Source organism: Dermochelys coriacea, chromosome 10 (genome assembly GCF_009764565.3).
Source record: "Dermochelys coriacea isolate rDerCor1 chromosome 10, rDerCor1.pri.v4, whole genome shotgun sequence".
Classification (NCBI taxonomy): Eukaryota; Metazoa; Chordata; order Testudines; family Dermochelyidae; genus Dermochelys; species Dermochelys coriacea.
The window spans coordinates 45,993,935-46,054,882 of NC_050077.1; the positions used below are offsets into that span (position 1 = coordinate 45,993,935).

The 60,948-nt window shown below is 43.9% G+C and overlaps 2 protein-coding genes across 3 annotated transcripts; one reads left to right on the top strand and one right to left on the bottom strand.

Annotated features, from left to right (window-relative positions):
• Window positions 1-10,585: 10,585 nt before the first annotated feature.
• On the bottom strand, window positions 10,586-12,338 carry LOC122456128 (uncharacterized protein F54H12.2-like). Its single transcript, XM_043493966.1, has 2 exons — window positions 12,189-12,338; window positions 10,586-11,641 (listed from the first exon to the last, which is right to left on the bottom strand). The coding sequence occupies exons 1-2, from the start codon at window positions 12,336-12,338 to the stop codon at window positions 10,586-10,588; spliced, it is 1,206 nt and encodes a 401-aa protein (XP_043349901.1).
• A 10,916-nt stretch (window positions 12,339-23,254) lies between these two features.
• Window positions 23,255-58,305, top strand: SORD (sorbitol dehydrogenase). Of its 2 annotated transcripts, XM_038420750.2 has the most exons (9): window positions 23,255-23,616; window positions 29,909-29,942; window positions 32,361-32,525; window positions 34,740-34,899; window positions 38,918-39,036; window positions 39,539-39,604; window positions 43,452-43,627; window positions 54,230-54,351; window positions 57,997-58,305. In XM_038420750.2, the coding sequence occupies exons 1-9, from the start codon at window positions 23,554-23,556 to the stop codon at window positions 58,160-58,162; spliced, it is 1,071 nt and encodes a 356-aa protein (XP_038276678.1). In that variant the 5' UTR covers window positions 23,255-23,553; the 3' UTR covers window positions 58,163-58,305. The 2 variants fall into 2 exon arrangements, with proteins under 2 accessions (XP_038276678.1, XP_038276681.1); XM_038420753.2 differs by lacking the exons at window positions 54,230-54,351; window positions 57,997-58,305 and adding an exon at window positions 45,956-46,253 and having other exon boundaries at window positions 23,319-23,616.
• Window positions 58,306-60,948: the final 2,643 nt, after the last annotated feature.

Here is a 60,948-nt window from a genome sequence, read left to right on the forward strand (position 1 = left end):
ATCACTTAAGATAAGCCATCACCAGCAGCAGGGGGGGGAAAGGAGGAAAACCTTTCATGGTGACAAGCAAGGTAGGCTAATTCCAGCAGTTAACAAGAATATCAGAGGAACAGTGGGGGATGGGGTGAGAGGGAGAAATACCATGGGGAAATAGTTTTACTTTGTGTAATGACTCATCCATTCCCAGTCTCTATTCAAGCCTAAGTTAATTGTATCCAGTTTGCAAATTAATTCCAATTCAGCAGTCTCTCGTTGGAGTTTGTTTTTGAAGCTTTTTTGTTGAAGTATAGCCACTCTTAGGTCTGTGATCGAGTGACCAGAGAGATTGAAGTGTTCTCCAACTGGTTTTTGAATGTTATAATTCTTGACGTCTGATTTGTGTCCATTCATTCTTTTACGTAGAGACTGTCCAGTTTGGCCAATGTACATGGCAGAGGGGCATTGCTGGCACATGATGGCATATATCACATTGGTAGATGCGCAGGTGAACGAGCCTCTGATAGTGTGGCTGATGTGATTAGGCCCTATGATGGTATCCCCTGAATAGATATGTGGACAGAGTTGGCAACGGGCTTTGTTGCAAGGATAGGTTCCTGGGTTAGTGGTTCTGTTGTGTGGTGTGTGGTTGCTGGTGAGTATTTGCTTCAGATTGGGGGGCTGTCTGTAAGCAAGGACTGGTCTGTCTCCCAAGATCTGTGAGAGTGATGGGTCGTCCTTCAGGATAGGTTGTAGATCCTTGATGATGCGTTGGAGAGGTTTTAGTTGGGGGCTGAAGGTGATGACTAGTGGCGTTCTCTTGTTTTCTTTGTTGGGCCTGTCCTGTAGTAGGTGACTTCTGGGTACTCTTCTGGCTCTGTCAATCTGTTTCTTCACTTCAGCAGGTGGGTATTGTAGTTGTAGGAATGCATGATAGAGATCTTGTAGGTGTTTGTCTCTGTCTGAGGGGTTGGAGCAAATGCGGTTATATCGTAGCGCTTGGCTGTAGACAATGGATCGAGTGGTATGATCTGGATGAAAGCTAGAGGCATGTAGGTAGGAACAGCGGTCAGTAGGTTTCCGATATAGGGTGGTGTTTATGTGACCATCGCTTATTAGCACCGTAGTGTCCAGGAAGTGGATCTCTTGTGTGGACTGGTCCAGGCTGAGGTTGATGGTGGGATGGAAATTGTTGAAATCATGGTGGAATTCCTCAAGAGCTTCTTTTCCATGGGTCCAGATGATGAAGATGTCATCAATGTAGCGCAAGTAGAATAGGGGCATTAGGGGACGAGAGCTGAGGAAGCGTTGTTCTAAGTCAGCCATAAAAATGTTGGCATACTGTGGGGCCATGCGGGTACCCATCGCAGTGCCGCTGATTTGAAGGTATACATTGTCACCAAATGTGAAATAGTTATGGGTGAGGACAAAGTCACAAAGTTCAGCCACCAGGTTAGCCATGACAGTATCGGGTATACTGTTCCTGGAACTGTACTGTCAGGAACAGTATCTTCAACAAAAAAGCTTCAAAAACAGACTCCAACGAGAGACTGCTGAATTGGAATTAATTTGCAAACTGGATACAATTAACTTAGGCTTGAATAGAGACTGGGAATGGATGAGTCATACACAAAGTAAAACTATTTCCCCATGGTATTTCTCCCTCCCACCCCACCCCCCACTGTTCCTCTGATATTCTTGTTAACTGCTGGAATTAGCCTACCTTGCTTGTCACCATGAAAGGTTTTCCTCCTTTCCCCCCCCTGCTGCTGGTGATGGCTTATCTTAAGTGATCACTCTCCTTACAGTGTGTATGATAAACCCATTGTTTCATGTTCTCTGTGTGTGTGTATATAAATCTCTCCTCTGTTTTTTCCACCAAATGCATCCGATGAAGTGAGCTGTAGCTCACAGAAGCTTATGCTCTAATAAATTTCAGGTTAGTCTCTAAGGTGCCACAAGTACTCCTTTTCTTTTCACTTGAAATGGTTACTGTAAGAAGGCCCTACGGGGGGGGGGGGGAATGTATTTGAACTTAAAAAGAAAAGCAGCCCAACTGTGCCGAAAACTTATTTCCCCCTCCCCCCCGATCACAAAAGGGAATGCTAGGGAGGGGTGATCCAATCAACCTGCTAACTATTTTGAAACAAAAGAGTTAAGATGGTATAAAAACTTCAGGTAGCTGGGAGACTATCTCTTTCAACAGAAACTCTCTTGAATTGCTGCAGGACTGCAAGAGGAGGTATGCTTCCTGTTTTTAACTCTGAAAATATATATATATTATATAATACCATTGTTTGGCCATGCTGTCTTAGTAAATAATGGTGCCTATCTTTATTGCAGTGTGATCTGTTTAGCATGGAGCCAGTAACTTTAAGTTGCTGTTCATCACCAGGCCAAGGTAAAAAACATTTTTAACTGTAGTTGTGTGTGTTTGTGTGTAAAACATAGGTGGTTTTTAAAAAGTGTAAGTCTGTAAACTGATGGTAAGGGTGTGTTTATAAAGCTGCTGGGTTTTTATGTGTGGGTGTGAGAGAGGGGTCTGTGCAAGACATAGGTGCAGGGTTTTAAAAGTACTTGGTCGCAAACTGTTGGTTTGTTTCCAACTAACAGGGCTTTTTTTACTGAGCATAATGTGTTTTTTAAAATGTGGTGTTGGGGCATTTCGGGCTAATACTAACTAACATTTTGGCTTGTGTTTTTTTAAACTTGTGGTTTTTTTAAGCATACATGGCTGGGGCAGGGTGCGGGACAGAACAACCAGGGGGCATCTTTTTAAAAGCACGTGGGTTTATTGAAAAGTATTTTGTTGCAAACAGTGTTTTAAACTCTGTGTGTGTGTGTGTAAAACATAGGTGGTTTTTAAAAAGTATATGTCTACAAACTGATGGTAATGGTGTGTTTTCAATTAACAGGGTTTTCACTTTGCAAAATGAGATGTATTTTAAAAAAAAAAAATTTGTGGGGTTGTTTTTAAAGTGGTAGAAATAAACTCAAAACCTGTGTTTGTTGTACAGCCTAAAATGGATTATTTTGTTTTAAAGCTATGACTTTTTTAAATAGAAAAAACACCCTAATGAATATTTTTTTTTATTTTAAAGTTTACTAGACAGTTTCATGTGTTTTATTAGAATGTTGTTTGCTTTACAGTATGGTTAAAACATGAGGGGGTAAAAATGCTCAAAAGAAAAAGGAAAGAGACGACTGAAAAGAAAAATTTACCAGTATCAGTGACGGATGGATGGATGAAGCTGGGTAAATATATTTTGCTTATTAGTCTGGTTAATTTATGAGGTTTTGTTTTTTAAGTAAATATATAGGTGTGGGTGAGAAATCTGGCAAAGTTTTTTTTTTTTCCCTGCCCCAATCAGGCATGTGCAGCCCTTCTGACAAGGCTGTTGTGGGAGCTACAAGGACACCTCCCCAAGAACCACCAAAGAACCAGGAATCTGCTTTGAGACCTTTAACAACGCAAATCAGCACAAGAGTGCAGATGTAGCATCAGGGCAGTCCAAACCTCATATACATCAAACCCAAGGACAAAACAAAACACTCTGGTAAAAAACATCTATGCAAACACAACTCCAGTTCCTCAGTGGCCACCACCACACCAAGCCCTGAGAAAACTGTGAGTGAAAAAACACACATTCACAAACCTGGAGCAGGCGCTCTAGGGGTTGTGAATAAAAAACCAAGGATTGAAAACTCCTGCGATGCCAAGGTATTGCAATCATGCAAACACAACTCCAGTTCCTCAGCAGCCACCGCCGCACCAAACCCTGAGAAAACTGTGAGCGAAAACGCCCACATTCACAAACCCAGAGCATGCACTCTAGGAGCTCTGAATGCGCGCAAAAACATACACATTCACAAACCCGGAGCAGGCGCTCTAGGGGTTGTGAATAAAAAACCAAGGTCTGACCAGCCATTCTCCCAAAACCATAAGCTTGTCACAGATCCCCCATATTCTAGTATTTGGGAAGAGTTTGATGCTTCATTCAGAAAACTGATGGACACTGAATCCTCAGGGGTCCTAAAAGAAATGGGGGCTGGAAAGGGTGGCTCTGATCAGGCATGACTAGGTGTGGAAAGGGGCACCCTCAAGGGTGCACATCAGCTCACGTGTAAACAAAAGGGTGGACAGCTCTTGGGGGATAAACAAATGGCTGCCAAAAAGTTCCAGGCCAGGGTCGCTGTAAAAATTTTAAGAAGGGCTAAAGAGGTAATGAGGAAAAAAAAACAAAAAAAGATGCCTCCTACCGGAGGCTCTCAAACTGGCATGTCTGAAAATGGGGAGGCGCAATCAGACTCTAGTTTAGAAAATTCCCCAGAGGGCTCTCTAACGGGGGCCCATCTACTCCCAATGACCCTCATGGAGGCGCCTCAGAGTCTGACTCTCAATTAGTATCTGATGTAGAAGATGCCACTGATGGTTCCGTAGAGGAACCCCCAAGTAACCCTGAAAATGCAGAGGTGTTTATGGAGAGAGTGACAAGTTGGCAACGTGAATTACCTAGATTTGGGGGGGTCAGTGTATTGTGAGGAGTTTCGTTTTGTCAATCTGGAGCAAATAAATTCAGCTCAACAGGTTGTTGAAGCCATACACCGAGGGATACAGCTAGTTCTTGATGACATTACTGGTAGGGTAGGCCCTGATGATTATGTACAGTTACGTTTAGAGAGCCGTCATTTAATTAACCTTTGTTTTCAGTCAGAAGAACTAGGGATGAGCTGTCCGCTGAGGATTTCTTAACCCAGACCTCAAAGCTGCTACAGTGCAATAGAGAATTGCATGTCGATGGGACATTGCACCTCGTTGTGACAGTTGTAAAAATAGGGGTGGGGGCGCTCGTAGAGTTTTAAATTCTATCCTTAGAAGTCAAATTATTTATAAAAAGAGACAATGTTTAGTGGACCTGACTTACACCGGTACCAATCTATGTTTTGCGGGGGGGCTCTTGGCTGTCGTGTCCGGTCATAAACCTACAGATGCAGAATTGTTAGTGGAGGCGAGAAAGTTGCACGAGAAACTGGGGTGGTCAGATCAAAAAAAGGTTATGCTCAGTGACGTAGCAAAGTTTGAACAGCATTTAGGAGTTAACATAAGGGTGGTGCTGTATGCGGTGAAAGGTGGCTGAGGTTTTTTTAAAATGGGGGGCCAGTGTACCCTAAGACTTATTTCATCCTGTTGTATGATGAGCATCACTATGGGGTTCTGGATGTGAAAAAGTTGTTCGGAGCAAAAAAATTATTGTGAGTTTTGCCACACAGTGTACGGTCACGATCACTCTTGCAGGTATCATTGCTGCCTCTGCTTGAGCGCAACATGCTCAGACAGCATGGGTGTGCAGCTGAGGTGTCCTAGCTGTAGACTGTATTGTCGGTCCAAAGAGTGTTTAGACAGACATGTCAACTGTGCATCAAAAAACCAAGTTGAATGCCTGTCTAAAACTTTGTGTGATAAGTGTCAGTCATACGTGGACAAGCGGCACAGGTGTAAAGGGAGGCGGTGTAAGCAGTGTCAGGGCTTGATCGTTGGAGATATAGACAGTCACCTCTGTTTTATGGACAGCCTTAGAAAGCCCGAATCCTCAGAAAAGTATATTTTTTATGATTTTGAATCCACGCAGGAGACTGGGTTGTGCACTCCCAATTACATTTTTGCGATGTCCCTAAAGCCAGAAAAATCCTGGGAATTTAAGGGTGACAAGTGTCTTTCTATGTTTGTTAAGACCTTTATTAGCAAAGAGGTCCGGGACTACAAGTTTCTAGCGCACAATTCCAAAGGTTATGATGCGTACTTCAGCGTTAGGCAGTTACTGAAGGAAAAGATGTGCATAGAGCTGATCACTCAGGGTAGTAAATTAATGTGTGTGGACGTTAAGGCCCTGGGCATTCGTTTTATAGACTCTTTAAACTTCTTGCCCATGAAGCTTAGCAAGCTCCCGCAGGCTATTGGGTTTGAAGGTTGAAAAGGGTATTTTCCACATTTTTTTAACACTTTAGAAAATCAAAATTATGTGGGGCCTCTGCCTAGGGTGGAGCACTATGGTGTAGAAAGCATGAGGCCCAGAGAAAAAGCAGAGTTTCTCTACTGGTATCAAGACCACAGCTCTGAGACTTTTGACCTACAGAAAAAATTTGCATATTACTGTCAGCAGGATGTAAAAATTTTGAGACAGGCTTGTATCCTATACAGAAAAGAAATTATGAAAATGACAGAGAAGGGCGATATAGTAGAGAGAGAACCTGGTAAATTCACCGAGATAAAACTGTGTTTAGATCCATTCCAGTACATAACTCTGGCATCTGTCTGCATGGCTATGTAAAGGTTTATGTTTTTGGAGCCTAACACAGTAGCTCTTCTCCCTCCAGACAACTATCACAGGCAGAAAAAGAGATATTCAACCCCACCTATTCAGTGGCTGTTGTATACCTCTCAAAAAGAAAATATACAAATATGGCACGCTTTATAGGGTGGGGAACTACAGGTAGGCCCCTACTTTTTAGACGGTTATGCCAATGTTGATGGGGTACACACAGCCTTTGAGTTTAATGGATGTTTTTTTCACGGTTGTGTCACCTGTCATTGTGAAAAAGCACAAAACCCTAGGATGGGTACAACTTACTTTATTACAAGATGCAGCTCAAGACCGACTATCTAAAATGACTTGGTTTTGTAGTGAGGACTCTTTGGGAGCACGAGTGGGAGGTGATAGAAGAAACAGACAGGGAGCTTGTAAGCTTTTTAAACCGAGCCCAGTTACCCCAGCCTCTCATGCCTAGGGATGCTCTTTTTGGGGGGAGGACAAATGCTATCAATCTATATTATAAACCTAAACCCAGTGAAGAAATCCACTATTATGATTTTACCAGCCTGTACCCTTTCGTAAACAAAACCAAAGACTATCCTATTGGACACCCTGATATAGTTTATGACAAATTTGGACCCCTTGCAAATTATTTTGGAATCGCAAAAGTTAAAGTGTACCCCCCACGAGGTATTGTTACCTGTCCGAGTGGGTGGCAAGCTTATGTTCCCACTATGCCAAACCTGTGCGGAAACCAAGCAGCAGGAGACATGCACCCACACTGACGAGGAGAGGACCATCCTGGGGACTTGGTGCACAGTGGAATTGAACACGGCCATAGCAAAGGGGTACATGGTGGCTAAAATCTATGAAATCTGGCATTTTAATGAAAAATCTGATGAACTCTTTTCAGAGTACATAAAATTACACCTCCGCCAGAAACAAGAGGCTTCAGGGTATCCCAGCTGGTGCACAGATGAAGAAAAACAAAATAAGTACGTTAACGATTTCTACCAGAAAGAAGGCGTGCGTTTACACCAAAACGAGATCAGGCTAAACCCTGCTAAACACCAAATTGCTAAACTGTTTTTAAATTCTCTGTGGGTAAATTCGGCCAAAGAACCAATCTACCCAATACCAGCATCATGAGAGACCCTGACGAACTCTTTCAGTACCTGTTTTCCCCCAACTACGAGGTTTCATCCTGTGAGTTTATCGACGATGAAACCGCATGCATATCTTGGAAACACGCAAAAGACCGTTATTCTGTCTCTGGCAATACCAATGTTTTCATAGCCTGTTTCACCACCGCTTATGCCTGCTTAGAACTATACAGCCTCCTAGACGGGTTGCAAGAGCGGTGCCTGTACGATGACACTGACTCAGTGATATTTGTGAAAAGGGAGGGGGCCTGGAATCCCCCTCTGGGGGATTATTTAGGGGACCTCATGAGCGAGATCCCGCCAGATCAACACATCACCGAGTTTGTGTCAGCAGGCCCCAAAACATACGGGTATAAGCTGTCGGGAGGAAAGGCCTGTATGAAGGTCAGAGGTATTACCCTGAACGTAGCAAACTGTGAAAAGATCAACTTTGACAGTTTGAAAGATCTAGTCTTGGACTATTGCATGGTCCTGCAAGAAAACCCCGCAAAAAAGATAGAGGTGCAGCAGCCCTCTATTGTAAGAAACAAAAATCAGTGGCAAATAGAGACAAAAAGCCTTAAAAAAACACAGAAAGTCGTTTACAATAAGAGGGTCCTAGGAGAAGGGTTTAAAACCCTTCCCTATGGCTTTTGAAAAATGGATACGAGGTGGAAACACCCCTTTTCTGCAATTCTCGCGGGGCCTAGCAACTGCAGGAAAAGTTACTTTATAAAAAATGTATTGGATAATGCCAAACAAACATTGTCTGTTATGCCTGAGAATATTGTGTGGTGTTACAATTGTTGGCAACCTCTGTATAAAGAACTGCTCTGCAAATATCCCTTTATCAATTTTATGAAGGGGCTGCCTGATGCTTTTGACAATGACAGTTTGTTTCCTACCAATAAAGTAAACATGATTATCATAGATGATCTGATGAATTCTGCTTGTGAAAGCGATGAAATTGAGAAAGCCTTTACCAAGTACGTGCATCACAGGAACCTGAGCATTATGTATATAGTTCAGAACGTATTTTGCCAGGGAAAAAAGAGTTGCACTATTACCCTAAACACAAAGTACATGGTTCTGTTCAAAAACCTCAGGGATAGATTACAAATTGCTACACTCACTCGGCAAATGTACCCTGGCAAAGCTCAATTCTTCCTAGAAGTCTTTGAGGATGCTACCAAAAGGCCTTATGGCTACCTGGTGGTGGATTTAAATGCTTCCACACCAGAAGCTTATAAACTAAGAACTGGTCTTTTCCCTCCAGTCTGGCTGGCAGTTTATACTTTAAAAAGAACAACAGCCGGGTATAAAAAGAGATGAATTACTGGCAGGCCCCTTTTTAACAGCCGGGGCTGCTGACTGAAAACATGTCTAGCTGTGTGAAGAGAAACCTAGGCCTTTTAAAATTACTTAGCAAATCGTCCCCGCAGCAAAGGAGGGCTATACTGTGCTCGGCCTCTGATGATCTAGTAGTGGCCATCTCAGAAATAGCGCTCAATACCTTAAAAGGAAACATACCTTTAACACAGAATCAAGTGCGTGTGCTGAAAAAGAAACGCACGCTTATAAAAACTTTGTGTAACAAAAGGGATTCACTTAAAAGAAAGAAGCATCTGGTGAAGCAGTCTGGGGGGTTTATCGGACCACTCTTAAGTTTTGCTATCCCTCTGATAATGGGTCTTTTAACTAATCAATAATGGAGTATGCAGAAAAAATGTACCTAGTGCCCAGCCGCCAGTTGGAGCAATTAAGGGCGCCCCTTCCAGCAGAGGAAAATATCAGAATGACCGCAACACACTTACTGGATGCTGAAATGAAGTCTGTTCTTTAAAGAACTGACTTAGGTGAATAGGAAAAGGCTAAACTTTACAGCACCGTGCTTCAAAGGTTCCTAATGTACGTGAAGCAGAGCGATGTGGATAAAGGAAAAATGTCTGTTTCTACCAGAACAGGAACAGAGTGTGACTGCCAAACCCTCAGAAACACCAAAGACCTCAGACTCTGTTGCTCAGGAGGTGTTGGATAACGTGAATAAGCGTTATAAGAAAAATGCATTAGTATTGCTAAATAAGCTGGGCCAGGATAAAAATATCTCTTCATGGAATGATAAAGGGTCTTTTGTGTACGAAGGGTCTGTGGTTAATGGTTCTAACGCGCTCGACTTAGTCAGGGCCGTCACCCAGACGCGCTCTGTTCCTAGCAGACATGTACCTAAAGGATGGGATGTGTTTATGAATGCCATGGTGGAACTGAACATACCACCTTCCGTCATGGGCAACGCGGCCAACAGAGATCTTTTGGAACGCCTCAAGGCCTCGACCGCCGACACCGGAGTGGATCAAGAAACCGTGAACCGTTTTTTGCCATCTAAAAAACGAAAATTGGCTAAAAGAGCCGAATGGCTCAGTGTGTGATCTTTTTCATGTTCTAATTTTTTAAACTGGTAATGTTTTGCTTTAAATAAAACATTTTTGAATTGGTCATTGTGGTTTTTTTGTTTTTTTTTTTAAAAACCCACTAAACATCAATTGTCTTTAAACTCCTCACCTGGGGTGCTTTATTGGGTAACATGACTATGAAAATCGTTGCAAGATACACATGTCTGGGCTTACTGAAAAATGTTTTGAACAAGGCTAGGCATGTCCAAGAATTTAAATTTATTTTTTACAAAATTCATCATCATCCAGCCGTTTTGCACTAAGTCATTAGAATTCAATTTTAAAATCCGGTCAAAAGATAAACCCTTGCTACAATGGTGTAAGAAAAACAGGCAGTGATAGCTGCAGGCGACGGAGCTGGGGTCTTGTAATTATCTGTTGTGAAACACGTCTGTGGCATTTTTGTTTAAAAATTTCATAATGCTTTTAGGAAACAACACACTGTTTGGGGGGTGCCCATATGAGTCAAAAAACTCTCCAAGATTATGCTCCACCAGATACAAGGCAAGCCAGTGTTCACCCGGTTGGTTGTGTGGATGTGTGTTGACCACAAAACCTAGGGGTCTCTGAGACAGCTTGCTGCCAGGGAGCCAATCGCAGGGAAACACATCTAAGAAATTCTTTTTCGTGTAAGGATCCGTTGATAAGACATGTGAGAGCTGCACGGTGTCCATGTTCACATGTAGTCAAACAGAACATTTCTCCTCTAATTTATCTCTATGACATTGTCAAAAACCCCATACACGATCATATTGATGGTTAAAGCCTTCCCAAAATATATTTCTGCTCTCAGGTTCCTGGTTTTAATCAGGGAATGGTGATCAGCACATTCCTGGTCGGGGGACAGGTCAAAGGCAAACAAGGTGTAACCCTGTGCAAACTCCTCACAGTCAATTAACAGAGAACGATCTTTCATGTGTTTACCCGCCGTCTGTACCAGATTCATGTATTCTCTCACACAGTGTCCTGCCTTGAAGTCTGGTTGCAGAGGCTTGGTTGGTATCTGTTCACCATCCACATACAAGGCCACAAAATTAATGTCGTAATGCTTAAAATGAAAGTGATTTTTAGTGTAACTTCCGCTAAAGGCATCATTATCCACAAACCCTAGGACAAGCATTTTGGATAACTGTCCCAAAAACAGGTTCTTCTGATTACTGACCCTGCTGCCCACAGGGATGCTAAACACTTTCATTCCCACACGGTCCACAGGGTATTTAGCATTAGTGGTAAGGAGGGCCTCAGCGTGCCCCAGATGAACACTCGGGGCCACCCGTACTTTCTTCACAAAAAGGGATGCTGATAGAATGCGTAGTTTAAAGCCTTTGGTTCCACTGCCCATTAAACAGAAAGCATCTTTACTGCACGTCAGTTTAATTTTCACATCCACTCCGTTCAACAATAGTTTTTCTTGAAAAAACAGGTCGCTGTGTAGATGACCCAGAAGCTCTACTGTTCTGCTTTGGGCAGTCAGCTTTGCACGCCTCAAAAACCCTAGATTCTCGCCATCCAACCCTGTTTCTTCCTGTTGTCCGGCAGTGTCTTTGTAAAAGAGGCCAGTGGAAAATTGTGTGGCGAGGGTGTCGTCACTGTAATTGAGCACCGATTCTATAAAGGCCCTGTAAGGGTAACAGTCGTTGCTTTGGCTTACAAGGCGGTCTCCCAGCGTGACATCCAGTTGACTAAAAATAGAGGCCACTGGGTAATTCACCAGGCCCACCTCGGCATCTGCAACGAGTTCAGTTCCGTCTCCTTTTACAATCTTGCAACACAGGTACAACAGTGTGTTGTTTTAATCCATATAATCTATGCCATTCCCTGCTACAATAAAGTCAATGGGGCAGACTCCATAACGGCCGATAGAGGTGGCACCTCGATGTAGATGCTTTTCTCAATGCTGGTCTGCGTAGGGGCTATTTGGAACAAGCCTAGTTCGGATTTGGTGCACTCTTCAGACCCGCAGTGAACAAAAGCCATGTTGATTAAAATATATCTCTTTTATCAGGCGGAGAGCGTCTCCTCTTTCGCCCCGGCTTCCTCTTGGACTTTCGCTTATGGCCGACCCTGTGGGTCAAAGCCCTTCTTTTAAAGGGTTTTGGGGGACCTGTGCGTCACAGGTATGACGCATTTCTCTTTCTCTTCTTCCTCCTTTTAATATACATCAGCCACGATCCTTCCTGTGAAGCTGTATTCCCCACCTTCTCCAGAACAGCGCGGGAGACATGATCTACCATGTCTTTAGCTATGTTTTGAGCGGCAGTTTTTACGTGGGGTTTAATAATCGCTAGCCCCCGCCTCAAAAGCGGTACGCCTTTTCGAAAGAGGTTACGGAATATTCCACCCACACCCGCCCCATACATCACAGGGGCCCCATGATATCCAGGAAGGGCATATCCCGTCTGGGCTTTGTAATAGTTACTGTAGATGTTGGGGTCGCCGTAATTTTTTAGGATCGCCATAATAGTGTTTTGCTTTTTAGAAAACTCGCTCTCTCCGGGAACACAGGTATAGCTTGATGATCACCTTGCCAAAGCAAAATGAAACATTTCTGTTCTGATCTGTCTTTATTTCAATGGTAATGGTGTCGATGTGGTGTTTACTGATAGGGACGTAATGAGGTTTATCGTAGGTGATGGTGACAAACTCATTGTTCCTTCCTTGGACGTGGACACAATGTAACAGGGGAACAAAAAAGTTCCCCACAAACTGGTGTTCTACGATATCAGTGTACAGATACAAGGAATTAAAACCCCCCTGTAATGTCTGCCGAGAAAGGGAATTTTTGGACGCTGCGTTTGGGGCCCAAACCCAGAATGTTAGCTAGCTCCCCGCTGGTAGAAAACATATAAGTAAAAGCAGTGGATTTAAGTCTAATTTTTCTACCCACAGGGTCGTAGTTCATGACCATCTCAGGCGGTCCGGGGTGACATGCCATGGTACTGTTCATATGATCCAGTAATTCGGGTATGGACGAGTAATAAACTCGTCGTAGGATGAAACTCCATGCCATATCTCCAAAGGTGATTTCAAAAGGGGTGTCTTCGTTGATAGTGTTCCAGTGGGTATTGTATTTCCACTAACCCCACCTCCCAGGCACCCGGGAGATCCAAGGGCTTAATTAGCCGTATTGTAAAGTTCGAGCTGGTGTTTTGGGGAAAAACTGCAGAGCTGGCGTTGCTGGGCAAAGTAATGTAAAACCCGCCGTTGCTCATTTTCTCTGTCTTTGTAGCAGGAATAACTTTTGTTTGTTTTTGTTGTTTGTTTGTTGTTTGCGTCTAAATGTCATAGAGCTGAGAAGCTTTCAACCAGCTGTTAAACTTATCAGGCCACCCCAACCATTTCACCAGTAGTTGCTTTTTTCACCCTTTTCCTTTCTCCGCTAGAACTTTTTCAATCCTGTAAATCCTGTCTCATTTGGGTTTACTTTTTGTAATTCTTCAGGGTAAAAAGATCCAGTAACTGTCTCACCCTCATAATCTTTTAATTGGTATACATGTCTCTGACCCCTGGTTAAGGCTTCATCCACTATGAATGTCTCATTGGTAAATGTCTGTTCATAACCTTTTTCAAAAGCTCCTTTGGTTTTAGATAGTCTCACGTGGTCGCCTTTTCTAAAAGGGGCAACAACCGGTTTTATTTTAAAACCATCTCCATAAACTGTTTTCCATACCTTCAGAGAATTTGAAGGGTTAACATCAGCGGGTCTGGTACGTATAGTTCTGTGAAAGCTCTGGTTGTAACTCTTTATAAAGTCAGGTAACACACCGATGTAGCGAAAGGTGTTATGGGCTGTAAAATATCTCCACATCCTAGTTTTTAAAGTTCTGTTAAATCGCTTCACAACCCCTGCTTTGACTTCATTATTAGTAACAAAATGGTGAATGCCATGCCACTTTAACAATCTGCTTAAGGGTTTGTTTAAAAATTCTTTGCCCCAATCGGTTTGTAATTTTTGAGGCACACGCCCTTCGCTAAAAATAGCTTTAAGCCTTGGATACCTCACCACTCGTCTTGTCTCTTAGGCCTAAGGCCCAGGCATATTTGGATAGAATGTCTACCACTGTTAAGATGTACTTAAAATTGCTGTTGTGTTTGGAGAACCGGTGCATATCCACCAAATCTGCCTGCCATTGCGCATCCACATCTGAAACAATGGTCTTGTTTCTTTTAAAACGTATTCGAGCTGGTTTGTGTAAAGTGTAAGCATCCTGGTCTGAAAGCCAAGCTGTTAGCTGTCTTCTATTTAAAGTTTTATTATGCTTTTTGATCACTTGAAAAAGAGGGTTCACCCCTCCAAAGCTCCCAACTTCCCCAGGGGTGTAATATATTTTCTTTAACACAGCCGTCTCTGGAGACATGACTGTTACTGGCACCATCTTTTCTTAACACAAGTATGGGTGGGGGACGACATTCATATTAACACATTTAAATAAGTTTTATTAATCGGCTGGTTTAACACAGCCTTTTACAACCACCTGTAAAAATGGACACCATGACTCCTAAAATGAGGGAGTCTGTGCTTGTTCATTCTTCCATTTTGTCCTTTTCCTCTTGAGATCTGTGTCTCAGACATGTGCAAAAACAGCTGATGCATGATACATTTACTCCCACAGGGCTACCGATGTGTAAGTTCTCAAAGACCTCTAGAAAGGCATCATCGAGCTGTCGAGAGATTTTTTCAGAAAAGAAACAGTGTAAGCATCCCCCTGCTTGGTTTTTGATTTACACAATCCCTGGTTCCTAACCCCATTACACACCCCCGCCCCCCTCCTGACCGTCACTTTTTAAACATTTATTTACCTGAGCAACGTCTTTTCCATTCACCTTGTCCGCCCATAACTCCCCCAAGCCATGATCCCCTTCCACCTCTAGGGGGGTGGACAACAAGAGGCTATGATGCTCATCAGGGTGCCTCACAAGCATCTGGGTTTCGGGGTCGGTTTCTGCCGTATCCAACAACGGTTGGGCCAAAGGGTCCTCCTCGGAACTCTCACTGATGTAGCGCTTTCTCCACACAAGTCCAAAGGTGCTCGGGACTAAAACAAAGTCCAGAGTTCTCACGGGGCTGGTGAAGTAGGCCACGTTTCCACGATTTCTAAAACACGCGCTCTTGGTAAAAGATGGCCTCTTCTGCCTGACGCTGGGACTTATGGGGTGATGGTGCTGCGCTCTGATTGGCAGAGGGGTCACACGCCCCTCTTCTGGGTGGTTCACCCCATCCCAGAAGCAGCCCTATTTTGGTCAAATCTGCTCTCGGGGTGGCCTGATTGGTAGAGGTAGGTGGGAGGAGTTGTTAGAGGGGTCACACGAATCATTTCCGGGCGGGTCACCCCACCCCAGAACTCACCCTGATTGGTCAAATCTCCTCTTGGGGCCGGTCCTAGTGGGACAAAACCCATCCTGATTGGTAGAGGGTGGGATGAGGAGGAGTTAGAGGGGTCACGTGACCCACTTCCGGAGAGGACACCCCACCCTGGAACTTGCCCTGATTGGTCATATCTTCTCTCGGGGCAGTCCTAGAGGGGTGAAACCCCTCCTGATTGGTAGAGGGAAGTGGGAGGAGGAGTTAGAGGGGTCACATGACACACCTTGCTTCTGGTCATGCGGCAGCCTTGACCCCGCAAGTAATACCCCATGGGCCGGATCTTCTGGTGAAGGGGGGCAGGGGTCAAGGGATAGGGCTTAAGGGGTCAAGGGGCGGGGTTAGGGTTTGACTGACAGTATGGCCCATATACTACTATCACTACCTGTTGAGCCTGACAAGCTTTCTATCCACCTTATAGTCCATTCATCCAATCCATACTTTTTTAACTTGCTGGCAAAATACTGTGGGAGACCGTATCAAAAGCTTTGCTAAAATCAAGATACATCATGTCCACTGCTTTCCCTATATCCACAGAGCAGTTATCTCATTGTAGAAGGCAATCAGGTTGGTCAGGCATGACTTGCACTTGGTGAATCCATGTTGACTGTTTCTGATCACCTTCCTCTCCTTCAAGTGCTTCAAAATGGTTTCCTTGAGGACCTGCTCCATGATTTTTCCAGGGACTGAGGTGAGGCTGACCTGTCTGTAGTTCCATGGGTTCTCCTTCCCATTTTTAAAGATGGGCACTACATTTGCCTTTTTCCAATCATCCAGGACCTCCCCTGATTGCCAAGAGTTTTCAAAGATAATGGCCAATGGCTCTGCAATCATATGAGCCAATTTCCTCAGCACCCTCAGATGCATTAGATCTGGACCCATGGACTTGTGCATGTCCAACTTTTCTAAACAGTCCTTAACCTGTTGTTTCACCACTGAGTGCTGCTCACCTCCTCTCCAGACTGTGTTGCCCAGGACAGGAGTGCAGGAGCTGCCCTTGTCTGTGAAGACTGAGGCAAAAAAAGCATTGAGTACTTCAGCTTTTTCCACATCATCTGTCACTAGGTTGCCTCCCCCATTCATTAAGGGTCCCACACTTTCCCTGACCTTTTTCTTGTTGCTAACATACCTGTAGAAACCCTTCTTGTTACCCTTCACATTTCTTGCTAGCTGCAACTCCAGTTGTGTTTTGGCCTTCCTGATTACACCCCTGCATGCTTGAGTAATATTTTTATACTCCTCCCTATTGTGTTAGTAGGTTGAGAATAGGCCCCTAAATTTCTAGCTATTGTTGCCAATTGTTGAGCTGGAACTGATTGTTGCTTAAATGCAAGAAATTATTCTACTTCAGTCTTCCTATTCTGGTCACATGCCTCTTGACAACTGTAAAGCATGATTTGTGCAAAGTTTGAGGAAGGTTTAATAAAACCTTAAAAGAATATAATAGGATTGTTCAGTCTTTTATTTTCTCCACTAAGTGTAGTTTAGTTTACAGAGGTGCTCAACCAGTGGTACCCTGGAGTACACAGAGGTCTTTCAACTGATCTAAATATTTCCCTAGCTTTACAACAGGATACATAAAAAGCACTAGCAACGTCAGTACAAAGTAAAATTTTATACAATGACTTAATACTGTTCTATGTACTATACACTGAAAGGGGTACAGTAGTCTGGAAAGGCTGAGAACTACAGGCTTATTTATGTGAATAAATTGGGACCACTTTCACCATAAGAAGCACTGGATATTTTAAGAAATCCTATAGAAGAAAAAATATCAACTCTCCCAGCTTCTAAACCAAAAAATGTACAGCTATTCATATATATTGATGAAGGACAAAGAATAAATAAGATGACTGGAGCTGCAATCAATACCAATGGATCCACAAAGGGAAATAGCTTTTGCCAAGTGTGGTGATCCTCTGGTAAAGAAGACATATTTTTGAAGACTGATCAATACAGATGAAGTTATGTTTCACCAATACCAATATGAAATTCTTGATGGAAGTACGGAAACACAAAGTATGCATGCCCCATGGGTATATGAGAAAATATTCCTTGAGATATTATGCTTGTACAATGCCTCTGTACTGTTGAAAGCTAAAGTAGAAACATGCCTGTCTAATTTACCAGTGACAAATAACACAAGCTGATGCTTCATCTGCCCATATGACAGTGATGCTGCCCAAAAATACACAACAAAAATCAGTCCCAAATGATTTACATGGTATGTATGAGACTTGAGCTTCATGACAGGCTGGAAGGATGTGTGTGTCAGTACTCGCTGGTCCCTGCAATCTCTATAACTTTGGCACTTCCAGGAACTATTGAGCTTTTTGAGGAGGTTGAAGCCAACTACGCTTCTTTCACATGACACAAAATTTCAGATAAGAGACTTTTATGTCTCCCCCTCAACATTTCAACATGCCTTTTTTTGAAGAACATCCAGCAATTCCTATGACTGCACTGATTCATGACAAGCTGACAACACATGTGCATGAGAAGTTCTTTTCATTTCTAGCAAAATGCATATCCCATTTCAGGAACTGGTAATGGTAAGAGACAGAGAAGCAGCTTCTGTATAAGCTCTAGGGAATGCTGTGTGGAGATATACACACGATTTACTGGAATCATATAATCAAAGATGTGAAATTCTGGGTTTAGCTCAGAAAGGAGGGAAAGCTGACAGGAAAGTTTATGACAACAGTGTTCTTCAGCTATTAAACTATGAGAATGAAGAGGAACTTGGGGAGATGTTGGGAAAACTAAATGTAAAATGGCGTGCATCCTCTCTCGATCATTTTGATCAGAAACTCAGAAAGGTCATTGTGTCAAAGATTGGCAGTTGGCTATTGGAAGAAAGAGACAGGTAAACCAGTGGAATTACAAAAAACAATCAAAGTCTGAATTCCGTGCTGAGTAGGCTAACTAAGATGAAGGAAGTGAACACAGACAAAATGGTGATGGCTTTCTACTTCCTGCAAACATTCTATCTAAAAAATTTTAAGAGGATGGTGTGGCATGGGAAATTATCATCTTACCCAAGCACGCAAACAGTTAAATCCAGATTATATTGAATTCTCAGTTGATTACATGCCCATAGACAAGACTGTGTCCTTTATAAAGTGGTAGTGTAACAGAACATGCGGTTGGATCAAAAGAGATGATCACAAATCAAAGACCATGGAAGGTCTAGCTCAGTGGTCCTCAAACTTTTTTTTGCCCCACAGACCACTTGAAAATTGCTGAGGGTCTCGGCAGACCACTTAATGATCTTTCCAAATGTTGTTAGTACCGTTAGCTCACTATTGTGAAGAGTTTTGGATAAAAGCGCTATATAAAAAAAAACTGAATTAGCTTTTTTTGTTCTATAAATAAAAGCACACAACTTATTTTAATATCAGTAGTCTTACCTTTCTAATACGATGGATGTGCCCTCTCCCCCCCACCGCAGCAGCCCCTGAGCTGGGGCTGGGAAGGAGGGCTGTCTTTCCCTGGCCACTGCAGCTCTACACTTCCCAAATTCCCACCACCACCTCTACTCACCCCACTGCTCCCTCCCCACTATTCCCCCCAAGGCCACCATCTCACCTTACATGTGTGTCTTCTCGAGGGTCCAGGCACCTAATTGGAGCCATGCCTGCGTGGCTCCACTAATTAGGTGGGTGGCCCTTCATTCTCTTATGTGCAACCGCCCAGGTGCACACCTAAGAGGAAACTATCCGTGGACTACCTGAATGGAGCTCATGGACCACTGGTGGTCCATGGACCAGTTTGAGAACCTCTGGTCTACCTGACTTGATAGCGAAGCAAAACTATGTATTTCTACAATCACAGTCCAGCTGCTTCTTAATCAGAGGATTATGGCACAAAGGAGTATGTGGTGAAATTATTCCCAGTTGAAACATGTTCCTGCAACAGTTCTCAAACACGTTGCCACATATCGGCTGCACAAAAGTACAAGTCTAAACACAAAAAAGGCAGAGTATGCTCTGAAAAAACTCATGATGAATGCAAGAAAAAGCACACCTGGAAGGAAAAAAACATGACAAAAGGATGAACTCCACACATTGGCAGCATCGGATTCCCCTCTGATGAGTGAAATTAGAATTGATGCTGCAAAGAAAATCATCAAAGCAGGGGGAAAACATGAAAAGGGGACAAGTCGAGGTAAACCTGTTCCCAAGAGGAAAAGGTGCGTCTTCCTTTGCACTGGACAAGTTTAATTCTGGAGCACCACAGTCTTCATGGTATTCCCAAAAGACCAAAAAAGCTATATTACTTCTATGGAAATCCTCAACAGGTTATCCATCCATGAAGAGTGTTCATGTACAGAACATTTACAGTAATGTTGAAGACATGAAGTATCTCTTGAACAACTAGCTAGCTGATACTATAATTGAGGGCTTCCTGCTTACTAGTTTCCCTAGAGAATGTTACTGAAACTGAAGTTAACAGTTTTTAGCCCATTTATCATTCACTCAGTTGTTACCTGGATACACTTTAAATGTGCACAAGTTTGGCATAAAACCAGACGTTATGGTGAAGGATCCCACAAATGTACACGGTTTTCAATGAATCTTAGTATTTGTTTTTCTGAAGTGGGAAATTATTCTGTACCTAGATTCCAAACAAGGCCTCTCCACCAACTACATTCACATGCTACAAACACTTATAGAACCACAGATGGCTTCTAAGATCGACTGATGTACTGCTTGATGTTCCAGTTTGGCATGATTCACTATGCAAATGAATTTCCGTTTTCATAGCAGAATATTTACTGTTTTGTTTACCTTTGCATTTTATTGTATTTTATTTGCTTCAGAAATGTGTAAATATCTGAATATATTAAATACATTTAAAAAACCTACTATACAGGTGTGCTTTAGATGTGTCTTATTATCAGAGTTACTGGTTCAGGCTTTTGCCCACTGATGGTGTCAAGGCTGATTCCCCACTCTGGCACTTCGAGTGCAGGAGGTGGGGGCCTGCAAGGATTCTAAAAATTAATACTGACCACTCCAGGCTTGTATTAAACTCCCAAGGTTACAGCTTCTCTCTGACCTTGGATGGGTAGATGCTGCCACCACCCAAGTGCAAAAACCCCTTTTGGAACCTAGGAAGGCGCACTTGGGAATTCCTTCCTGTGGAGTACCCTTAAACCCTTTCACACACCCCCTCCCTTCCCCCGCCCTTTCCAGGGAAGAACTGAGAAAGAAAACAAAGAAAATCAGCTGTTGCCACCAGCTAATTAAACATCATGTGCACAAACCTCTTGGACACGAAAATCTAATTCTGTTCTTAAAAAAGGTAAATGTTATTAAAAACAAAAAAGAAAGAAAATACATTTGGAATTTAGGCTTTTTGCTAGATTTAAAAAATAACAATTACAAGGATTAAGCATCAAGATAGCTCTCTTGAGGTCCAGTTTAAAGGTTACAAGCAAAACAAAAGCACCTGGGGTTAGCACATACGAGTCCACAAGCTATAAAGAAATAAAAGAGAGAAACCTAACTTCCTAAACATTTCTTGATCTACTTACATATCTGGGATTTCAAATGAGTAGATTCTAAGTATGATTTGATGATTTTTCATAACTGGCACAAAGCTTTTTACAGCATAGCTGCTCTGTTCCCCCTCTGTTCCCCCATGGGGAACAACAACAGATAGATAAAGGGGAAGTTATTTCCCCCCCCATTTTAAAACGTTCTGGCCTTTCCATTGGCTCTTTTGGTCAGGTGCCCATTCCCTTCCTTTTACCTAACGACTTTGTAATCCGTTACAGATAAAGCAAATAGAGAACAGCTACTATCAAGGATTTTATAGCTAACTGCCTGGCTGCGTGTCCATAAAAGGTATCTACCCCTCCCCCCGCCCCATCTTCATTTATCACAGATGGTTTAACAGATGTCAACATAAACGCTCTAAGAAACTCACCATGAATGATCTTATGTGTTTGTTCCACATGCAGACCTACTTACTTAACCCATTTCAACTTGAAAACATACTCTTCTCAGACATGCAACCCAATATCCAGCTCTCCACTGGCAGCTGCTGACATCCGTTATCTAAATTATCTAAGAAAAAATAGTTCTTGATAGCATGCATGAGGTTCTTCATGGTTCTTTGTTAAGCCATTGAGATTTCAATAGTTCTTTATAGCCATTTACCATTTCAGCTGGTTCATTGCTAGTTCTGGACAGCAGTTTTTAAGATTGCAAGGGAAAAAATCTGTTATTAAACTAAACGAGGAAGTAAGCATGTGCCAGCAAAAACGTTGTTAAACTTTTATAGCTCTACATTTGTGTTAACAATACGCTGTTTAAAAAACAGCAACTGTTTGATCTTAACAGGCAACCAGCAATTCCATGGCTGTGCAATAAAGATGTACGCGTGGTGATGAAGCTCCTTTATCACTTCCTTTTGTAACAAGTAGAAATAGGGCCTTGCTATATGTTTCTTGGTAAAGAAAAGGGGAAATGATGTTAAAAATCCATTCTGAGTTTAAAAAAATTTGATTGCAACACAGAACCTATGAAATAAAGTTCCCTATGAAAACAAAAAAAAAAAAAAACGATTTGAACTGTTTCCTACACTAAAATATTTCATCTCTCTACCATGGCATAAGACAGACATTTTTAGTCCCATTTTTTTTTTTTAGACTATATGGAAATACTATATAAAGATACTCCTACTACAACAACAATAGGCTAATAATACATAACATTTTACTGCAGAGGTGGCACAGTATTAAAAGTTAATTTGGATTATGTTTTTACAACTATTACAACAATTTTCAAACACGGTTTCATATTATATAGGCCGATGCACTATCCTGGAAGAGGCTGTTACAGCTCAGTTCAGCCAGGTTTTTCAGTAGCTTTGTGTAGCTCTCACCTATTTGCATTACACGTATAATTTCCATCACCTATGCAACTTCAGAACCTATGGTGGTTCCGGAGCCTTCCTGGTGTTCAATGGTTCGGGGGGGGGGGGGGGGGGAGAAACAGGGGGAGGGGACGTATGACAGCGTGCTGTTACCTGGTGGCCTCCTTACCAGGCTACTGCCCTCCACCTGGTGCTACTCGTTCTCACCCAGTTTTGATTATTATTAAAATGTATTCCCATCCATGTGCCAGGGGCACTCAGATTCTTCCTCCACAATAAGAACAGGAGTACTGGTGGCAACTTAGAGACTAACAAATTTATTAAAGCATAAGCTTTCGTGAGCTACAGCTCACTTGAAGTGAACTGTAGCTCAGGAAAGCTTATGCTCTAACAAATTTGTTAGTTGCATCCGATGAAGTGAGCTGTAGCTCACAAAAGCTTATGCTCGAATAAAGCTCAGTGGTTTGAGCATTGGCCTGCTAAACCCAGGGTTGTGAGTTCAATCCTTGAGGGGACCATTTGGGATCTGGGGCAAAAATTGGGGATTGGTCCTGCTTTGAGCAGGGGGTTGGACTAGATACCTCCTGAGGTGCCTTCCAACCCTATGTTTCTACGTATTCTAAAAGTGTTAACACAGGTTTCAGAGTAGCAGCCGTGTTAGTCTGTATTCGCAAAAAGAAAAGCAGTACTTGTGGCACCTTAGAGACTAACTAATTTATTAGAGCATAAGCTTTCGTGAGCATCCGATGAAGTGAGCTGTAGCTCACGAAAGCTTATGCTCTAATAAATTTGTTAGTCTCTAAGGTGCCACAAGTACTGCTTTTCTTTTTTTTTTTTTTAAAGTGTTAAGTCTCTAAGGTGCCACAAGTCCTCCTGTTCTTTTTGCGGATACAGACTTACACGGCTGCTACTCTGATTCCTCCACAATGTGGCCGGGGGTGCGTCACACTGGGGTACAAGGAGGAGAAGCTTGAATAGCTTCCCTCTCCCCAAGAGGCCCCAGGCCTGCCCCAAGGCCCTGCGCTGGGTCCCAGCCACCCCCAAGCCTGCCCCGCCCCCCTGCAAGGCCCTGCGCAGGGGCTCAGCCAGCCTCAGGCCTGCCCCCTCCCCCCTTCAACGGCTCAGTCACCCTCTGGCCTTGCGCGGCTCCCTGGGGGCGGGGCAAGGCCCCTCTCTCGTGCCCCCCCCCCGACAGGGCTGACCTCCGCCAGCCTGCCTGCGGTTTGGACTATGAGACTCGGCCGCTCCCCACCCCCCCGCCGGCCATTGGACCCGGCTAAAGTCCCTCGTGCAGCGGCCGAGGCGCCGACTGTCGCTCACCCCCGGACCCTCGGCCGCCGGGCGGCTTGTGCACCTGCGCGCGGGGAGCGGCCGTTGCTGAGGGCGGAAGCGGCGCGAGCGGCCCCGGCCCGGCTGGCTGAGGCAGGATGGCGGAACAACGCGCAGAGAACCTGTCGGTGGTGGTGCATCGCGCCGGGGACCTGCGCCTGGTACGGCCGCCCCGCCCCGCCCCGCCCCGCACAGCGAGAGGCGGCTGGGGGAGGGGATCCCGGCCCTCCGGGGAGGTTACAACTCTGAGGGGATTTTGGGGGGATCGCAGCCCTCAGGGGTCAAGGGAGTGAGTGAGTGGGTGGGGGGGTCACAGCTCTTGGGGTTCAGGGGATTGTGCGGGGGGTTACAGCTCTTGGGGGTATTCCACCCCTTGGGGTTTAGGGGAGCCTTTGGGGTTCAGGGGACTTGTGGGGGGATCACAGCTCTGGGGTTCAGGGTGTTTCTGTGAGTTTGCAGCCCCCGGTTCAGCCAGCCCAGGCCACTGCCTGGGTCATAGAAGTTTCAGGTGTAAAACCTAAAATTGGGTATCCCCAGTCCATCCTCTCAGGGCCAGGGCCAGGTTATTCCCTGCAGGGCATTTCTGGTGTTTTTGCCAGTCTGGATTTCTGTGTTCCACGTGGTGAGGCTCCCCACTCTTACCTATGGAAATGTTTTCACATCTAATACAACTTTCTGGTAAGAAGCTTCTGGTATTTGACTTAAATTCATCTTTAGTTAATTTTGTCCCATTCTTCCTACTTAGCCCCCCCCCCCCCCCCCCCCGTGGCACACTAAATAATTTCTTTCCCTCAAATATCAGCATACTCTTATCATGTCTCCCTTATCCCTCTTCCCAGTCATCGCTTAGCTAAGCAGTTAGCTCTTTTTATTTTTCCTCCAGCTCCCCGATTGTTTATATTGCTTTCTTCAGGGTTTCTGCATATTTCATCTAATGAGGTGTCAGCTCATTGATGATGCTGTTTAATAAGACTCGGCCTAACCCAAATCTACTCCAGCTATGTCCATTGCTATTAATTATTGCCTGTTGTTACTGTCCTTCAACCTGTTTTCAATGCACATGACTATTCCTGTCCAGGCCAGTTGGCATTAATACACGCAGTGACTTCATGTGACACAATATCAAATGACCTACTAGAATTAAATGGAGGAAGGTTTGAAATCTTTCTGGTCCTTGGCAAGGCTGTTTTGTACCACCTCAGAAGTCGGAGGACTCAGGGCCCTCCCAGGCCAGGAGTGGAATGGAAGCTCCTTTTGCCCCTGAGTTTGGCAGGGAGTGAGGATCGTAAGGCTCAGTGGGTTAGCTGAGGAGACAAGGGTTGGCACCGCTAAAGCTCTATTTGGCAGGGTAGGGGCACTCCCAAAGGAGGGGAAGAGATTAGAGAAGAGATGGCAGGGAAATGATGCTGGAGAAGTTTCACCACACTAGATTGCAGAGTGACAAACTAACCCTGCAGTCTTTTCTGTTTTACCCAAATTCTGCACAGTCCTCATGATCCAGCAAGTTGCTAGCATGAGCCTCCGCTGGCAAAGTGTGGGCATCCCTGTCATACAAGTTCTGGCAAAGAAGAATATTGCTAACATCCTGTTTGTCTGTATTGCATTTGATGGTGTGTGGTGGGGAGGGCTTTGGAAGCCATAGAGTTCAGTACATATTCCTGCACCAGAAGGTGCTGCTGGGACACAAGAGAAAAGATAAACAACATTTCTTGGTGTATATTGAACACAGCTAACAGGTAGGAATGACAGTGCCAAAAATGACCCAATGAGGAATTGCATTGTGTTAAACTTGCACACTATGGGCCTGATTTTCATAAGTGCTTCAATTTGGAATCGAACTATCTGGCTTCAGTCAGGTAAATAGGCACCTGTTGTGTGTACAGGTATTTGCATTTGCAAATTTGGAAGATGCCAAATAAAGAGGCCACTTCTGAAAATCAAGGCCTGTGTCTTAATCAACTTTGATAAGCAGTGAGGTAGTCACAGAAAATAGTTTTAATCTGGCAGGTGCTTGTGATTAAATACAGACTTTGGTTACCTGTTGTGGCTCAGTTTATTTTTATTGCTCCTGTGCAGCTCAGACAAAGTGAGCAGTGTTATATACAATGTGTGGCTCACAGCCATATTTGAGATAACAGTAACATCTGCCAAAACAGTATTAAAAAGCAACATTTCTAATGTTCATCTCATACACATATAATGTACAGTTTTCTAAATAGAAACATTGGAATTGCAGTACTAGATCACACCCTAGGTCCATCTAGTCCAGTATCCTGACTCTGACAAAGGTGGAGAAGAAGGTGCCCACTTTGGATCACCTCATGATTTCTAATAGTTGGAGAATGGCTTAAGCCCTGAAACATGGGGTTTAATATTCCTTTCTAAATATTTGTTAACATTAACTGTAATAACTGGATATTATTATTATTCATATAAATGTCCAATCGCTTTTTGAATCTCATTACATTCTTGACTTTAATGACTTCCTGTGGCAGAGAGTTCCAGAGTCTGTTTTTTCTTTGTTTGTACAATCTCTTGCACAATGGGGTCCTGATCCACAACTGGGACTCCTAGGTTCTATGATAATACAAATAAATAATATTTATATGTTGTATTTGTATAGTATTTACATGCTTTTATCAGTTTTTACATTTGCCGGTTTTTAATTTAATTGAAAATCCCCTCTATCACAATCATTATCATGTCCCCTCTTATTTGTCTCCTCTCTGAGGTAACAGTCCCAATCTCTTCAGTCTTTCTCCTTATGAGAGTTTTTCTGAGCCCATGGCCATTCTCGTTGTTCTTCTTTGAGCTCCCTAGTGAACAAATGGGTGCATGTTTTTTAGGATGCTCTTAGATACTCAACTTTCAGTATTGTGAGCTTCATTATCTTTTATACATATTGCAAGCTCCTATTTTCACACACAACTTTTAAAAAAAAAATAGCTGAGATTGTAAAAATTGTGTTTCACCAGTTCACACATTTGTTAGATGCTTTCTATGCATGTGGATAACTCAAAAAAGGCTTTCTTTAAAAACTTCCGATTCACTTTGGCTGTGTCCTGAGTGGGACAAAGTGCCTTGGACTGAAGAAATCTGGGTCAGAAATGAAGTTCTGGGCACTAAAAATTACATAGAGCAGGTTGTGCCCAGATGCACACCCCATTGAGCTTCATTAATATCAACAGGCAGAATTTGGCCACATACTGTCCATATGCAGTGTTGATCATTTACTGCTTATTTTAACAATGAATGCCAGTGCAATGCTTGTGAGATATGCACAGGCAGGTGAGCATTTTAGTCTGGGTACACTGATTAGTAAAATCTAATTCCATGGGCAAGTTAGTGATAGAAAGGTAAGTGAGGCATCATTTAATTCATAAAAATCTGACAGAATCATAATTTCAATGTTGTCACATTGTGCAGTGTAGCAGAGAGGACTCACTGCCCTGTCCCCTGGCTCCCAGCTTCAGGTCCTCTGGTTTGTGGAAATTTTGATAATGCAGGGTTGTCGGAAAAGGATTCAGTTGGATTTCATTTGAAAGCCCTTTTCCCCCCCCCAAACACAATGGTACCAAACATCACAAACCTAGAACTCTTATGAAGATATATATTAAAAAAAATGTTTAAAAATCAATTTTTTTTTAAATTCCACTGTAACGCAAGAATGCATTGCTTGCATAAAAAAAGACACAGATTTTTGGTAATCCTATGGAAGTTAGTCTTGACGTAGGATTGAAAAAAATTATTCATTAAAGTCATCATTAGTGTCTTCTCTGTCTAGGGCACCACTGCTAGCCACATTGTCATTCTGATCCTCCACTGCACCACACTCACACATCACCATACAAGGCAGGCTGCTGGCCAACCATTTGCATGGTGGTGAGCATCTGGTTTTGCATATGACCGATTGATTTAAGAATGCATTGTATTTCATGTGTAACTGGGAAAACCCATTCATGCTTGATAGGAGAGGGTAGTTTGGGATGTGCTCAATCATGCTGGAGCCATTCCTTTGCTTGATAGGTTTATGTTCTCGATAGCAGGTAAAAAATGCACCCCTTCATGGCAATTTTTCTCCATTTGTCTGATCCTTGGAAAACAGCCCCCAATGTAGCTCTGCAAGTGTTGTAATGTTGATCTCAAATAGTAAACTTGACATATGAACGCCTCCAGTGCATTTATGATCTCATCAATGACTGTCTCAGCCATTCCAAGCACCTTCAGTCCAAGGACAGAGTCTTTGGAGGCTGAATCAAATGCCTTCCAGAAAGAAAATTTTGTCTTCCATCCTGAAAGGGTGTGAAAACCTGGAAGTGTGGCAGCTTTTAATGGTCTGGGAGATAGGAACACATCTCTGAGGGATATACAGTGATTCTGTTCCCCAGCAGCAGGCACAGAAACAGAATTTGCAGAAGTCTTGGGAATTACAAAGAAACCACTGAAAAGTGAGAGGCAGAAGTTTCATTACACCATGTGACTATGAAATTCTTCGAGCAATTCTTTGCATGCTGTAGTGTTTTTCCTGCAATGTGTAGTTACTCATGCTTTGTGCAAGTATGAGACAGTAGCTTCTTCACTGTGAGATTGGAAATGTTTATGGAGTCAATGATTTTGTATTGGACAGGTGCAATACCAATCATAACTCCGCCCCACCCACTTCTCTGTCCCCACCCACACTGGACCTGATTCACATTTACACTTACTCACTTTTAAATCACTCTGACTGTGTTAAGGGATCTCAGTGTAAATGAGCATCAGGCCACCATGTTTATTTAACTTTACATTTGTTAAATCACACTAATCAAATCTCATGCTTCCCCAAGCTTTATGCCCTACACTACTAAAGAGTCAAGGAAAGCAAAGACAGCAGGGTGGGTTCAAAAGCACTGCTGGGATTGAGAATCTATATTGAAGTGTAGTGCCGTGGCTCCACTAAAAAGTCAGCATTTGCCTCACAGAGATATTGGAGATACTACAATATTTCCCTAAAACGGGTGGTAAGTCTGGTGTCTCTGGTGCCCTATTGTGGTAATCTCTACATGACTGTTGGAGCTGATGCTTTGTGGACAATCATAACAAGACCATCCACTTCTTCAATCCAAAGTAATATTTGCTTATCGATTAAACGTTTAAATCATCTTTGGAGAAATGTACAGCAAAAAATAAACATAGTGAGGTGAAATCAAACCAAACACAACACAATTCTCTTCACTTTAACTTTGCTTTCCTACTGTGATAGCGATGTCAAATATTGAGTTTAGTGTTTATGGATTTTTTAAATTGGAAATTCTTTTAGGAAAGAATATCTGCATTCAAAGGTCCAACGCCCGGGTTTATGTGTGGGAGTAACTGGGTGTAGGATACAATGTATGACTTTGATAATGAAATAACTTCTAAGCAAACAGATTATACAGCTCTTATGATAGTCCCAGCGAAGGACCAATTCAGTTTCCATTGCAGTTAATGGGAATCTTTCCATCTGGGAGTTGGGCTGGTTCCAGTCAACTTGAAAAGACAATGGCAACCACCCCACTTTCGTTTTTAAAGTTAGGAAGAAACTTTGCAGCAAATCTACCGAGAACTCAGAAATCCACTTTTCCTCCCCATTATACACTAGCTCCCCAATCCTGTGAACAGAGTCAGTTATAGGGGTTTGAAAGCACAGTGTTTATTTTTGTACTTGGACATTTTGTTTAACCTCCTTGTGTAGTGAAATCCTAAGAACTTATTCTTTTTTCTTTGAATACTTGGGAGGAGCTCAGATACCACAATGTTGGGGAACCAGGTAAGTATGTAAATATAGAGAGAAGAGGTAAAAGTCCTGCAAACATATAGGTTACCTTTTATTGGTGTGAAATGTGACCCAGAGTTGTAGCTGAGCCCTTCTATATATGACAAAGTAGCTGTGTAATGCTCATTTTCCTGGGATCCTCAGGCTCCACACTGTTAAATAGCCACTGTATCCTGCTTCTTTTGTACTCCCATTAGTTCTACTTGTGGGGGAAAAGATGGTGTTTTTGCCATCAGCCCCATGGAATTTTTGTTGTGTTTTCCCTGTGATTGGTTAATGATTCAAGTTTTATAATGCCTCATTCATATAACAATCTCAGGGGACAGCTATTTCAGCAATAATAGCATTACAAGACAAGGGCATGAGAATAGGCATTTAGAAAGGGACATTTAATCCTGACTGTCTTTAAAAGTTGTTGTTTTACTATGAATATCTGGTTCAAAAGCCACTCTGGGTTCAGAAGATGAGTTTTTTTTTGGATCATGGGATAAGGTGCTCAACTGAAACCACAAGTCCTGTTCCATTCTAGGGAAGTTTGGTATACAAGACGTGATCCCATTACTGTAATTACTTATATACTGGAGAAAATTCTAGGGATTTCTCAGAAAGCAGCCCCAAATTTTCATGCAAACTGAATGCTTTTTTTTGTTTCCCTATAGGAAAATCGCCCAGTCCCAGAACCAGGTCCCAATGGTAGGTCTCTAGAGTGACTGCCTGCCTTCTACCTTGTGGTTTTCTTTGAGTGTAATTTCTTCCTAAATTTTCTATTTGCCCTTCACTGATCTCCCCCTGTAAACCAACTATAGCGTCTATGATAACATATAACATTGTCTAAAAAAGGAGCATGTAGGTGGGGCAGGTCAAATCTTGCATCCATCTGAGAGGGGATGGTGGTGAAATCTGAAATGTATGTGGAGTTAGCTAAATCCCTCTCCCCATGTTCTCAGTTAACAAGATCTGGGAACAATAACAATTTATGAAAGATACAGTCCTGAGGGTCCTATTGAGAAATGATGCATAAGATCTGGAAAATTAGTTTTCTTCCTTTAGACCTGCCTGAATCCACTCGCTGACGTGTAAGTGAATGGGACTTGCACTGGGAAGGAAGAAGGTGTAAATAAAGTTGGGCGAGAGATTAAGTCATTTTAATAACATCTGAATAACCAGCTGTTTTTGTGTGCTTCATATTACCTTCCTCTGAAAGAGAACGATATCACAAAGGGGTGCTGAGAATTGACTTTGATGGGAGTTGGAAACGATCTGCACTTCTCAGGATTGGGCCCGTAGAAACTAGAGAAGGAAAAATTAGCTAGAAACTCCATTCTGACCTCATTCAGATAACCTTGTAAAATGGAAATTTCATTGGGATTTTGATGTCTAAGGCTGCTTATCATGTGATCAGAAACACTAAACATAGTTTCATTTTGATAATCTGACTGTTTGTCTATTACCCTAACCCTGAAGTATATGTGCTTTATTGCTGCGTTCAAATGCATAGTACACCATTCTATCTGAATATTAGTCAAGTAGCCAGAAGTCCTGTGAATCATATTTAATCAAAGGTCTCATTTGGCATGCAGACTAGAGCTCTCCTCTTAGATTACATTTGCCTTCATTTACAAGAGATGTCTTTTATTTTAAGCTCTTGGAAGTTTTAGGTCCTTATCTAGAATGTTCAGATTTCAGTAAGTATCTCATAAATGTTGACTATCCTATAGGATGTAATTGCAAATGTGTTACTTTTATGAAACATGTTAGTAAATGATGGTGAACGGATTAGGAAGGTAAAGAAATAGAGGGAGGAAGAAGATGGAAAACCTATTGAAACCTATCTAGTCCACCCCGGGGCTAGTGCAGGATTGTTCACTAGTGTCTTTTCTAGTGATAACCATTAGAATGAGATTTTCAAAAGCACTCTCAGCATTGGCCTAATTCTGTTCTCATTGAAATCAGTGGTAAAGATGCTGTTTACTGCACTGGGAGGAGAGTTAAGCCAATGCTGAGTGCTTTTGACAATCCTACCCTAGTAGTTTTTTTTTCCTCTGTTAAATATTTTGGCAGTGCTTTTATTAAACTTTTTTCTACAAATTATTGAAGAAAATGTTTCCTTGTCATGATTATTCTAAATTAAGCTCTACAAATCACCATGTAACTCTGAGCAACAGTGACTCCCAAGAGAGAGCAGAATTGTGACTGAAAATATTACTTGGAGTGACATTGAGGGACTGCAGAATTGTAAGAGAGGCAAAGGAAAGGTTTAGCAGGACAGTTCTTAAGGGTGATCTGCTAAGATTTAAAAGAAGTCAGGCTTGTGCTGTTTTATGCCTTTTTAATGGTATATAAAGAAAGTCTGAAAGTTGTTGTGGTTTATTTTCCTTAAAGGTTCTGTGGCAAGGGGGTTCTGCTTATTTTTTTACATTAGAGGTTCAGCACGTGTGTGCGCTGGAAGACTCTGTGGGTGACTAGAGAGATGATAGAATTATGGAGTATAAAAATAAACGAGTTTTGGAAGCCCTGCTTCAGGGCTAAAGCCAACCTCTCACTGTTAAGGTTTCCCTAAAAATAGATTATCACATCACTTCCTGCTGCAGGTTTTCTCACACCTTCCTCTTAAGCATCAAGGGGTTGACTGCATATCAGAGATACACTTGATAGATCACGGGTCTGATTTGGTCTGGCAATTCCTGTGATATCACAAATGCCAGGGAAATGAAATCTGATTAATTGATAGGGGAAGGAATTTATATTCTGATTTTTCCTAACACAGATTTAATTCAAACCCTTGCAAGCAAAGCTGTCAGTCCATATCCTGAGTCAGCCCAGGAGTCCTCCAACAAAAAAGGGAATCAAAGACTTAACATGCTGCAGCTTTCTAATGAAAAATAAGTAGGGGGGAAAAAAACATTTTATTGAAAGAACTGAGCTCCTTTCCAGGCCTCCTGTACATATAAAGAGGCAAAAAAGGATATAGGCCCCCTTCAGTGTTCCTCTGTAGGAAAGTTCCTTGTCAGTCTTTAAAGCCTTTGCCAAGCAGATGCCTCACTTTGCTGCTGACTGCAGAGGTCTTTCATGCAGTTGGTCTCTGGTTTATGACTCTTTTTTCTTTGCCAGAGGTGCTGCTGAGGATGCATTCGGTCGGGATCTGTGGATCTGATGTCCACTACTGGCAGAATGGTAGAATTGGGGACTTTATTGTAAAGAAGCCCATGGTGCTAGGGCATGAGGCATCCGGAACCATCATCAAAGTGGGGTCATCAGTAACCCATCTGAAGCCAGGTGAGCAGCTTCCTTGAATCTTGTGGACGGTTGCCTGATATGTACTTTCTCTGTTGTGATGAGGTTGAGAGGCTGGCCTGCTAGGAAATATTAAATGTTCATTGTGCATTCATGAAACATTAGGAATCCTGCAAACCAGAGAAGGCTGAGCCAAAACCTTCAGTTTGGAAGAGATAAAAAGAGAAGGAAGATGGTCCAGTGGTATGAGTGCTAGCCTGGAACTCAGCACTCCTGGGCTCAGTCCCCTGCTATGCTAGACTTCTTGGGCAACCTGGGCAAGTCACTTAATCTCCTTCTGCCTCCATTCCCCTTTTATAAAGTAGGGATAATAGCACACCCCTATCTCACAGGAGTGTTGGGAAGATCAGTATGTTAAAGATTGTGAGATGCTGGGGTACTATGATAATGGGGGCCAGATAAGGGCTTTAGATGAAAATCTTAACTTGGATTTGAATTTCATAAATGACTCTGTCTTTATATTGGGTTAAAACTGGTGTGCAGATCCCAGCACCACCGGACTCGGGGTTCAGGAGCCAGATCTGGGTCCCAGTGTTATGGTTTGCACCTATATCTATCTAAAATACAGCTGTTGTCCTTATCTGTTTGTTCACTGCCCTCCTCACCCCTTGCACAAATCTTCCTAACCAACCACCAGCCCTTTCAAGCCAAATCTGGCTCTCTTTTATTTAAAATCAAACCTAGAGTAAGATGTTACAATAAAAGGAGCTCCTCTTGGGTTTTGTCTCCTGTCCCTGGTTTACTGCACAGTACATTGGGCAGATTGAGATCTGTTGTGATTTGGCCAACACTGTCTCCTCACAAATGACAAGGCTCACTGCCATCCATCACTCACTTTGGACAGCTGACTTCATGGCACTTCTTAGGAATCGCTTGCTTTGATCTTTTGAAGAGTGCTGATATGATCTGAATATTACATATATCTTGTTGTGTATTTAATGGATACGTATTGAACACGCAATCCAAGCAAGAACATAAAGCCTTTGTAGACCATTTATGTGAGTCACTCTTGCTGCTAGTGAGCCCTTTTATTAAGCCAGTTAACTCAATATTGTAACTTCCTTTTGCTGTGTGTACGTGCTCCAGAAGTTAGGGACACCTGGTATTGATGTTTAGGTGCTGGCCTAGTAAGAAACGTGATATATTATTTCTCATTTACATTATGATAAATCTGGGGTGACTGTTGGCTTCAGTAGAGTGACTCCAGATTTAAATAGGTGTAACTCAGAGCAGAGTTTGGCCCCAGAGTTAGATCTATGGGGCAGGGACTAAATCTTTCTCTATGTTTTGTGCAGTGTTGAATGCTCTGCATTTAATAAACAATAATAATGACCATCTGCCTGGACATCCTGAGGGGAACCCCTGAGCTAGAGAGATGACCACAGCCTCACTGAGGGATTTGCCCAGTGATTAGCTTTCTGGTGCTGAGTGAAAAGGGCTGGAAGCATTTTGGATGTTTTATGAGTCTCTTAAACTCCCTTGTGGAGCTCCAGAAAACCTGACTGTGGAGCAGGTGAACAAATGCCCCTTTGCCACTCTGAGCTGTCTAAGGATTGATCAGGCAATGTGGAGCTCTCCCACATGGGAGAAAAGGGATTTTGTGCTCTTTGGATTTTGGAGTCTGATCTCCTGACTCCTACATGCACTTCCAGATCTTTACCAGAAGCCCAGCCTCCCTCCCCATCATAACTGTCAGTCTGGAGAGCAAGTACAGCGATTGCCATTAAAATTCAATGTTTGCCAACAGATCCTGCCTGGTGTTTCCGTTTAGTTCCTAATTGCAGGAGATCTCAGATACCACTCAGTGGTACTCCGTGACAAATGCTGGCTTTTTGATGGGAATAGGAAATCAGCCAATTTACAGTGATTAGACAGAGGGGAAGATGTAGGTAGCTCTGCATGTGACTGAGCCTGCATCCTCTTAGTGTTTGTCTGCCTCTTGCATATTATATTTTCTTCTGTAATGCTGAACACTGTGTATGGCTGGGTCCCTGGGGCTGGGTGATGAGTCCTCGTAGCATGGCATTTGGGAAAGAGATTAAAATGTATCAAAGGAAGTCTTTGTCTTTCAGTGGGTGTTTACGGAACAGGGTAGATCTCTCCCTTCCTTGGCATCCCTCTTGATCATTCAGATCTCCACATGGTGCTGTGCCCACACACTCCTTGTCTCACCCCACCCTCCTTTCACTCACTCAGGCGATCGAGTGGCCATTGAGCCTGGTGCTCCGCGAGACATCGATGAATTCTGCAAAATCGGACGCTACAACCTGTCTCCGACTATCTTCTTCTGTGCGACACCTCCCGATGATGGAAACTTGTGCCGATATTATGCACACAATGCCAGCTTTTGCTACAAGTCAGTCACATACTCCCTCTGCCTACAGATAACCACTCCCTGTGTGGGGTTAGCCATATTGCTCTTCCCGCTCTCCCTCAGCCATCTGTACAATGGGGACAGTAATCTAGTTACATGAAGCGCTTCTTGTTATTTCCCAAGATGCCCCTGGCATGGATAGGGTTCGGAGGCCTGGTTGCAAAGTGTTTGGGAATGTGATCTAGACCTTAATCTGATCTCCTTTGTACTGACCTTCTGTGTAATGCACTTTGAAAGCTATAGATGCTAAGTACTGTAGAAGAGCTAGGGATTATTTATTTATTTGTTTGTCTTTGTTTTTATCTCCACTCTTCACCGTGGTATCTGAGAACTTTATGACAGGAACTAGTTAGACGTTTCTCTCCTGCAGATTTCCTATGACTTTATCACTGCTTTAACCCCAAAGGGTGTCCTTTTCTTAAACCCTCTCTCTTCTTGCTCTCATTTCTACAAGGCAAGGTAAGGCCTGATGGTTTTTTGGGTTCTGCTGTTGGAAACTCCAGGAAGGGCTTTCCCTCATTCGTCAAGGAGAGCCAGCCCCTTGCTGCCCTGTAGAAAGCACTGCAAGAACTGCTAAACCTTCAATACGATTTGCTCAGTTATTAACTGAGAAGACCTAGGCTGGTTCTGATTGTCCCAGGCTGCCAGTACCCCCGCTAATCCAGCCTTCATGCAACACTGAAGACAATTTTGACCCCACTGGTGCCAAAGGTCACATCCTGGTTGTCAGAGAAACTCATTTGAGCTCCGATTCAGCAAAACATTTAAGCATATGAGCATCCATATTGCTTGATTGCACTGGGACTTAAGCACAAGCTTAATGTTAAGAATGTGCTGAAGTCCATAAAGCAATAGAGTGTAGTCTGCTTTAGCACAGTGTGATGGGTTCAGTCACAGAGACTCCCGTTGGGACTGTCACCTTATGTGCTGAGACTACATCTGAGCCCATCTTTCCTGCCAGGTTGGGATGTCAGAACCCTGCCTTGTTGAGCCAGTTATGCTAATCTGCTGCAACACAGACCCACACCCCCAATTAACTGAAAATGGCTTAGCAAGTGCTCCTGTCCCTAGCACCCAGACACCCAGCTCCCAATGGGATCCAAACCCAAATAAATCCGTTTTACTCTGTATAAAGCTTAAACAGGGTAAACTCATAAGTTGTCTGCCCTCTATAACTGATAGAGAGATATGCACAGCTGTTTGCTCCCCCAGGTATTAATTACTTACTCTGGAATAATTAATAAGCAAAAAGTGATTTTACTGAGTATAAAAAGTAGGATTTAAGTGGTCCAACAGACAGAACAAAGTAAGTTACCAAGCAAAATAAAACAAAACACGCAAGTCTAAGCCTAATACAGTATGAAACTGAATACAGGTAAATCTCACCCTCAGAGATGTCCCAATAAGCTTCTTTCACAGACTAGACTCCTTCCTAGTCTGGGCCCAATCCTTTTCAGACCAATGTTGTGGTTTATGGCCTGGGTCCAGCAATCACTCACACCCCCGTAGTTACAGTCCTTTGACCCAGTTTCTTTCAGGCAACTCTTTGGGGAGGAGAGGCCATCTCTTGAGCCAGCTGAAGACAAAATGGTGAGGCTTCCAGGGCCTTTTATATTCTCTCTCTTGTGGACAGAAACTCCTTTGTTCTTCTGTACAAAATCACAGCAACAGGATGGAGTTTGTAGCCATCTGGGCAAGTCACATGTCCATGAATGATTCAGCTTTTTGCAGGCCAACACCATTGTTTACATGTTAGTTTGAACGTTCCCAGGAAAGCTTAGATGTGGATTGGCATCTCCCAAAGTGTATTGTCAGTTAAGTATTTCTTGATTGGGCACTTACTGAGAATAGTCCTTTCTCAAGAAGCTGACCAAATGCTTCACTGAGGCTATTTAGAATAAAACACATTGAGATACAAGTACATAGCCAATATTCTTAACTTCAAATACAAAAATGATAGAGATACAGACAGCATAATCATGACCAGCAAATTACAACCTTTCCATAGGCACTTTACTTGACCTCCTTTGTACAATATTTGGTGCAACTATAGGACCTTGGTGGAACAATGATCTATACGGTCACAGTTCCTGTCAATAACATCACACACAGGTTTATTGATTTTCTTCAGAAATCTCTCCTGCAATAAACTAGACATTTTCCTGTTTACAAACAATCAGGCCATTTCTCATCTGGGTTTGTATTTGGTACCTAATGAAATGTCAGCATTGTAATTTGAAATCCAATTAATCTGAAAAGGTTTGTCCCTCCCCCTCACTCTGTCCACTAGAGTGCACTGCTGCTGTCTGGCAGAGGAGGGTTTCTTCAAACTGGGGTCCTAAACAGCCTTTGGAGACGCCGTGGTGGCCAGGACTAGACCGTGCTGTTGTTTAGGGCTTATTCTTCACTGTCAGACAAGTGTAGCTGATTGTGACGGTATTTCTGCTCTGTTAGGAGAATTTCCTTTTGTTTGATGTCAGTGTTTCCTGGAAAGTCACTGTTGTGATTCATGGGGCAGCTCTCCTCTTGTAGGGGAAGGGAACTTTGATTCGTACCTGAATGAAAGATACTTTGGCTAAAACTTTCAAGCTTAGGTGCCCAGAATTACCCCTCAGAATCTGTATTTAAGTCTCCTAAGTAAAAGTGCCCTGATTTACAGAGCTGCTGTGGGAGTTAGCAGTTTCTCTGGCTTTACACTGACCCAGTTGAGATCCGAATCTGGCCCTCTGACTTCAGGCTGCCCTCCTGCTGTCTCAAAGGAGAGGCCTTGTCAGCTGTCTCTGCCCTCCACTACCCCATTTTATGGAACACTTTCCTTTCAAATACAAAAAAAAGGAAAGAAGTACTTGTGGCACCTTAGAGACTAACAAATTTATTTGAGCATAAGCTTTCGTGAGCTACAGCTCACTTCATCGGAAGCTTATGCTCAAATAAATTTGTTAGTCTCTAAGGTGCCACAAGTACTCCTTTTCTTTTTTCAAAATACAGACTAACATGGCTGCTACTCTGAAACCTTTCAAATACAGTTTCCAGTGCCTGTTTTGTGAGAGGTTTGGTTTGCCTGCTGATTTTCTGGATGGCTGCATTGAACAGCAGGGGGCTGGGGCTCATCTCTCTTGCAGCAGCTCCGAAGTATCTGTCTTATAGCAGAATCATCAGGTTTGTCTCCCTCCGGCCATGTGCCTTTTGTCATCATTTACTCCTGTTCCAACTGCATACAAGACACTGCCACTGTGGTTTGGGGGCATTTGACTCCCTCTTTGCACCAGGTGTTAGTTACTCCACTGACTATGGAGAGTCAGTGCCTTCGATTCTTCTTGGGAGAGTGAGTGCTAGGACCTAGTTACCAAATGTTTAAACTCTTTGTATATACCAAATATTTGTATGAATCTCAGGCCAACCCACTGGTTGAAACACTTTTCACATGTCAGTGGCCAGCAATAGGGTATGATGGGGTAGTGAATAAGGGGGATGTCTGATTATATGTCCCTTTGCTTTGCTTTGTGAGATGAAGTGGCCAGCTCTGCAAGCTACAGCATTTCATGGGTCTGACAGGAGTCACTTGAGGAACACTTCCCTTATTAACCTGAAGAGTGGATGATCTGCAGCACATTCCCCCTCTCCTCCAGGAATAGAACAATGATAGAAGTTGAAGGTGCAGAAGCCTTCTTCCCCGTACCCATCCACAAAGGCAGGGCAGACCTCATCCCCACAGCACATTGCTGAACATCCTCACGACTCATTGCAGCAAACACCAAGCATCATGTTTTCTAGGGTGGGTGCCTAAATTGTGCCTGCCGAAAGAGAGATTGTAGAGGCTGATGGGTACTTCACTGCATAGTAGTCTCTTATGCAGTGCACAGGTGTGTGTTTTATTCCAATTATAAGGGCATTTTGCCTGCACAGCTTAGACACTAACCTTTGCAGACGTGGTTAGCTTCACCCCACCACCATTAAAAGCCCCTGTTGTGACTGTTGCTTGTGTCTCTGGTTCTTGCAGGCTTCCAGATAATGTCACCTTTGAAGAAGGGGCCCTCATTGAACCTCTTTCTGTGGGAATCCATGCCTGCCGAAGAGGCGGAGTCACTCTGGGATCCAAAGTCTTAATCTGTGGAGCTGGTATGGAATAACCTGCCTTGTGCTTCCCACCTGTCGTGAGTGCTCTGTCACAGAGAAATGCAGTAGAGTGACCAGCCTGGTTTCTAAGTTCAGGATGGAGCATTGTGTGCTGACAACTCGGTCTCCATTGCCCGCATCTCTGTATTGAGGTTGAGGGTGGTCTGGAGCAGCAGTGCACTCCTTGGTCACATTTTGGCCAGCCCTGCTCCAAAATGGATTTGAAGTGTTGTGGCTAAAAAGGCAGTTTGGATGGTAGCTAGATACCTAGGAATCTGGCAGTATTCTCCTCACTGCCAGCTCCAAACCTGGAGCAATAACAGTCATGCCTGCTGCCATTCTCAATTCACTGCAGCGGATCATGACATGATTACTGCTGTAATCCCAGTACCAGTCCTCCCTGGAGTACTGCTATACCCCCAACGCAGTGAGCTTTACACTCACTTCACAGTGATCATGATTTTCCTGCATTCTGACATCTCCTTTTCTTTTCCTATTGCTCAAGGACCCATTGGGCTAGTTTGCTTGCTCGTTGCCAAGATAATGGGTGCCGCCCAGGTAGTAATCACTGGTAAGATCTTCTTTAAACCCTTAAAACGCTGCCTCATTCTCACATATCCAAAAAAGGTTGCTCTTTCTGTGTGGCAGGTCACCGTACAAATTAGCAGCAGAAGTGCCTGGTGGTAAGACAAAGCTATGCTAGGTTCCTATGTGAAGATCATCACCTGGTGTATGTATGTAGGAGTCTTTAGCCGACCTGTTCTTTGTCCAGTTTTTCCTTCTGCATCTTAATGACCGGTAAATGGAGATATAAATAGGACTGTGCTTAATTAGCACAGGTTTACTGAAATGTTCCCCAGGCCAGAGCCCCCACATGGAAACTACTAGGAGGATACAACTGCACCATTCACAACTAGGAGTATGCATGTTCATCAGCATTGCAATTATTGTTTCAGTCTTCAGACTGAGGCATAAAACTGATGTTTCACCTGCTCATTAAAGACACGTTCTTCAAGAACAGTGGTGCTAACCTTGGAATTTGTGTAAAATTCCAAGCCAGGTAATTGCATTCTCCTCTCTAAATCCTCCTGCATTTCATTTGGTATAGTATTCTTTCTGATCTGAATTATTATATTATTTTGCTGTGCTCTGCTGATCAGCTGCTGCATTCCCCCGCCCTCCAGAGGTGACTGTTTGGGGGATGCGTTGTTTGCTCTCTCTATAATTTACAGAGTGCTTTGGCATTATTGAGGTGCTATAGAAATAAAATCTGTGCGTAGTGTGACAAATTTTGATTGGTCATCCACTGAGTTCCTTCAGATGGTGAAGCTATTACCGAGGCCTCTGTAATTGTCCCTGACATTTGGTCGTCCCTAAGCCACCTGCGTCACAGATGCTGTTACTCAGATAGCAAGAGGCTCAAAAATACCCACTATGGGGCAGTCTTGTTCAAATGTTTCCCATATTATATGTGGCAAGGAGCGAGATTACCCTTCTTTGAACTTTAGGAGGCTGGCTGTCTTCAGGAAAATATTTTCCATGTTGGCATTAGGAGGAATGCCTCTTCAACCCATTATTTGCCTAGACATGTTTTACTGCACTTCCCAGAGAAATATTTTATTTTACTTATACTTGTAAAATATTTGCCTATATAACTCTTTATCTGCACAGCACATTTCAAATTGATCTGTTTGTGGAGATATTTGCCTATTGCGTCTATACCAGGACATAAATAGCTGAAAGGTAGACTAAATGACTCAGACCCACGCAATGCAGTTCTGCTTGCCCCATCTCAAAAAACATGTATACGAATTGGAAAAAGTACAGAGAAGGTAACAAAAATGACTAGGAGTATGGAACGGCTTCTGTATGAGGGGAGATGAAAAAGACTGGGATTGTTTGGCTTGAAAAAGAGATGGCTAAGGGGGAGTGTGACAGAGGTCTGTACAATCATGATTGGTGCGGAGAAAGTGACTAAGGAATTGTTATTTATCCCTTCACGTAACACAAGAACCAGGGCTTACACGATGAGATGAATAGCAGGTTTAAAATAAACAAAAGGAAGTGCTTCTTCAAACAATGCACAGTCAACTTGTTGAATTCATTGCCAGGGAATGTTGTGAATGCCAAAAATATAGCTGGGTCCAAAAAATAATTGGATAAGTTCATGGAGGATAGGTCCATCAGTGTCTGTTAGCCAGTTTGGTCAGGAATTCAACCCTACACTCTGGGTGTCCCTAGCCTGGGTGTCCCTAGCAGACTGCCAGAAGCTGCGGCTGGATGACTGGGGATGGATGACTCAATAATTGTCCTGTTCTGTTCATTCCCTCTTAAGCATCTGGCACTGACCACTGTTGGAAGACAGGATACTGGAGTAAATGGGCCATAGGTCTGACCCAGAATGGCCGTTCTTATGACTGGTACTTGCAGGTGGAGGGAGCCAGACACCCAAGCTTACTATGGAGGCAAGTCTCCTAGCTGCTCCCCATCAATAAGGAATGGGCCTCTAAGTGCTGCCAGAGCCTGCCCTGGTTATTAAATGGGTCATTGTCCCTCTGCTTCAGAGCCTTTCCCCAGCTCTCCTGCTCTTGGGATGACGCCAAGGATTTTCATGGGGATATCCCCCAGACCTGTCCTCTCTTTGATGGGGAGGTACACCTGCCCTTTCAAAGGGCTGTCTTTGTCCCTGAAGGGCTGAAAAGAGCAAACTTATCCTCCAGCAACTGTGCAATGGCCCAATAAAAATAATGCTAAAAAAGAGAAGGAGACAATCTAGGGGATACAGGTGGCCTCTCCCCAATTTCCTTTCCACATCCTCATGGAGGTGGATGCTTGAAATCCAACCATGAAACTAGTGTCACAGCAAAATCAGGAAGAGGGATTTCCCTCCTTTCCTCCCCCCAGGCTTGGCTGCCTGACTTCATGTGCAGAGAGGATGTCCACGGTCATCATCTGCACCTTAGCAAATAGCCTGCAATGATTTATTACACACGGGAACCCAAAGGTTTCACCACAGTCCTGCATCTGGCAGCCATGCAGTATTATCCTTCAACATGGATACTGTCCACCTTTCCAGAGCAGATTTCTTCCGCAAAGACCCAGAGAACATGAAGCTAAAGGAAAACGTTAGAAGAAATTTGGAAACTTTCCTAGCAGTTCTGTGGACTTCCCTCCACACCGCCTGTTTCTCAACCATGTTATAGTGTGCTGGCCTCAAAGGGATAGACCCCTCAGGTTAAGAAGAATTCCAATATGCCTTAATGACAGGCCCTTAGCAATGCTCTGGTCTCCATGCATTTGCTGCCAAAGTGATGGTATTGAATTCACTAGCAAGTCAAGTTATGGTTAGGCAGCTGTAGACTGTTATCACTGCATATTATACTTCTTCATAATTTTCTCACTGTTACTTTGTGCTCCTTATGTAAATAAGGCAGTGCTATTTACTCCTCATAACACACGAACTAGGAGTCACCAAATGAAATTAATAGGCAGCCAGTTTAAAACAAACAAAAGGAAGTATTTCATGACACAACGCCCAGTCAACCTGTGGAATTCCTTGCCGGAGGATATTGTGAAGCCCAAGACTATAACAGGGTTCAAAAAAGAACTAGATAAATTCATGGAGGATAGGTCCATCGATGGCTATTAGTCAGGATAAGCAGCGATGGTGTCCCTAGCCTCTGGGTGACATGGAATGGATCACTTGATGATTACCTGTTCTGTTTATTCCCTCTGGGGCACCTGGCATTGGCCACTGTCAGAGGACAGGGTATTGGGCTAGATGGACCTTTGATCTGACCCAGTATGACCTTTCTTATGTTCTCTCCCATCTGTTTACCCTCTCCACCAACTGTCTCTTGTCTTATAGGTTGATTTTAAGCTCTTTAGGGCAAGGACCCCCTCTTTTATCCATAGTTGTACAGCACCCAGCACAGAGGGGCCAGGGCTTCTAGGCAGTTTGCTAATTCAGTACAAATCATGACTAACCATGGGGATAATGTTACGTCTGCAGAGAACCCGATTGTTGTCAGGTGCCTGCAGCTGCACCTTTGCTACATGCCCTGGTCAGAATGATTTGTCTGTGGGCTTTAGAGTATTAAGACCTCAGCATCTTTGAAAGAGGCAACTTTATCTATGGCCAGAGTCCCGTTGGCATCTCTTGTGCCTTTAAGTTGCTTGTCACACATCTTTCCCCACCAGCCCAGAGAGGAGAGCTGACCTCCTACCCAATCTATGCAACATCAGGCTGGGGGAGTTCTGAACCAGACTTTTCCACCCAATGTGCCTGCATTGTGTGCATACAATGTGTCCATGCCCCACTGGGCATGCTTGCTGCATGGCCTTTCTATATGACATCTTTTCTTGCATGACGTTTGTCAGCCAGCTGCAGTTCTGTGATTTATTTCTTCCTTCCCCAGATTTATCTGCTTCCCGCCTGGAAAAAGCCAAAGAGATTGGGGCAGATTTCACCATTCAGATAAAGAAAGAGACCCCAAAGGACATGGCCTGCATGGTGCAAGATTTGCTTAACTGCATGCCTGACATAACCGTGGAGTGCTCCGGGGCAGAGGCCAGCATCCAAACTGGCATTTACGTGAGTTCCTCCTTCCCCTATCCAAGATCCAGGGTGGATAAAAATCAATTGGATTTTTTTGATAAAATTCTTTTTGAGAAAAAAACCTATCTAAAGATAGTTTTAATTAAGTTACATTATAGCTCAAAGATCTCTCATCATGGTAGAGGGATTATAAATTCTAATTCTATAGCATGAGACAATATATTCATGTAATGTTTAAGAAAAATTTTGTAAATGAGTTCCAACAGTTCACTGATTAGAGACCCAATCTTATGGAGTTCCAGGGGCTTCTGTATAGATTATTTAGGTTAATCTTTCTATCTACCCAAAGGGACTCAATGCTCAATCTAAAAGATACCATCAGAGATGCTTAGTTTTGCAGTTCTCAAACTGTGGATTTGTGTCTCTAGAGATAACACGCTTGTTAACAGCAAAAACGTTTTAAATAAATAAATAATATATAGAGGTGCAAAATAACAGATCTCAACCCTGTTGTCGCTCTGCAAATTTGTGTACACGAAGTCAATCCCTTACCTCTCTCTAAAAGTGCAAAGTTTCAAAAAGTTCAATGAATAGAAGAATGTTGGGGGTGGAATAGATCTGGACAAGGAGAAGAAGTCTGGAGATAAATGTGAGAAGGGAGGAACAGGCAGTAGAAACAAAAGTGAAACTATTTGAGCAGCATATTCCAGAAGTCTTGAGGTCTTTCTGAGTGTAGCCTTCATTGATTTGAGATCTATGGTATCCAGTGATGAGCTGCCAAAATCTTAACAAACGGTTCCCTCCTCACCCCACTAGGGGGTTGTTGCCCACCCCTGCTCCCCAGGACTCCTGCCCCATCCAACACCCTGCATTCCTTGTTTCAGTCACATCATGTATGTCACATATCCACAGTATATCACCTGTAGCAAAAAAGGAAAAAAAAAATCTCCATCATCCAGAAACAACTAGAGATAAGTTTGTGATAAGAACCAGCACATTACAAAAAGAGCTAATTGATGAAAAAAATTGCCCCGTTTGTTTATGCAACAAAATCTTCTTTCTGTATGACTGAGAACTCACACTTCATTAACATGGTTCAGTCATTAAGACGAGGATACAGTCCACCCAACAGAGCAGATGTCGCAGGCCAATTGCTGGATTAAAAAGTATGAAAGAGAAATTGAGCAGTGTGCAAAAGGTCTAGAGGGTAAAATTGTTAACCTGAGTCTTGATGGGTGCAGCAATGTCCACAATGATCCTGTTTTATGTGCTTGTGTGACAACAGAAGAAGGGAATGTCTTCCTTACAGATACAATTGATACATCAGGAAATGCACACACAGCAGAATACTTACAAGCAGTAGCAGTAAAAGCTATAACAAACTGAAAAAAAATTCAAGAGTCTAGTACACAGCTTGGTCACAGACAATGCTCTAAATGTATCCAAGATGAGAAGAAATTATTTAGAAGAGAGTGAAAAGAGTCCCAAGCTAACAAAATACGGTTGCAGTGCTCATTTGATGCACCTCCTAGCCAAAGACTTCAGTGTTCCAGAAATAAAGGCTAACATTGTTGAAATTGCAAAATACTTCCATAACAACCACTTTGCAGCAGCTGCTCTGAAAAAAGTGGGAGGAACCAAGCTAACTCTCTCCCAAGATATGCAGTGGAACTTAGGAGTGGACTGTTTTGAGCACTATATCGAGAACTGGCCTAAACTGATGACAGTTTGTGAACAAAATTGTGAAAAAATAGCTGGCACTGTCACAGCCAAAGTGCTCAACATTGGGCTTAAGAGAAATGTTGAACACATGCCGAGTACCCTGAAGCCTATTTCTATAGCCTTGAACAAAATGCAGGGAAATAGCTGTTTTATTGCTGACACTGTTGAAATTTGGAAGGAACTGAGTGAGATCTTAAAAACAGACACATGCAATGACAGAGTTAAATTACAAGCATTAAAAAAACAAATGGGACAAGCACTGTCTCCAGCTCATTTTCTTGCAAATATTCTCAATACTTGGTACCAGGGTCAAACCTTAACTGCTGAAGAGGAGGAGTTGGCTATGACATGCACATCCAGCAATCATCCCTCCATAACACCAACTATAATAAACTTCAGAGCTAAGGGTGAACCATTCAAGAAATATGTTTGATGATGATGTTTTAAAGAAAGTCACACCAGTGAACTGGTGGAAGTCACTTAAGCACTTGGATTCAGAGACTGTAGAAGTGATAATCTCACTTTTAACAGCAGTAGCTTCTTCTGCCGGTGTAGAAAGAATATTTTCTTCCTTTGGACTAATTTATTCCAAATTGAGAAATCATTTGGGACCTGGAAAAGCAGGTGGTTTTTTTTTTCCAGATTATGAACAAACAAGAAAACGAAGGTGAAGACGACAGAGTTAGCTGCAGAAGCCAATATTTTAAGTTTTTCATGTTGACCTGGCTGACGTAGTCACTTTAATTTTGGGGTTTTTTTTAAAAATATATTTCATTTACTTATTTTAGTTAACAAAAACAAACCTGATTTTAAAAAACTTAATGTTTAACTAAATTCAAAAATTCATATGCTTGTTTTGTTAAAATATATGTTTGCTGTTGAAGAAAAAAATCCAGAATATACAACGTTCTTGTTTTAGTTAAATAAAAAAATTTAAATGTCTGTCTGGTGATGTTCTCCTCCTAATATAGCGTGCCAAGAAAATCCTCCAAATATTAATGATTAACCTGTTGAACTGGAGATAGTTCACCTCCCAATGACTTCATAAATATCTGCTTCAATTACTTTTGGGAAATGAAATAACTAATCAATCATTCATTTTATGATATAGCTGTAAAGCAAAACCTACATCTGTCTCTGAGTTGTGAAGAATATGTATTAAGGTTATAACAACCAACAAGAATGCACTTTTATGTAGAAATCCATGATTAAATCGAGTCTTCCTGATGTGATTTAAATCAATTTGATTTAAATCAAATCCACCCTGCCAAGGTCAATGCCAGCATTTGCTTCTCTCCTTTCAGGTTGATCATTGGAGTGTGAGGCATAGAGAGGGTGCTGAGTTCTTTATGCATTGTGTCCTCTCCTTGCTCCTTCACCTCTCCTGTTTGTAGATGTCAATGTTGGCCATTGATAGAGGCAAGTAGCTCCCCTTCCCTTGCAGCCTCACCTTTGGGGAAGGCAAGCAATGAGTCATCAGCATTCAGCATGCAAGAGAGAGAGGGTTGTGTAAGCCCAAGGGAATGTGTCGTGTTGGCTCCTAATTGGCTGTGGTCTCCTGTGAGTAATGGTGGTTGGCAGAACTGCATGATGTTGTGTTTTCCCATCCTCCTCCTGCCCTTCTGACTTCTATAGTATCTCCTTCAATGGCTCTTCACCTCCCCACTCCATTATCTGTTAGCATCCCCCAATTTGTCACGTGTCCCCTCTTCATCTTTCATATACTCTCCTCACTGCTTCCTGTGTTTCCTCCCACTCATGACTTGCCCCCACTTCTCCCAGGCCTGGAACTGTCTCCCAGATGTTGTCCACCAAGCTCCTTCTCTCTTACCCCAGATCTCACCTTCAGACCCACCTTTCCCAGGACTCTCCTGCTCTCTGGTATGCACACTGTCCCTTGGCTTGTGTATGTATGCATTGTTTGCCTTGTGAGCTTTTCTGGGCAACTTACTCCATGATTTGTACCCTAGCTACACTGTTGGAAGAACTAGGAGCACTGAAATGAAGGCAAGTAAGTGAAAATGCAGGCCCTGAATCACAGGGCCATATCCCCTACTGTGCATTCTGCTAGGATGTAGAATGGTTCAGACAGACCACAGGGTAATTTATTCTAGGGAACAGCTCTGACTTGATGGGCATTTTCCATCTCTAGCTTCTCAATCACTGGTCCCATCTTCCCCTCAGTCTTTGTGGAGAATTCTCATTGCTATCCATGAAATTGCCATAGCAAAGCTAGTATTTGTGTATATGATTATGGGACTGATCATCGACCAGATGTCTTCTGGTTATAAGGAATAGCCAGCATGGATGACAAGAACTAATCATGCCAAACCAACCTAATTTCCTTCTTTGACAGGGTTACTCGCCTAATGCTACGGGGAAGCAGTAGATCTGATATATCTTGATTTTAGTAATGCTTTTGACTAGGGCTGTCAATTAATTGCAGTTAACTCACACAATTAATTTAAAAAAATTAATTTCAATTAATCGCATTTTTAATCGCACCATTAAACAATAGAATATCAATTGAAATTTATTAAATATTTTGGTTGTTTTTCTACATTTTCATATCTATTGTATTCTGTGTTGTAATTGAAATCAAAGTGTATATTATTTTTTATTACTAATATTTGCCCTGTAAAAATGATAAACAAAAGAAATAGTATTTTTCGATTCGCCTCATACAAGTACAGTAGCGCAGCGGTTCTCAAACTGTTGGTTGGGACTCCAAAGTGCACTGCGACCCCATTTTACTGGGATCACCAGGGCTGGCTTAAACTTTCTGAGGCCCGGGGCTGAATCTGAAGCCCGAGGACTTCAGCCCTGAGCGCTGGGGCTCAGATTACAGGCCCCCTGCCTGGGGCTGGAGCCTTTGGCTTTGGCTTTGGCCCCCCACCTGGGGTGGTGGAGCATGGGTGGGCTCAAGCTTTGGTTCCTCCTCCTGGGGTCATGAAGTAGTTGATTTGCAGATCTGACAAAATGCAAAGAAGGTACCAAAGTGAGATTTCTAAAAATAGGTACTGCACGCCACCCAAGGTTTAAGAATCTGAAGCCTTCCAAAATCTGAGAGGGACGAGGTGTGGAGCATGCTTTCAGAAGTCTTAAAAGAGCAACACTCCGATGCAGAAACTACAGAACCTGAACCACCAAAATCTGCTGGTGGCATCTGACTCAGATAATGAAAATGAACGTGCGTCAGTCTGCACTGCGTTGGATTGTTATTGAGCGGAACCCGTTATAAGCATGGACGCATGACTCCGGGAATGGTGGTTGAAGCATGAAGGTACATATGAGTCTTTAGCACATCTAGCACGTAAATATCTTGCGATGCCAGCTACAACAGTGCCATGAGAACACCTGTTCTCACTTTCGGGTGACGTAAAACAAGAACCAGGCAGCATTATCTCCTGCAAATATAAACAAATGTGTTTGTCTGAGCAATTGGCTGAACAAGAAGTAGGACTGAGTGGATTTGCAGGCTCTAAAATTTTACATTGTTTTATTTTTGAATGCAGGTTTTTTTGTACATAATTCTACATTTGCAAGTTCAACTTTCATGATAAAGAGATTGCCCTACAGTACTTGTATCAGGTGAATTGAAAAATACTATTTCTTTTGTTTTTTTACAGTGCAAATACTTGTAATCAAAAATAAATATAAAGTGAGCACGATACACTTTTTGTAATCTGTGTTGTAATTGAAATTAATATATTTGAAAATGTAGAAAACGTTCAAAAATATTTAAATAAATAGTATTCTATTGTTTAATTGTGCGATTAATAATTATTTTTAAGTGTGCAATTAATAATGTTTTTAATTGTGCAATTAATCACAATTAATTTTTTTAATTGCTTGACAACTCTACTTTTGACACAGTCCCACTTCACATTCTCATAACCAAACTACAGAAATATGATCTAGATGAAATGACTATAAAGGTGGGTGCACAAATGGTTGAAAGACTGTGCTCAAAAAGTAGTTAACTATGGTTTGCTGTCAGACTGGGAGGCCTATCTAGAGTGGTTCTGCAGAGGTTAGCCCTGGGTCCGGTACTCGTCAATATTTTCATTATTGACTTGAATAATGGAGCAGAGAGCATGCTTATAAAATTTGTGGATGACTCCAAGCTGGGATGGGTTGCAAGTAATTTGAAGGACAGGCTTAGAATTCAAAACAACGTTGACAAAAAGGAGAATTGGTCTGAAATCAACAAGATGAAATTCAGCAAAAGGCAAGTGCAAAGCACTAAACTTGGGAAGGAAAAATCAAACGCACCACTACAATATGGGGAATAATTGGTTAGGTGGTAGCACTGATGAAAAGGAGATGGAGGTTGGATCATAAATCATGAACCAGCAATCTGATGAAGTTGCAAAAAAGGCTATCATTCTGGGGTGTATTAATGGACGTGTCATATGTAACACAAGGGATGGAATTGTTATACTCTACTCAGCTCTGGTGAGGCCTCAGCTGAAGTGTTGTATCCAATTCTGGGTGCTGCACTTTAGGAAAGATGTGGACAAACTGGAGAGAGTCCAGAGAACAACAAAAATGATAAAACATTTAGAAAACCTAATGTATGAGGAAAATTTATAAAAACTGTACATGTTTAGTCTTGAGAAAAGACTGAGGAGGGACCCATTAATGGTCTTCAGATATGTTAAGGGCTGTTATAAAGAGGACTGTGATCAATTGCTCTCCATGTCCACTTAGGGCAGGACAAGAAGTAATCAGCTTAGTCTACAGCAAGGGAGATGTAGGTTAGATATTAGTAAAAACTTTCAAAAAGAAAAGGAGTACTTGTGGCATCTTAGAGACTAACAAATTTATTAGAGCGTTTATTAGATGCTCTAATAAATTTGTTAGTCTCTAAGGTGCCACAAGTACTCCTTTTCTTTTTGCGAATACAGACTAACACGGCTGCTACTCTGAAACCAGTAAAAACTTTCTAACTCTAAGGGTAGTTAAGCTCTGGAACAGGCTTCCAAGGGAGTTTGTGGAATCCCCGTCATTGGAAGTTTTTAAGAACCAGTAGGACAGCCACCTGTCAGGGATGGTCTAGGTTTACTAGTTCTTCCCTGAGTGCAGATTGCTAGACTGGATGACCTCTTGAGGTCCCTTCCAGCCCTACATTTCTGTCATTCAATGATTTGTGTCCATGCCGCTTCCTCTGACCCAGTCTGCAGAGGAAGGTGAAAGGTGTCAGCTGTCACTTCTCACTGGGGGTAAGGGGGTTCGTCCATAGAAGAAGCAGAGGGTGTAATGTTCGCTGTTTAGCTGGGTGACAAGCGTGACACAAAAATAACTCCCTTTCTGAGGTGCTGAATGGGTGCCATGGGAAGTAAAAGTGCTAGTAAGGGATTGAGAACAGCCATTCTCCCTTCCTTGCAGAGCTATCTAAGTGCGATGGTGGAGCCTTTCATCATGGGCAAATCCCAGCCACATCTAAAAATCAAATGTCAGTCTATGCTGTGATAAAGGGGAGCAAGTCCAATCCAACACCCACAGCGTTCCCTGTAACTAACCCAATAGGACTGTGCTATCTGAGAGTGCTCAGGGTTCACAGAAACCTCCTGCAATTATTTTTTCTTGTAGGTGAGAATCAAAGTTTGACCCATGCTGTCCTGAACTAGATCATCTCATGAGCTCTCCCTCTAATGTAATATTAATGTACTATGAGTCTGTTTACTGCAGAAAACATTACCAATGTTTACACTGACCCTACTGATTTTGCACTCAGGGTCACGACAATTGCTAAGTTAAATAAAGACCTATTTGCATACATTTTCTGCGACTAACCGAGGTGAGTGATGCCTAGAGGAAGTAGTGCCCAGAAGCACTGGGATTCTGAAACAAGTTGCACTACAGATATCTCCTGTATCGGGAGCGCTGCAAGAGAACCCAGCCAAACCTCTGCTGGCAAGACTGAAACACCAGCCCCCAGGAAACAACAGACGCACAGTGGCCTTGTGGGGAATTTCACAGTGAGGGAGATATTGAGGCCTGTCCTATGCAGCATCATTAACAACCTCAGGGCTGAACTGTGTCATGTAGTATATCTCAGTGTTAGGGGCACTACAGAGCAGTTGTGCCCCAGCCACAGCTCCGGGAGGCAGAATTATCCTGCTGCAGCTGCTGCTGTGCCAGTCCTGCCCTGGGGTCTTGCCGTGTCAGGCACTGCAGCGGTCTGGTGTTTGTATGGGCTGTAAACAGGGAGCAGGCTCTTGACCCATTCCTCTCACTGTGCAGTGGCCTTGTGAGAATAGCAGATGACAGGGGTCATTTGGCAGAGCCCCAGTATCTCCAACTCTGCAGCCTAGTAACAACTGAGCCACATCCTCAAGCAGTGGGATTTTGGCGTCTCTTGCACTTTGTGTCGTGTGGGACTGTGACCTACCCTCATGTCTGAGATTAGACACTGATTCCCACTCTGCTTTGGCAACATCATCTTTTGCTGTGAATCTCCATTGGGAGAAGCGGAACAATGTCACTTTTCTGCCCCCTCCCCCCGCTCAGGTCTGTCTCCTTCATGATCCCAAGTAGCGCTTTTTTGGGGGGGTTGTTGGAGCATAGTGATTCCGCAGAGGTGGCTGATCATTTGCCAGGTGGGTAGAGATCCCACATTGGTTCCTCCTTGTGCAGACCTAGTCCCATATATTCCACCTCTCATACAATTGCTATAACATCATTGTGACTGTATTGAACTCATGGCCTAAGAAGACTTCAGACATTGGAAAATTGTGGTCTGGATTTTCAGCATCATCAGAATCCTGGAGCTAGGGCCCTTTCGCTAGGTGTCTGTAGATCTCTGGCCACCAGAGCAGTATCAAAAAGCTGGGATGTCTTTAGTTACAGTGAGGCGGGGTCCCTGGTACGAGCCAGTCTCTGGGATAAGGATGCACACGCCTATCTCTGTGCTCCGCAGCTCCCACTTGCTGTAGTTTGGAGCACAGTGGAACCTGTCAGCAGTCACATACACCTGTGCAAATTACAGCACTTGTGACCAAGTAGTGTTTTCTTCAGAAAACGTCTTAATCCCAGGCTTGACAGAGAACCGATCCTTCTTGGGTCAGGTGCCAAGAGCCAGGAATATTGCCCAGGTGGGTTATTGAAGTCCTGTTGAGAACATCAGTAAGTTGTATGTGCTATGGAGCAATGGACAGTGTTATTTAGAGATCCAAAATAATGTGATGGTACGCAGCACAGTTCCAGGCATAATAAATACATCAGTAGATGTGCAGGTTATTATTAGACATTCTGAGCACTCCTGCCGTGAAATTATTTTCTTATCAACTTTAATGTTTTGACAGCATAGTGTTGTGGCAGGGCAGGACTTTTTATACTGTGACTTAGAAGGGCTGAGTTCTAATCCCATTCCTGACACTGCAGTGCTGTGTGGCCTTAAAACCTGCCTATTCCCCTTTAGATTGTAATTTCTGGGGCAGGGACTCAGGGACTGTCTCTTGCAATGAAGCCCCGATCTTGCTTGGGGCCTCTAGATGCTACTGTTACACAAATAATTAATAAGAGTAATTGGGACAGTTTGTTTCTTAGGCCTTGTCTACACGGTGTTTCAGCCACTAGTAGAGCAGCCCAGTGCTTAGCCCCAGTGCAGAGGTAATTATATCAGTACAGTGCAGGTTGCACCAGTTCACCTTACCCTTAGGCTCTGCCCCAGTGCCTTCCTTGGCAGTTAGGCTCCAGGAGAGCTGAACTAGCAGAGATTCCCTTGCCAGGGGTCCTCAGGACCCCTACATGGAGCTCAGTAGAAAAAACAATTCAGCTCCACACAGTGTATTGTCTTTTCTGGTAAGCTCTGCAGGGCTTGAGGGGGAGCAATGTGCTCCTCCACAGCCCACTTACTGCTCCCTCTGTCCTGCCCACTCTCTGTCCCCTCCTTGTGTGTGGACAAAGAGCTGTGGAGTTTCCCCTTGGGACTTAAGGGTAGAAACTTAGAATGGGACACCTGCATGCACAGGATGATGAGGAAGAGGATCTGAGTGGTTTTATTGGAAACTGGCTGAAACGTCAAAAGCACCTATGGGTATGTCTACGCTTGGAGCTGGGAGTGTGCTTCCCATCTGAAGGAGGCACACTCGTGCGAGCTGTTATCAAGCTAGTGTGCTAAAGATAGAATGTAGCTGTGGCAGTGTGAGCTGCAGGATGGGCCAGCTGCCCCAAGGACAAGCCTGTAAATGCTTTAGGGCAGTGGTTCTCAAGCTGTGGGGTAGGCCTTCCAAGGGAGGTGTGGGAATGTGTCAAGGGAGGCGCAAACTGTTTGCTTTTTTTTTTAAGAGCTCTGACTGTCATCCCTGGTGGGTAGGCTCATGCAGAAGGGCTGTGCACACCAGGGAAGCGGAGAGAAAGGGGGCAGCCAGAGTCCCACCACTTAGGTTCAGGTTCTCCTCCCCCAGCCCATCCCTCACCGAGAGGCAGCCCAGGCTCCGGCTCTCCTTCCCCACGCTTCCCCAGTCCCTCACTTGGAGACAGTGGGGTTCTGTGTGTCAGCCCCAGGGTGGCAGACACAGCGCAGAAGTAAGGGTGGTAATGGGGCACTAAGTCTGCTGTGAAAAGAATATTGACAAATACCACTTTTCACATTGCCACCCTTACTTCTGTGCTGCTGCTGGCATGGTGATGCCTTCAGAGCTGGGCACCCAGCAAGCAACCGCTGCTCTCCACTCTGCCTCGGTATATGCACTGCGGGGAGCGGGGAGACATAAATGACTACGGACACACAGAAGGGGGGACCCGATCAAAAAAGTTTGAGAATCACTGCTTTAGGGTGTCAACTCCCTTTATAGCCTGCTGAGAAGACTGGCAGCAGTGACCATTTTTGCTATATACACAGGAGCTTGTCACCTTCCACAGGCAGGCGGCATTTGCATTTATTTTGTTTCTGTTATTCCTCCTCAGGCCACTCGCTCGGGTGGGACCCTGGTTCTGGTGGGGCTGGGGCCAGAGATGGTCCACGTCCCCATCGTGAATGCTGCTGTGCGGGAGGTGGATATCAAGGGGATATTTCGCTATTGCAATACGTGAGTATTGATCAGGGTGCACTGGCATGCCAACAGACTACTCCATTGTCCATGAAGGAATTAATTCCTACACAAAGAAGGAAGAAATGGAAGACCCTGTAATGTTCCCCCTCTAATCACTCCTTCTCAGGACAACGTAAATGTCCCTGTTGCAGAGTGGGGTCCCTGTCAGACCATCAGCCACACTCCTCCTGCAGCATGCATCTTGGAGACTGGCTGGCTTTCCAAGTGACACTGCAACATTTTAGGAAAACTGGCAAATGTGTGCAGTACAAACCTGCTCCCACTTCAACACAGGAATGGTGGGGATGGGTGAGGAGGTAGGAGCCAGGCAATAGGTGAAGTGGGGGAATAGGCAATGGGGATTGGGTGGGAAGATGGGGGCCAGGAGATGGGTAAGGAGTTGGAGGATGGGTAGGGAGATGGGGCTGGAGGCTAGGTGGGGGCCAGCAGATGGGGGATGAGGTGGAAGCTGGATGATAGGGAATCAGTGAGGGATGGGTGAGGAGGGGGTTGTGTGGAGAGGTCGGGGCTGGGAGATGTATGGGGAAGTGGCCAATGCATGAGGAGTGGGAGCTGGCGATAGAGAATCAGTGAGGAGGTGGTGGCCAAGGGATCGGTGGGGAGGTGGGCAAAGTGGGATAGATAGGCATGGGTGGGGAGCTGGGCACTGGGAGATAGGGGATGAATGAGCATGTGGGGGTGAGTAGATGAGGGCCAGAAGTTGGGTGAATAGGTGGGGAGATGGTGTGATGGTGAGGAAATGGGAGATGGGCAATGGAGAATTGATGGCAGGTGTCCTTGAGGCAATCTCTGTAATAAGATATGGTCTGTGTTGGGAAGAAGTTTGAGAACTCTGCCTTTACGCAGATAGACACAAGTCTCATTATTGGCTACAAAATTATCAAACCCTCTGAAAATCCTGTCGTGTGTGTTTTGATCTCTTGTGACAGTGGGATATGAACCTGGATTTAACAACCAATCCTGAAGATCCAGAGGGTAAAAATAAGATCCTACTTTTTTGTGTCCTATAACTAGGGCCCTACCAAATTCATGGTCCATTTTGGTCAATTTCACAGTCATAGGATTTTAAAAATAATAAATTTCATGGTTTCAGATATTTAAATCGGAAATTTCACAGTATTGTAATCCTGAGGGTCCTAACCCAACAAGGGGTGGTGGGAAGGGAGGTTGCAAGGCTACTGCCAGGAGATCATGGTATTGGCACCTTTACTTCTGTGCTACTGCCTTCAGAGCTGGGTGGCTGGAGGCAGCTGCTGGACAGGTGCCCAGCTCTGAAGGCAGCACCACCGCCAGCAGCAATGCAGAAGTAAGGGTGGCAATATCATACATGCCACCTTCACTTCTGCGCTGCTGCTGGCAGCAGTGCAGCCTTCAGAGCTGGATTACCAGACAGCAGACGTGGAGCTTCCTGCAGCCAGGGGACGTTCCCAGAGATGGGTCTGACATGGCCTCAGGAGTGGCCCGTGCAGAGGAAAAGGAAGTCCTGTCCAACCCCAGCCTGTCAAGGACTAGCAGCTGGAGCCCAGTGCACAGTAGGAGCCCCCAGCTGGGGTGCCCTCAGCCTAGTCCCTTCCTGGCTCCACACCCAGCACTTGGGAGTTAAAGGGGCCTTGGGCTGACTCCATGTGTGTGTGTGGAGGAGGGGGAGTGGATCACGGCATCCCCCTTAACCACGAGGCCTTGAATGGTTGTCCACTCGCCCACCTATAAGGCCAGTCCTGACCCCACCAAAAATTGATGACCCTCCCTACATGCTACCCTCGCTTCTGTGCTGCTGCTGGTGGTGACACTGCCTTCAGAGCTCAGCTCCCAGTCAGCAGCTGCTGCTCTCTGGCCGCCCAACTGTGTGAAATCTGATCTCCCCCACAATAACCAGATTTCATGGGGGAGATCAGATTTCATGGTCCATGACGCATTTTTCATGGCTGTGAATTTGATAGGCCCTTACCTATAATAAGCTTGATCCAGTCTTGCTAGTTGGTGTTTTTTCACTTAGTCTAGGCTGTAGTTTCCCAGCTCTGATCTCTGAGGGTTTGTTCATGGAATTGTCATGTGATTTATGGCAATTTAATTCTGAAAGAATGGCTGAATAAAGAAGACACAGATTTAGACCTCATATATGCAGTTTTAGGTTCTGTCTATGCTGTAGAAACAGCCGTGTTGATGGATGTAGGTCAGTCTCGCAGTGTAGATGGGACTGAGCTGTGCTTTACCCTGTCCCTGGAGCAGGCGAAAACCTTGGTCTTGCTGGTGTGGCAGAGCTGGGTTTAATTTAGATTTAGGTTTGTGTAGATCTCTGGTCTCCAAGTCCATCCTTTTCTTTAGTAGGGACTGATCTCCGGAGATGGTTTCCTGTTCTTTATTCTTAGCTACAGCCAGGCTTCCCTGGTAAGCCTTGGGATCTGTTTAATTAGAAGATTTGTTTCTGTGTTGGTTTTGTTAGATATCTCTGTCGAATTCTAGCTTTTGCCCAGGCGGAGTTTGAGCTGTAAGCCAATACAAGTGTAATACAACCTGTGGAAGCTACTCTGTGCATTTCCGTACTCCTCTTACCACCAAAGGGGTCAGTAGTGGCCCGCACAAGCAGTTATCTGTGGATACACACCACTGGCTCCTTAAGTGCATTGAACTCTAAGTGAACCATTTGAGCTAAAAACACAATAGAGATGCCAGAGGTCTCGATTTTACCTAGTAACCAATATGCATAACCAAGGAGGCAGAGCGATAAAGGACTAGCGAGCAGCACTGATTTTTTTTTTTCAAACTTCATTTTGCTGTGATTTGAATACACAGTAACTCCCAATGCTTGTCACTTATTTTGCTGGAGCAGATCACAGCTATCTGTCCCATGTGAACAGCATGCATAGCCATTGGCTTAGTATTACTATACTCACTTCAGAGTCATTGCTTTATACACAAAACCTCATAAACTCTTGGCCAATGCAAGCTCAGTGCTTCCAAACAGACAAAGACTATGGTGGTGTTTTATAGCAAGCAGAGAATCATAGGACATAAACGAGCTGCACGCAGAGGGGTCAGTTGAGACTCCTTGCTCCAACAGGAACTCTGGGAGGCACTGTTCTTCATGGAGCTGGAGTTCTCACTGCTCGACCCCTGAACAGGTGCAGTGTATGTGCTTCCTTCTGAGCCTGGCCTGCTCTGCTTGCCAGTGTGGAAGGTGGGTATAGGGACAGAGCCATGGACCTGCCCTGTCCCATACAATCCCTGCTGATCAAAAGCAGGCTTTGCACTCTGCTTGAGAGCTCAGTCCTGAAGCCTTTTGCATGACTTTATGGGAATGACATGCGGGACTGGGTTCTAAAGAAATCGCTTCTTGCCTGTTTAGCAATAACTGAGGAAGGCCCCTGCAGACCTGTCATTTCCTGTTTCTGAACATTGTAAGAATGCTGTCTCATATCTGGACGGTTCATGTGCAATTACGCAGATCTGCTGGTCAGTATACAAATTCCCCAGACCTAGAGGACTACCCTTTTCTTTCGCAAAAAGAAAAGGAGTACTTGTGGCACCTTAGAGACTAACAAATTTATTTGAGCATAAGCTTTCGTGAGCTACAGCTCACTTCATCGGATACATTCTTTCGCTGTTTGTGTTCCCTTCCAGGTGGCCCATGGCGATTTCTATGCTTGCATCCAAGAGAGTGGACATCAAGCCTTTGGTTACACACCGCTTCCCTTTGGAAAAAGCGCTGGAGGCCTTTGAGACAACCAAGAAGGGCTTGGGGGTGAAAGTTATGCTGAAGTGTGACCCCAGTGACCAGAATCCCTGAAGAATGGCACTGCACTCCTCCCCCATTATACTGCCTGTCTTAAAGATGAAGAATGGGCTTTATAGAGAGATGGGAACTGTAATGATAAGTTTATAAGTAGTATGTGGTGTTTGGGGAATAAAGTTATGGTCACCTGTTGTGCAGACAGTGCATTGAAGGAGAAGGGATTATGGGTTAAGGATATTTACAGCCTTATAGCTGCTTAAATGGGGAACCACTATTTGGGAATGAAATTTGAGCCAAAATCCTCCCCTCAGATCTGTACAGGAGATCTTAGCTCAGTCTTCTTCCCCTGTGAACTCAGCTCACTGAGGATCTGAGAGGAGAACTTTTCTCCTGGAGAGGACCTGTTAGTATTCACCTCTTCACTAATAGACTATACATTCTGAAAACCGTAGATCTCTCTATGTTGCGTATCAGACAGAGAGCTTCACCCTGCCCACTTGCATTGAAGAACCATCTATGTCACAGCCTGGATTTGAACATGCTGAAGCACTGAATAAGAGTTTCACACACTTGACTCCTGTTAATGGCAATGAAAATTGTGCAGAATAGTGTGTCTGGACCTCTATTCAAGGCTGGGACAGTACTCTCCTGAGCCAAGATTTGTTCTAAGGGGGTGTTGGGCCTGTTCGGTGCTGTCAGACCTGTTACAATCCCCTGCAAAGCACAGTTATGGAATACTAATACTTGAATACTCTATCTGTCTCTCAGGCTTTACAAACATGGAATGAAGTCTTGGCATTTCATTTCTGTGGGATGTTCTTTGACAAAGGCAAAGTGGCTCTTACCTCCTCTACGCTGGAGGAGGTGGGGGCCCCCAGAGCCTGCTACAGCAGCTTTGAGGAGTGCAGTGTCTTGTGCCCTTGCTGCAATGGCCTGGCCTGGCCAATCCTGTGCCCATCCTGGAACATCTTCCAGGGCTGGCTGCCAGGAAGAGAGTGCGGGGCAGAGCAGGCAGAATTGAGCCTGTGGCTCCCATAGAGGGTCTCTTGTACCAAGAGAATTCCCAGATGGGGCCTTATGGCCCTTTTGTACTGGCAGCATGGAGTGAATTTCTGGTAACTTCAGGGAAGAAGTCAGCGGGCAGCCCTGCTCGCTGGCTGGTGCTTCTCTCAGCCCTGCCCATTCTCCTGCATAGAGGAGGTAAGAGCTGCTTTGCCTTTGTGCTTGTGCAGGCCAGATGAGAGGGAGGTTAGCCATCCCTAGGAAATCAATTATGGTGGAGGGATGCTTTAGAGATGCCACACCTTCTGCACACACTGCAGGCAGTCTTTGGTTCCTGGGACCTGCTGCCAGCTAGGGAGCAGAGACAAAGGAGCCCAACACAGGGCAGTCACAGGCTGCAGCCAGAGAGTAGCAGGGAGTTCTGTTACCATATTTCTGAACATAGTTTCCATTCCTAATAAATTTTACCGAGGGACAATGCTGCTCATCACATAGTACCCGCGGTAGAAGGCCCAGCATCCTGTGAGGTCCTGCGAGAGAAACCATTGAAATGGTTGCTACAGATTAGCAGGAGCAGGCAACCACATCCTAAGTGTAGGGTCCTACCAAATTCAGGGTCCACTTTGGTCAATTTCATGGTCATGGGATTTTAAAAATCATAAATTTCATGATTTTAGATATTTAAATCTGAAACTGCACAGTGTTGTAACTGGGGGGATCCCAGCCAAAAAGGGGGCCATAGGAGGGTTGCAAGGCTATTGTGTGTGGGGGGGTGTCAAGGTATTACCACCCCCAATTCTCTGCTGCTGCTGCCTTCAGAGCTGGGCTCCCAGCCAGCAGCCACAGAGCTTCCTGCAGCCGGGGAAAGTTCCTGGAGGTGGGTCTGACCCAGCCCTGGAAGTGGCTCTTGCAGAGGAAGAGGAGTAGTCAAAGGTCTCAAAGAGCTTGAGGTAATGAACTTGCTTCACTGAAGGTGGGAAAAACCCTTGACTGGAGAAGGCAGGTGTTATCTTCACCAGGTCCAGTTGATACCCTCTATCAGCCAGCCTCAATTCCATGGAATGCAGGTGAAAACTTAGTCAACAACTGTAGCTCTGGCCCAAGCCCCACTGGGCCTGCGTCCACGAAATCCTATTAGTTAAATAATCAGAAAACCCTTCCAGTAAAAACACTCCACTCTGCTTCTGCACTGCAACTGCAGCTCACCTCTCTTTAGCCCCATTGTCGAGAAGTGCAGAGTGCTGCTCAAAGTATGTCACTCACAACTGAAGTGCAGCTACTTCTGGGGTGGCAAGGAGGAAAGTGTTCCCTCTGGAGCCTATGTGGAGGGCATAATGTGAAATGTGATCTCTAGTCATAGCAGCATGGACTGTGGGGAGGAATCAGGACTCCAGCGCTATGTGGAGTGCAAGGCATGAGATATTGATACACCTGGTTTTGTGGCTGGGGAGTGGGATTAGCATGTAGATCGAAGAGGGGACAGTGGACTCTGCAACCCGTGAAGGTTGGGTCTGAGTAATGTGGTGTTGGCCCAGAGGTGGCTGACAGGCAGGCAGAAGAGACAAAATTAAGAGGCTGATGGAATCTTAATTCTAAATTTCCTGCTAGAATTTGATTTAATTCATCACAGCGTTTCAGTGATTCATAGATGTTAAAGCCAGAAGGGCTGTTATGATCTAGTCTGGCCCCCTGCATAACCAGGCTACATCATCCCACCCACAGAGTTCTGCATGCAGCCCAATAACTTGTGGTCGAGTTGGAGCCGTCTCTGGGTTAAAATGAGGTCCATCCTTAATTAGTGCTGTGTATGGTGACAATGATTCATTCATTAAGTATAG

Coding starts and splice junctions, on each gene's coding strand:
- LOC122456128 (XM_043493966.1), bottom strand. CDS start 12,338: ATGGCGATCCTAAAAAATTACGGCGACCCCAACATCTACAGTAACTAT. Junction 11,642..12,188: donor GTAACCTCTTTCGAAAAGGC/GTACCGCTTTTG, acceptor CTGTGTTGCAAG/ATTGTAAAAGGAGACGGAAC.
- SORD (XM_038420750.2), top strand. CDS start 23,554: ATGGCGGAACAACGCGCAGAGAACCTGTCGGTGGTGGTGCATCGCGCC. Junction 32,526..34,739: donor AGTAACCCATCTGAAGCCAG/GTGAGCAGCTTC, acceptor TCACTCACTCAG/GCGATCGAGTGGCCATTGAG. Junction 54,352..57,996: donor ATATTTCGCTATTGCAATAC/GTGAGTATTGAT, acceptor GTTCCCTTCCAG/GTGGCCCATGGCGATTTCTA.